At 30.6% G+C, this 72,089-nt stretch overlaps 3 protein-coding genes across 3 annotated transcripts; all 3 read right to left on the bottom strand.

Annotated features, from left to right (window-relative positions):
- Window positions 1-2,739: 2,739 nt before the first annotated feature.
- On the bottom strand, window positions 2,740-8,605 carry LOC114728541 (MADS-box transcription factor ANR1-like). The gene is made up of 4 exons (XM_028915452.1): window positions 8,424-8,605; window positions 5,206-5,284; window positions 3,403-3,464; window positions 2,740-2,845 (listed from the first exon to the last, which is right to left on the bottom strand). The coding sequence occupies exons 1-4, from the start codon at window positions 8,603-8,605 to the stop codon at window positions 2,740-2,742; spliced, it is 429 nt and encodes a 142-aa protein (XP_028771285.1).
- A 2,948-nt stretch (window positions 8,606-11,553) lies between these two features.
- LOC114728538 (MADS-box transcription factor 23-like) lies at window positions 11,554-35,989 on the bottom strand. Its single transcript, XM_028915449.1, has 8 exons — window positions 35,827-35,989; window positions 28,138-28,165; window positions 25,762-25,838; window positions 24,248-24,315; window positions 22,725-22,786; window positions 22,511-22,610; window positions 22,373-22,414; window positions 11,554-11,709 (listed from the first exon to the last, which is right to left on the bottom strand). Exons 1-8 carry the CDS (start codon window positions 35,978-35,980, stop codon window positions 11,554-11,556), a joined length of 687 nt encoding a protein of 228 aa, XP_028771282.1. The 5' UTR covers window positions 35,981-35,989.
- Window positions 35,990-63,707: 27,718 nt separating this feature from the next.
- LOC114728542 (MADS-box transcription factor ANR1-like) lies at window positions 63,708-69,582 on the bottom strand. The gene is made up of 4 exons (XM_028915453.1): window positions 69,401-69,582; window positions 66,156-66,234; window positions 64,358-64,419; window positions 63,708-63,813 (listed from the first exon to the last, which is right to left on the bottom strand). The coding sequence occupies exons 1-4, from the start codon at window positions 69,580-69,582 to the stop codon at window positions 63,708-63,710; spliced, it is 429 nt and encodes a 142-aa protein (XP_028771286.1).
- Between the last annotated feature and the right edge of the window lie 2,507 nt (window positions 69,583-72,089).

Raw genomic sequence — 72,089 nt, 5'->3', positions numbered from 1 at the left:
ACATCTGATACTTAATGTAACAGTTAGATAACTAACTCGTGGATATTAAGAAAATTGGCTAAGTTGATTATTTGCAATAATGTGTTAGTTTTCCTAAACTAATCATATACTTTGGAGGTAAAAATAATAAATTTGGGAGACAAGTAGATTTTGGTCTTATATTTAAGACTAAATAATCGCCAACTAGTACTATTCTTGTATGATCACATTATAAGGCAAGCCAAGGCGAATATGCGCATGTATCTTTGAGAAAGAAACAAGATTAAAGAAACTCAGTGAACTGGTTGGATCTTTAGGGAATCTCAGCTGAAACAACATGGTGCTTCGGGAGATCAGAGAATGAGTGATATATTAGGGCTTCTGATTTCTGCTTTGCAGATTGAGTAATAAATTTGCCTGTCAAGTTTTATGCCTCAAATGAGTGTTATTTTAGAGGAGTTGGAGAATGATGCAAGAGCTCTTCTGAGGGATCCTCTTGACTGTCTTCTTCTCTTTGTAGCATGCATTTTGTTTAGGAGTTTAATTTACAAATTCTCTTATTAAAAAGATTATCACTAATTAATTAGCGATGAAATTCTACCATTAGACTTCGTCATTATTTTACTATTTTTTTGTAGTGATACTTTGAGTACAGAGATTATGATTTTAGGATCTAGGGTGTTAGCTAGTATAATTGCTGCCCCTTAATTTCTGTCATTTCTCAAATGTTTCTTTCTGTTTCTTTTTTATTATTATATTCTACATAAAATGATTAACATTTTGATATTTTATGGGTAGAGATAGCAATACGGGCTCAATGTTTACATGGTGCAGTTTTGATTTTTTTTTTAATGAAGCATCACTTGTTTGTGATGTATGACTCATCATTCTTGTATATGCTATACTTTTCTGCCATCCATGCAAGAGATTTGATTTCTGCATCATTATGCTTGTTTTAATTTTTGAGCATGGGGTGCGTTAGAATATAGTCTATTCATTAAGTCAAGACTTTGGAACTCTAAAAGGTTAAGATGAATATAAAAATATACTGAAGACAATTAGAAATGTGAACTCTTCGGTTTGAACTCTTCATCAAAGATTAAGCAAAGACAGAAACAGATAAGGACCATGCGAGAGCAGTTCCCTTTTGATGGTTGTTTCAGTGAAGGTAAAATTTCTGAGATCAGATTCATGCCCTTGTTTTTTTTGGCCAAACTCCGTCCACTTGATCACCATATGAGACGCGTTTAGTTTGATTAATAAGCAACGTACCTTAGCTTGTTAAAGTTCTTATATTATATATGAATTTACAACAATATCCAATATATATGTCCGATCCTGGCAGAAATTATTAATTAACGACGGAACATGCCGTACTATGTAAGCATTGATATGCTGTTCTGGTTCTAACTTGTTGAAGAGAAATATATACCCCCCTCACATAAAACTTTATCTTTCTACAGGAGAGTTGTTGGCAGCCTGCTGTTTGACAGTTTTAGGTGGTCAGAGTTATTACTAAAGCAGATGGAGCCTGTCACAGAATTTTGGGTCTTTAGTTATAGCTTTTAAGACTAAACAACACAAGTACAGAATATTAATACATATACAAAACACACATTCAAAATATATATACAAGCCACTTTCAATGTGTTTTATTAAAAAATTTAAGTTCATTAAATTTCTCTTAAAATTTAACAATTTTTTTAACCTTGACTTTATTTGATAAATATACTTTTCTCAAGAAAATAACAATTTACACAATAAGTAATACAATAGTAAGTCACATTATGAATTTAACAACGTAACTTATAAAGAGAACAAAAAGACGTTCTATCTCTGTCTTGTGAGCAAAAGGAGCCATATATGTTCAGTTTGAAGTGATATACTCCCTCTAGTCTTGATTATAAGAGACCGTTAACCAATTTACATCTACTGAAAAAAAATCAAATACATTAAATTTGTCATAAAATTCAAATGATTTCTAGTATTATCCTCATTAACTATAATAAATTCTAACATCATATTGGTTTCTACTCTCTTACTATCCTCATTAACTATGGACATGTGTGGGACAAAAAAATCTTTAGTGCTCATTGAAACTATCATATGATCTTACAAAAAGAACAAAAAATTTCTTCTAATATGGGTCTTATAATAAGGACAAGAGGGAGTACCTCAGTTCCATAGCTTTTGCTTGTGGCTGGTTCAGCTGTGGATGATTTGGAGCTTGCAAACCATATTTGTTGATGGTATTGTATGGAGGATCGGAATTCCCATTTTCTTCATTCATATTGATCCTTGCTTCATGAATCTGATTAAGATAAAATCCTCTATTTAGGCTTTTGGTGATAACCTTAAAGTGTTTTGTCATTTAATGATTGCCCTCTCCCCTCTTTTGTGCTTGTTGAGGACAAGATAAGGTATATGAATGGAATGTTTCTTTTTCCAACTTACCTTCTGTAATTCTACATTTTCTTTAGCAATAAGGTGTATCCTTTTATGGAGCTGTACATTTTCTTGTCGGATTTGATTTCCCTGCAATAGTATTTCAATGGTTTGGCTAAGGTTTGTAGGGAAGACCTTTCTAATATGGAAGGAGCAAAAACAAAATTATCTTTATATACCTTTTGTTGCAGCTCTTCAATCTCGTCAGTTAACATTTGATTCTGCAAATTAAATAAATCAGTTATCAATTTATGATAATATATCATTAATCCTGTCATGTAAAATTAACTAATGAAGATGGTCTTAATCAATCCATCATACCTTTTTTATTCGGACACCCTTCAAACTCATCTCCAGTTGATTCTCCAAATTTTGCAGTTCGTTAATGCCCAAACCAGAAAGTTGTGCACCCATGAGTTGCCTACGTGCATGTTTACCAAAAGGAAATCATATATACTTTTGAAACAATATAATTTTTGAGTTAAACCAATAAAGATGGAATTGTTGACCTTTATAATCCTTTTTAATTGATGCTTTGAATTCTTAGTCATCATGATATAATTGATATAATAGTAAACAAATATATATATTGATGTATGAAATTGAACACAAGATTTCTTTTGTTACTTATCCAGTGGCTATGGTGTTTGGTACTACTGTATTTACCGGGAACACATGCAATTTTTCAGTTAAAATAATCATTTATTGATAAGTTGTGGTTTACTAAATATCTGCAGTTTATTATAATCAGAAAAAGTAGAAATAATTGCTTCTTTTTTCTTTTTTGTTTTTTGCTTTGAGAAAGCATACAAATTGGATGAGTTCAAAGGCAGTACTGTGTTGTAGTGCCTTTTCTTTTTCCTCCGCGTCATCATGTGTTTTGCCACCTAAAACTTAACAATGCTTATTATTCCAATGTTTGCGATGCTTTTATTATACAGTTATCTTGCTATTGAGTGGTTAATTAGAAACAGTTACCTGTGGCATTCCTGCAAATGTTGCAGTTGTTGCCTCAATACAATCACTTCTCTCTGCCAAAGCTACGAAGTGCAAACACAGAGATAGATAGATAGATATATATATATATATATATATAAATAAACATAAGATATAAATATTGTATCAAATAAAGAGCAATGCAAATGTAAGAATTCAAAGTATCAAATAACTTTGACTACTCTTGCGTACTGTTCATTTGGTAAAGTTAAGTTGTGGGATTATTTTATGGAAATAATACAAGTATATATATCGTAGGATCATCATTTTGGAAATCAAAGCAACATGAATCTCGAGGCATATATGGCCAGAATGGAGTGTATGGTCAAGAATGTTGATGAACTTGAACAAGTCTCTGGGATAACATGAGATGATCAGTTTTCAAGTATAAAAACCTATCCACAAAGTATTGAAGAGAAGATAGTAAGGATGCATGGACGAAGCCCCATATCAACAAGAATGGAAGTTTAGTGGCAGAAGAGTAAGCAAGAATGATCCCTAGGGATTTCAGGATAGTCGAGGTTGGCATATGCTAGTTGGGTTCAATGATGTGCCTCAGAAGCAGAAATTATAAACAGCCGTGGGTTTGAAAGTTAGTGCCCTTAACTTGTTCTATTGGACTTAAACTAGATCTCTAATCTCTCTTTGGAGTTCTTTCAAGACCAAGGTTTGCTTAACAGATTTCATTTTTATCAGTAAAGTGACAACACTAAGCGATGTGAAACTCATGACAGACCTCTCTCGTGTGTTCATGAGGATCATTTTGAGGAAAATATGAGGATGTGGAATTGTGCCTAAGACCCTAGAAAAGTCAAGGGGTGACTATGATGAGCTAGAAAGCACTGTGGAAGAAAAGATTTTGGCAGTGGAATTTGAGTCTAATCCTTCAATGAAGATTCCAACTCTTATTGATGAGAGTAAAGTTTTTATTGGGCATTCCTATGCCTAGTTGTATAGATTAGAATTTTGAGCTTTCTTTGGGTTTATTGAATGCATGTACGTCAAGAATACTGATGGGCAAAAAGGTGATTATATATGGGTTTTTAGCAACGACCTAGTGTTCTGTTAAGAAGGTAAGCCGCAACTTACTGCACAACGTATAGCACTTTGATCCTATCATTCAGAGACGTAAGTTTACAACTATATATATGTATAGTTTTAGCTAAATTAAATATGTATCCCCAAAGGGCTTAAACTATTGGGAAGACAATTAACCATATATAGTTTAAATTCAACCATAGTTAAGCCCAGAATAATAACATAACCAAATCTCCTGTTCCTTATAGTGTGTTCCTGATGTTTTATAATTCTACTTGGAAAACTAGTGTATGTTAGTTCATCTTTTGGGATAGCATTAGAAAGCCTCATTAGAATCATGAAAAGCTAGTTGGATGACAAATGATGTTTGACATATCTCTGGAGCGCAATTGACTTTTTACACAAAAACTACTTTAAAATTGGAACAAACTTTCTCTGGCTTTTGGCTTTTTTTCAACTTTGAACCTTCTTAAATTGCCTTTCAATATATCCATTCAAACAAATTTCTGCTAAACTAACTTTTTTCCATAAAAATCTATTCGAACACAAATCACGTTGCACTAATTTACTATAACTCAAACTTCAGTTTGCTATAATCATTTTGGAAAAAAGTCACATTTCGCAATGTCAATCCAAACAAGCCCAATATCAGGACCATGCTTTGTTAATGCCTAGTAGCAAGGTATGATTTATATGAAAAAAACATTAATGTAAATTATTTGGAGAATGGCATTTGGTGTGTTGTACCTTGACTTCCGAATCAGGATTCACATGCTGATGTTGTTCAACTTTTACTTGGTTGTAGCGCTCAATAATAGATCTCATGCTGCCATAAACGAAGAGTCAATTAGTAATTAAAATGAAAAAACAGAAGGATCCTTCTTTTTCTTTAATCTAATGTAAACCAAATAACCTTAGTTATCATGCATTCCACCTTTTATTTGGACATGGTAGATTGAATACATAATATAAAATTTATCTTTGTATTGATGAGGATGCAGGCCCCAAAAATATATCCTTTTGACACCAAGCTATGCAAATTTCAAGTATCTGCTAACTGAAAAGAAGCACACACACACACACACACAGAGTAATGATTTGTTCTGATATTATTTAATCATTTTCTGTTACACACATATCTGTAGCATCCAAATTTTAATGTTGAAAATAGTTTTGTAATTGTTTAAATCATAAAACAATGTCATGATTAAAAGAGCAATAAAATATCAGAACCTAATGCGCGATTATGAATCTTTTTTTAAATTTGCAATGAGATTAATGAGTACAGTCATTACAGCACGTACTTATACTTCAATGGTATCCAGTCGTTACTTATGTTTCAGAAAAGCTGATACTCGTCTGATCTTTTGCAGGGGCAGAAAAATGACTTGAACTTAAAATGGTTATACTGTACTAATTGAGAATTTTGAAACCTTACGTTTTGACTATATTTTAACGATGCGATATTTATAAATGTTCATTATGTCATTAAATATTATTTAAAAAATATTTCTATATATTACAATATTATTGACATTTTGGTAACAAAATTAAGCTTTTATTTCTAATCATTTAATTACCAGGAATTTACACAAACACAAATATGTGATGTTGTATTTTAACTTACATGAGTTAACATATAATTATCCTTGTAAAAAATTAAAAAGCACCATAACATGCTAATTAAAATCTTTAAAAAAAAAAATACTTCAGCCTTAATCAATCCCCCCTAACTTGGAAGAACTAGTTACTTATCAACTATATATTTTCAATTCTTGTCCAGCTCTAAAGACGAACAGGTAATTGTCCAAAATAGAGTACTAATCAATTTAGCATCCAAACCATGTATTTTTATTAGAATTGAATGAACTACGACCCATGAAGAATTAAAACATGTTCGAGTACTTGTCTGCGCGTGTTTTATTAAAACTCGTTTTAAATTGGTTAGATTAAAGTAGCATCCAGCAGCTTGATATTATTTTCCATTTGTATTTAGTACACTAATCCTATTTATGGTGTATGCAACACCTTGATGTTATTTTTATGGTGCTTCTAGTACTTTAATATTTATTTCTAGTGCATCTGCCATCCCAAATCATAAATAAGATTGGAGTGTTGGATTACATTAGGGGATGTTGGATGTATCAGGAAAATGACATCTGGGTGCTGAATGCATCATAAATAAAATTAGAATGCTAGATTGGATGTTACTTTACCATTTTAAATTTGCAAAACTTAGTTTTGTTTTCTCAACATTTTATTTAGCATTCGTTAACCCAAAAGATTTGAAAACGACTATATATAATAAATATTAGTTATGCTATGTAAGGGGAAAAACTACTTCTTTAATTCTTAATGTAAGAGTTACTCAATTAATTTAGGTAGATTAAAGAAGCTAAATAAATTATTTAATTCTAACAAATATGACATAATCTCCTTCAAATACTCCTACAGAACATTCGACTGCATATCCTTCTATAGATTAAATAAGTGAGTTTGACAAGAAAAAAGACAAATTTGATAGATAAATAAATTAAGGTTTTATATTTAAGACTACAATCAACTCCTTAACTAACTTCTACGTTTAAGAACAAAAGAATATATAGTTTGAAGATTCAAAATAGACGGTCAAGCCATAGCACAAGTACATACACCTCTCAGTTGTATACCAACCCAGTCCTTACTAATATGCTATAACATAAACATTACAAATTGCCTAGTTCTATTGGATCCCAATATCACCAAATATTTATCACAAGTTAATAAACCAATCAAAATAAGTGAATCATCATAATAGTGTGCAAAATCGCTTATGCACGTATATATAAAATCAATGAATTATTCAGCAGTTCACCAGAAGATATATATTTTTTGAAATCTAAAAGTATCTTATGCATGCCTAACTTTTCAAAGTATCATAGTATCAATGCTTAGAGACTATCTGCTTAGGTACGGAAAAGGCATCTACAGTGTACAATCTAATATTCATCTTATGTAGTTCAATTAGTCTGAATCTCTTAGAATTTTATTTTTCATTGTAATGTTTGAAAGAAGAAGAGAGAAAAAGAGGTGATGATTGGACCTTAAACATGCTTCAATTATTGTGTTAAAATTTCTTCTTTTCGAACTTTAAATATCTTTACAACAGTAACTCTAGATTTTTTTTTTAGCAAACCAGTAACTCTAGATTGAATTCTAAGAGTAGCACAATTTTTTTCATCGATCGCTGTCATAGAAAGATTTAACAGAGCTTTACTTCGAGAGTCTAACATAACCCTTCTCTTTTTCCCAGATTTGGGACGAGCTATAAAACATAGATAGAGTTAGATAGAATTCTTAGAATAACATGACCCTCCTTCTTTTCCCAAGTTTGGAGCCGGCTATAAAACATCGATAGAGTTAGATAATATTCTTAGAATACTTTCAAATATTCCTTTTCATCGAATTCACTGCCTAGCATCTTCTATATCTGAATTTTAGAAAGTGTGTAACTGTCAATCATTGGGTTAATCAGGCAATCTAATCAACATATTATTGGCTCAAATTAAGAATGACCCACAAAAGGGCACAAAAAACAAAGATAAGAGAAAAGTACATGAACAAAAAGAACAAAGATCTCAGCTAGCAGAAGGGCGAAGAGTTTCTTATATATCACATATTCATCAGAGCTTGCATGCATGGAAATTTTGATATCCGTCAGGCATTTAGAAGGAGAAAACTAATAGCCAAACGTACTACTAAACATCAATTACAAGCTCACAGCTTGATACTCTTGGTGAATAATATATGTTCAAGGGGGTGTTTTATACATATATATATTTTTTAATTTCAAGAAAACTTGACACAGTAAAAAGAAAAATGAAGAAGTCAAAGCCAGATCAAAAGATGCGCTAGTTTCTGGTAAAACAAAGAAATGTAAACGAATTGGGAACAAGGAATATATACACACATACACATATGCATACCTGGAGCTGCCATATTCATAGAGCCTGCCAGTGCTGGAGAACACAATCACGCCAACTTGCGCGTCGCAGAGGATCGAAAGCTCTCTTGCTTTCTTGAGCAATCCATTTCTTCTCTTAGAGAAAGTCACTTGCCTGCTTGCTGAATCTTCAATCCTCTTAATCACAATCTTCCCTCTCCCCATTTTAATTTCTCTTTATAAGGCCTTCGCCTTTCAGATCAACCACACAAACAATCAGCAAATATTGTATCTCGTCGAACAAATTCACAATCAAAAACACCATTCCAGAAGCGGAATCAAAATAAATTGTACTGAAACCATATAGATAGAACATGGAGAAATAAAAACAAGGGAGAATCTTAATCAGTAGTGCATATATGCCTCAGAAGCGGAAATTTACAGGCAAAAATGTTAAGAGTTGGCCGAAGAAGTTGAAGAAGAGGATTTTTTTTCTTCTTCTTTTCTTTCCTCTCTCTTTTGGAAGGTCCGAGTGACAGAGGCTTTCTATGAATGATGTTGAAGTTCGAACACTTTATACGGAAAGCCTGAAGTAGCATTATTTTGTTTGTCTCGATTTTCATAATTCTGGGCTTTAAATATTTTTTTTAGTGGGGAAAAAGGGAAAACCGGGTTGGGCAGCAAGAAAACCGGTTTGTGGATAAAAAAAAAAAGACTCCTTTAGTACTTAACGTGGAATTTAACTAAGAAGTTGATATTGGTCATATATATAAGACTTATTTTACATATTTATCAATTTTTTTCAAACTAACTCTATTAATATTCCCTAATAATAATCAAGTAAGAAGGGAAGAAAGGTAATTGAGGAAGTTGCTTAAAGTATTTAAAAAAATCATATTAATTAATTGGTTAAGGTGCATCCAATATCTCAAAATATTTTATCACCTACATTTAACACCCCGAAATATTTTGTAGTGTATCAAGCATCCCAAGGTATTTTTAAGGCGCGTCTAGTATCCTGAAATATTTATTTTTGCCTTGATGCCGGATGCGTCCAAAAAAAAAAACTCTAAAGTGCTGGATGAACCAAAAGATACTTTACGGTGCTGGACAGACCTAAAAATTTTTTTCAAAATGCTGGATGTCTCGAAATATTTTTTCAATTGCATTCAACACCCCGAAATATTTTGTGGTTCATCCAACATCTCGAAATATTTTTAAGATGTGTTTAGCACCTTGAAGTATTTATTTTCGCCTTGGCACTAGATTCATCAAAAAATATTTTTGGTGCTGAATGTATCTAAAAAAATTTTAAAGTGCTGATGCACCGAAAAATATTTTACGGTACTAAATACATCTAAAAAATATTTTAAAATACTAAATACACCCGAAAAAATATTTCATCTTGATGAATGCAGTTTATTATTCAAATTAATTAGGTATGCGGCTTAAACGCTCGAGTGTTGCCGAGGGGAAGCATCGAAGAAGGAACTGAAGCCAACTGAGTGACAGATGTCGAATGGAGAGAGCAAGTATGGGGCGCGTGAAATATGTGAGGGTGGGGAGTTCGTATGTGGGATCCAAGAGTCGATGGGGCTGGGAGAGCGATGAATTTTGGGATTAGTAGACAAGTGGGGAGGTGACACGTGGACTTATGAAAGTAGAGGACAAGCGTTGGTTAAGGATTTGGCTCTAAAGTAACCAGGCTTGTTGGTCTCATTATCTCATAGCATTAGCTCATTTTAAGTTATTTTGTATTATACGAGATGAATATCTTAAATAAATTTTATACCATGAAATGCATAAGGGGTTTTATTCAAGTAATTATGAACTTTGCTAAACAAGCACAAAATAAGAGCTTTGGCAGTGAAAGCCAAAGACTTTATGCTACTTTTATGTTAATATTATTTCTGGTCTTTAATATAAGACCCCGTTTGACTTTTAGTTTAATCCTAATTTTAAGACCCCAATTTATTTTGTCTCTCATATTTATGTATTGTTTTTCAAGATAGTCCTTTTAATAATGATAGTTCTAGTCAATACACTTAATTAGTAAGGATATTTTAGGAATGACAACACTTATTTATTACAAATAATTAACTTAACTTACTTCATTAGTCTCCTCAAATTAGTCAACTAGATTTTATAATTAGGACCAGAGGTAACATAACCCTTCTTCTATATGCCTCTTTTAATCCCCAAGTCTCTTGTTCTCTCTTGTAGCAATATTTTGAACAATTAAAAACCAATTAAGTGTGTGTATAACGTATACGCAAGTGTAAATGTATTCGGAACCGGATGAGGCATAGCCTATCCCTATCATATCAGTTCCATATTAAATTTTGTAAGTTTTGTGTTTTTTTTTTGTTTTTACCTATATCATTCCGTCCTAATAGCCTTGGGCAAAGATAAGGCCATTCAAGATTAAGTCAGCACAAATGAAAATGGCAGAGTATTGATCAAGCGAGTTAATTTGAGAAAGTGACTTTTCGCATACTCCACAGAGTAAATTTGAGAAAGTAACTTTTCGCACGGGTCTACACACTCTACACATAAATCTATGAGCAGAACATGCTCAGTGCAGCATTTAGGGGATGAGGGTGGTACCCTTTTTTTTTTAATTAAATTTTATTTTTTGTTTATTTGTGTTACGTTGTATACAACACTTTGAAAATTTTTTAAGCAGCACTCAATAAATTTATGACAGCGGATGTTATTGGAAAAATACTCTAGAATCTGTAGTACTAGATACTTCCTCCATTCCTATTTATAAGCTTTAAATTTGAAGAGGGGTGTAGTTCATTTTATAAGCTTTAATTTCGGTTTGTCTAAACATTTAATATATTTTTTTCAAATTTATCCTTAATTATTTGTTCTCTCTCATTTGTCATACTTTCTTAATACATTTTTTCATATATTCTCTTTCATTTTTTCGCATTTATCATAAAGACATGTTTGAAAACAAAACTATATTTCTAACCTATTTGTTGCTCTTAATTAATTTTAACAAATTGTTGGTTATCCTAAAATTAGTTATTTGAAGTTGATAATAAAGACAGCGGGGATTATATTTTAACCAAAATAAACAAAAAATAAAATTAATGAAAAAACGGGGGAAAAAATAGGGATCCGGATCCCATCCCCACACACTACCGTTTTGGGGATGAGCACTCCTACCCATCGATTGGACAAGCAGGGAGGATTCCTTTCGCTGGTTGGCCATGAATTGGAAGAGTTTGTGCCATTTGGATAAAATTATAGAGCACTGGTTTTTCGGATTGAATGAGGTTTCCGAAAATGGGAGCTTTTTCCGAGCCAGGGCTAGTGGCCTGTTTATGGAGATTGACATTAAATTACAGAACCCCGTTCCCAATGACGAGCCTGCCATATTATTTTCAAAATCATAAAGCTGGTGTTGGAACTTGTAATCATCGGCCATTCTCTGATACTCCACTGATTCTATTTATAAAGCACTTCTAATATATTTCACACAGATTAAAAAAAAACCTTAAAATGTATTAATTTTTTATTAAAATATAACAATTTTTTTAACTTTATCCTTATTTAATATATATATCTTTCAAAAAAGATAACTATCTATACTATAATAAATGAAGAACGAAAGAGTATGTTTATACTAAAAATTTAATGAAGTGACTTATAAATAGGACAAAAAAACTCTCTCTGCCCTCTAAATAGGACCAAAGGAGTATATAGGTTGAATCTTCTGCAATAAATTTGGCATGCATCTTACTCTGAAAAGTTATTGCACACGATGTGTTTAAAACAGTCATTTTTAGAATATTTTTGGTTTAATATTTAAAGTAGTACTCAAGCAGATAGTACATCTTTAAATTTTTAACATAAACGTGTTATTTTACTATTCATTTGTTATTATGTAAATTGTTACCACCTCCGATCCTTAATATAAGACCTTATGTGACTTCTATTTTAATCCTAAATATAAAACTCCAATCTATTTTGTCTCTTATACTTATTAATAATTTCTTAAGATAGTTCTATTAATAATGAAAATTCTAACTAATAAACTTGATTAACAAAGATATTTCAGAAAAGACAATACCTATTTATAACAAATAACTAACTTAACTCATTTTCTTAATTTAATCAAATTAGTTAACTAGTTCTTATATTGAAGACCGGAGGTAATATTTTCTTTAAAAGTGATATATTAAATAGTGATGACATTGAAAAGTTATTAAATTTTAAGACAAAATTAATGATTTATTTTTTAATTTTGATAAAATATGTATGAAGTGATTTATAAATAGAATCGGAGGAGTATTCCTCAAGTGCTCTAATAGCCAATGGCCACAGTTTGAGTAGGTGTGACTTTGATAATAGATGAACTCCATGTTATAGCTAATCATGTCTATAGTGAGTTAAAGCCTATATATATGCTTTATTATGAATGTGTCTAATAGTTTCAAGCATGTATATTAATTTGACAGAGTTCCTAGTCTAACGTACATGTTTATATGCTTGACTAGGATTTCAATAATATATCATGTGGTTTATATGTACGTAGATTAAGTGAATGTCTCTAGGAAGTCTTATAAATTAATTGGGAGCAAAAAAAATTAGTTGGACAAAATAGTATACTTATTATCACTTTTTTTTGGGGGGGGGGGATTTTTTTTTTTGGGGTATAAGGGCAACTGACTTTTTTCCCAATGCTACTTTAAAATTGAAGCAATTTTCAGATTTGAACCTTCTGAAAGTAACTTTTCAATATAGCAATCAAACAAGTTCCTGTTTAAACTAATATTTTTTTAATAAAAAATTCTGCTCAAATATAAATTACATTATATTAATTGACTTTAATTTTATCCCAACTTCAATAAACAAAAGTCAGCTGGGATAATAAAAGTAACTTTTATCAATGTTAATTCAAATAAGCCCTTGGGATATATGTGTTTAGGATGACGATTATGATATAAATATACTAAAGAAAATAAATGCAAAATGGGAAATTAATTGCCAAATTTTTCTCTTTCAAATTGGAGTCATCGTTTTCAGTTATATTTCAGAATTTCTATTATTTTTTTCACATAATAATAAAATTATAAATATTCCTTATAATTTTTCGATTTTTTCCAACTGAATTGATTGACCTCTTACACGACACACTTGCACACCATTTGGCAGAAGATGCGGATCTATCAGCAGCTCAAAAGAACGGATATAGATTCTCCCAAATTGATTCTTACTTTTGGTGAATAGAATATCCCAAATTAATTTGTTTTCGAGTTTTAACATGAAGTGGTCCGAAAACAATAATATTTCATTTGTTGCGTATTCAATTTTAAATGATGTTTTTTTAAGTCACTCATTATTTTATTTGAGAAATTTTTGCTCACAATTAAAATTTCAATGCCAACATTTTTTTTTATAGATGTTAGATCTAGAAAACTAAAAAAAAAAACACTTTATAAAATTAAGCACCCAAATGAAATATTCTGTAAAGGTAAAACTAAATATGTATTTTTGTCCAAAATCTATGATCCAAAATTTGGAATTCAATTTTGTGAATGGCCATGTTCTTTTTTTTATTTATAAAACAACACTTTTTGCCACACGAGGCTACTTCAAGTGATAAAGGTAGGGTGAGTTGTAGGTCAATAAAAAAGAAGGAAAAAATAAAGTGACATTTTCTTTAAATAATTTTTGTTATTTTTAGTTTATGTTTATTAACTTCAACATTTTTGTAAAATATTATTAAAATACTACTATACATAGTTATTTAAAATTATTCAGATTTGTAGAGTGAAATTAATAATTTTATTTTTATATTATTTAACATGATTTCAATTAATAAATTTAAATATTTCAAAATTATAATAAAATATTATTAATAGTGTTAAAAATTAGATTAACTAAATTGTAGATTCCGAAAATAGAGGGGGTCCTAAAACCATTAAATAATGGTATTTTAGCCTGTTAAAAGGAACAAGCATAATATATTAAGAAAGGATGATTATTATTGGATCACAAACTTCAAATAATAATTAGTGTATAGGTACTTTGTTACACGATATATATATATATATAAATAATATCTTTTTACCATTAAAAGCTTTGAGCTATAATACTAACTGTCGCTAAAAGCTTTTAAGAGCGACTCCAAAAAGTCAAAGTTGTATGCCTAGTCGGCTAGTTTAACTTCGAGTGAGACTTTTAACAGTGACTTGAGTCCATATTTTATCAGACTCTTGGTGACAACTTGCAAAGTCATTGCCAAGAATCTTACTTTTAGTGGTGATTGTCTAGAGTTACTGTTAAAACTCTAATTGAACATTCGAGTTTGTCAAACTTTTACCAATGATATTAAAAGTCACCAACTTTTAGTGGTAACCTTTTATGGTTGTCATCGAAAGTCTTCTTTTATCAACATTTTACGGTTGTCATTAAAAAGTCTCTTTTAGCAATAACTTGATGATGTTGTTGAAATTAAAATCCACTTTTGATAATAACTTTTCAAAATCACCGCTGCTGAAATTAAAGTCATCAATATTGAAACTTCACTAAATGAGAATGCAATTTAATTATCAGCCTACTTTTTTTTATACATACTCCTGTCCCATTATATAAGCAACAACTATCATTTCCCTCTTGTCCCTAAATATAAGCAACATTTACTATTTGTCTTAAATTTTTGCAGAGAATTCCCTATTTTGCTCTCATTAATTACTTATTTTAATACTCAATATATTTATTATCTCATTTCCCAAACCATCATCTCTCCATCACACATATTCTCTCTTCTACAACTCTCTTTATTATAATAATTTTTTTATTCTCTCTCTTATACTCTCCCCCTATAAATAAGGGCATTCTAGTGAAAGAACTTTTAATTTTTATATATTCATTATCTTTAACTAGTTTTAACTAACATTTTGATCTACGTGATGAGCTCTAATGTTGCTTATTATATGGGATGGAGGGATTAATTATCAGCCTACTTTAAATATGTAGGAAATATATTTTTCACCTGATATGCGATTATATAGGATGCCATGCATGCGATCCCATGCTGAGATTTCTTTGTAAATTTCCAGTCATCAATCCAATTTCGTACGACGAGGAAGTTTGAAAACGCATTCTTAGTCTCTAAGACTAACTTCGTACAAGACGAAACAAAAGAACGATATTTTGGGTTTCCATCGATGTTCGACAATACATGTGAGCATATAATTATAGTCTTCTTTTGTTAAATTAAGGTATGTAACATAAGCCTGCCTTTTAATTTCTTGCAGTCACACATGAGTCAAACTTTAGTTAATTCGAAGATACTTAAATAACACACGCACACACAGACATTTATAAACGAAATTCTCAATCACTTTTACATGTAAAAAATGTTTAGATGAAACAAATCTTGGGAGTTGACTATAAAGATTTCATAAGCGTGACGCCAAATTTATGATAGACCTCACACACGTACAAAAATATTTACACAGTTGAAGTATTCGTTTAGTCCTCTAAATTTATAATGCTGGCTAATATTTATTTGAAACTTGTAAATTGAAAAATATTTAAAATAAAAAGAAAAAATCTCTTAAAAAGACACTTAAATACCCCAAATGCTTATTTTGGTTATTGAATTTATTAAAGCCCTAATTAGGTCTTTTGGGTCCTGTGACCTAATTATGAGTTTAATAAATTTAATGACTAAAATAAGAATTTGGGTTATTTAAATATCTTTTTAAATAATTTTCTCAAATAAAAATTAATGAAAATATCGTTTGATCTGGACTTTGAAATATCAACAACTCATCTTTTAAAATATAAAAATATTTTACTTTTCCAGTTTTTAATGTGAGACCTAATTAATTAATTTGAGCAGATTAAAAATGTTAGTTAAATTAGTTAATGCAATATGTTTTTTTTTAAAAAAACATCCTAAGCATTTTTCTTAATTTCTTCCATTCCTCTCCTACTTGATTATTGTTGGGAAAATATCAATATGGTTAATTTAAAAAAAATTGATAAACATGTGAAATAGGTCTTACATATAAGACCAATGTTAACTTTCCAATTAAATCTTATATTAAGGACTATAGGAGTATTAAAGAATTAAATTTTGAGTATTCTTTATTGGCGTTTAATTGGACAATTATCGTTTTTTTTTATTGAGTCAACATTTTCTATTGATGAGATTAATAATATTAGCATTAGAGGCTGGAAGTACACCTCATAGACTCAAGAGATTTTAAATTGAGACTTGTTGAAGTTTTGGAGGATCAAATTCAAACGTAAGCTTTAACCATATATTTACTAATTACCCACTAACAAAACCTTTACAGTAAGAGTGAAATTTTAACCCACGCTTTTATGTAACATGAGCTGCATATTTACCTATTAAACCAATTTTTTCCTCATCACAAATTAGTTTAGTTCTCTTTCCCACATTGCATTGCTTTGAAAGATTTCATGATTGTCATCATCATCATTGTTAAGATTCCGAAATGCATTCTTATTTCTAAGCAATTATATAAAGCCCAGAGACATTCATAATGATTTCACTGTTCTGCTCCCATAAATGAACTAATTTACAAAATAATGCACTGTTTGGCATGGCTCTCGGCTTCGCAATGGAAGTATCAATTTTGAGTATAAGTTTTAAAAATATACCTGATTCAAAAAAAAAAAAAACTAACTTATTAGGTGGATGAAAATACCAATTGAACTTTATGAACGACTTCTCATTTGAGGTTTCTTAACGTGAGACTCATAATGTAAGTAACTTTAACAAAGAAAAACTTATTTGCAGTTGCATGAAGCAAAAGCTAGATTAAATGAGAAGGATGGGAGTAAGGTATGAATATAGTTAAAGGTTCAAGCCCTTCAAATATAATAGATTATGTATCAATAAAAACTGTTGTGATTGCCGTACTTCCTGTCATTAATATAAAATCTAGTTTGTAATTCAATTTGAATTACAAAATATATCTTATATTAAGGATTGGAGCTTGTGATGAATCTTCTCCCTTTTATTCTCCTTCCAAACAAATTAAAGTCATTTTTTTAAAATAATATTTTATGTGACACATAAAACTCGAGATCAAATTTATTAATTAATATTGCTCACCCTTTTCTAAGAAAGTCTTTTGTTTCATTCAACCCTATTTATATTAACTATTGCTTCAATAGGATGCCATTCATGCGATCCCATGGTGAGGTTTCTTTTTAAATTTCTAGTCAGTTCAATTTCGTACGACGAGGAAGTATAAAAACGTGCACATAAGAGTAACTTGTACTAGACAAAAGAACAATATGTGAAACCAAAATAAAAATTTTTCAATAAAATTTCAAAGAAGACAATTTCATTTATTTTATTATTTTATTTTTATAATGAATTTTATTGTTATTTTAACATAATTAATATATATGATCTCGGAAAATCGAGGGAAAATTGTCAATGCTTTAAATTTATACATGCAAAATATCCATGCCCTAATTTAAGCCCATATTACCAAAAAAAAAAAAAATAGCAGACCTCTTTTTTCAATTTTTTTAATATTAAAACATGACTGTGTGTAATTGAAAAATATGACGTAATGGATATAAGAAATTTGATCTAAGTATATTTTTACATTAACAATATTCATTTTCAGTTTACATTTTTGCATATACTCCCTCCAGTTTGGTCCAGCTTCGTGGTTGTAGTCAATGTTTTGAAAGCTAGACTGAACATTGAGTCGGTAGAGACAGTGGGTCATGATTCATACGGTTGACCACAGTCGAACACTAGTTGGGTTGGTTATAATTAAATATATTAATATGTTAATTATATATGGTATAATACTGTTGACAACATAAAAGTTTTAAGGTATTTATCATTAAATTTTATTGTTATATTTTTAGAAAAACTAATTTTTATTCATTTTATTATATTACTTATTTTATCATTGATGAGTTGAAAAATATGGTAATTATATTATTATCAATGAGTCCATGTGAAAAGAAGGAGATTGGTGAAAATATGTGGCAGTGGATAAAGATTTGAGGAATTGAAAAGGTTGAGTTTTCACTAACATAGTGAACAGTAGTATTAAGGATTTCATTCGAGATTAAGGAGTAAGGGAGACTAGGAGAGATGAAGACCACAGGAGGCTGATACATACTTCTCTTCTTATTAGTGATTTTCATCTTTCACTCTCATAGTGGCTTATTTCTGCATTACAAAGAGGCTGAGATTGAAGAGTTGACGGTGAATTGATATTAGATTTTTCCTCTTATTTTTCCTGATTTCATTTTCCATCTCTATTTCCTTTTTTCTTTCTGGCCAGCTGGCTCTCTTCAAACCATCCCGGTTCCCTGTTTTCTACTGGTTTCTGGCCTAAATACAGGCTGGAAGCAGCTTACTCTGGACAAACCTTTGAAGCGGCTCAATAGTGTGAAATGGCCCGCCATTATTGCCGGTTGACAGTCCGACCGTCTAGTCTGGTCCAGTCTAGTCTCAACAACATTGGTTGTAATGATTCTTGTATACTTAAATTGTAAACCAAAAGCCTAAAGTTAATTAAACAAATTATTACTCTTTACAATAAAAAGCCTATAATACCGCACGCATGCTCTTCATTCTTCTTAATGTTCAGCGATAACTTATTATAGTTCAGACATATTTTATTTTCAATTAAGGGTCTAAAAGGAAGGTTACAATTCGTAGACCGTCGGGTTCACTTTCACTTTGTCAAAAAACATTTAATTATAATACTTAACCGTACCATGTTTAATTGTCTAAAGTGCCTCGCCAATTTTTGTATTATGATGAATTGAATTTGACTCTTTTGGAACTACTGTCTATGACTTGGCCGGCCGACGTGATAATGTTATTGTATCCCAACGAAGATTTGTTTCCTTAAACAATAATGCCCTCGAATATTTTAACTAGACCTCTTTTCTTAATCCAAAAAATAAAAATAAAAAAGCATTTGTGTGTAATGTTTCCAACTAAGCATAGCCAAGTGTCAATCATCAACAAATGATCGGATACATTGGCCATAGTGAAAAAGTGTTGCCCAAATTTGTTAACATTATCTTTTATTCCTATGATTCCAACAATGGAAAATGACACCTTTTATATAGTTACTCTTTGTAAATTATTGGTCATTCGTACCCCTTTTCCCTTGTTTAATTAGCATACAAGTAAACTTGGTCTTGAATCTTCCATGCTATTTCCTTTTTTTAATTATTTTTTTCGGCTTTCGGCCTAAGCTTCTTGTAATTTATCGTTCGTTCATACTAGTATTTCGATATATAAATGATCTCCGTTTCTAATACATATATTTTATGTGCTCCCAGTAAAACTATTGAAGTTTAATTCAAACTCTTTTTTTTTTTTATGATAAAAAGTAATTTTCGATGTGTTGGGTCTCATATGCTCATCAAGATTAGAATGTGCCTCCATGCTTAGAGAGCATTTATAGAGGTACCCACAAATTGCCTACCAACAAGATCCTTATATCGGGAGTGGAATTCAAACTCATAATCTTATGAGTTATGAGCCGACTTCTTACTAACTAGACCAATTCTTGTTGGTAGTTTGTTATATTAGTGCTCACGTTATTTGGCATATTTTCCTTTATTTTTGAGCGTGTATATTGAGTTATTCTCTGCCTACAAATAAATGAATTATTATCTAAATAAAAATGATTATTGAAATTGATTAAAAGCACTAAGTGTGTAAAAAAATATATTTTATTTTGAAAAATGCTTTCATTTGCAGAGAGTGTGAGTGAAACAAAGAATATAAGTAGGAAAAAAAGTGAGAGAAAGAGAGTTGATTAGCGGCATACATTGAATTGATATCGGAAAAAAGAGGAGAGACGTGCGATAGATTTGGATAGGAGCAAAATATTTTATTTTATTTTTTCAATTTAAGACAGATTATTGGCCGCTCTTCTTTGGTTCCATTAAAATGATTAAAAATGACTAGATTTGGGGTTTTACAATGATGCCTAGTCAGTTTGTTGTTTGAGGATTATTGTTCTAGGGTTTTTTTTTTCCTTTTTATTAATGGTACATTTGTTTACTTGATTTTGCGCTCTAAGTGGTCACTGATTATAGAATAATTAAGCTGGTTTCCTAATTGCATATCAAATAGGTAATGCAGATGTTCGTGATTTTGTTTTTATCATATTGTTAGGTCTTGTAAGTTATAGCATTTTGGAATTCTTTTTAGACTTCTTTTCACAACTAGGGTTTTCTTTCTTTCTCTGTACTAAAGAAAAAAGAGGTTAACATGAATAATAACTTAATTATGTTATCACTATATTCTTCACTTTACCTTTCTCACGCATACGCGTGCACATGTGTAGGCCTAACAATTTAACAAACCAATCATAACTACTACTCCCTCCGATTCAATTTTACAATTTTTTTAAAATCACCCTTAATCAACTAAAAGCAATTATTTATGCTAAGACTGAGAGAGAGAGTACTAGGGCCATTTTGAAAATAGGTTATAAATACTTAATTAAATTTTGTCAAATGTCTTGTATATATATTCAGGATCAATAATGAGTATGGTTTTATACATAGAACCGGGGGGAATTTTATCTTATACAATATCAAACTAACTATTTCCAAAAATAAAATTTTTTTTATTGAGTCTTATCATAAAAAATAATCTTTACGGTAAACCAAATGGAGCTTGTATTTAAGTTGGGAACCCCAATTCAAAGTTAAACTGTTTAGTCCGCATATATAAAAGGGATGAGTCATGATGTTTTCGAATCATTTATACTTGAATTAAAAGATTTAATAATTTAATTTTTATCTTTTAAAATGAAAAGTCAGAAGAATGTTTCCATGATCTAAATTCTGTCTACTTTTAAACAAAAGTAGTAAAATCCGAAAGACGCAATCCGATATGGATGATCTAGATGGAGAATAAGCAGTATTCATCAAACCTTGGAGAAAGGAGATGTACATACATCAGAAATTCATGTGGTAAAATATTTTTTATAAAAAGGGACGGAAGAAATAGTATTGTGGACAATCTATGTGTCTATATTTCGATTTTTTTAATACTCAACAGCTCATTCAATAAGGGCATATTAGAAAAACCGAAAGAAATTTTAACATATTAATTACATTTCTTAATTAATCCATATGTGAGAACCTTAAAGCAATATATAATTTTTTGTGACAACAAAACATTATGTTAAGCAAAAAAGAATTGGAGAAAGTATATATATCACTTTCATTTGTCATCCTGAAAAATCTAATAAAACCTAAGAAATTTTTGGGTATCATGAAGAATATCAGTTGTGCAAATCAAATTAACTATGGCTAGCTGATGTGGAGTTTAAAATTAAGACCATATATTTAAGACCCACTTGGCCACTTGTAACTTCAACTCGTTATGAACAAAAAAGAGAAAATCTTAGCATATGTAAGTAATCGTTAGCATGGTGCAATCTGAGTTGGACGCAGGTAGACTTAGAATTTCGATGTACTCAGAAATCAATGTGAAAAGATATTGTTGCAGCTGGCGATTAATGAATTAAATAATAATGAGCTTGAATTTTCAATTGCTTTACAGTACGAGGATATCTGATCAATGTGATTTGCTGTTCAGAGGACATTTGCTGCCCTAGCTGGAAAAGATCTTTGGATTTGCTTCCTTTTTTCTGAGATCCTAAGAAAGAGAGGAATAGCCATTACTTGTTCTTCTTGCTTACTTAAACTTTCCTTTACGCTTCAACTGTTCAAAAGCAATTTTATACTTTTATTTTATAGTGCACTCTTAAGCATTATTATTAATAATTTTTTCGGTTGTCCTTTGACACTCGCAGCTTCAACGACGAGGATCTCAACTTTTCATCAGTTGTCCAAAATAAAACGAATATTCTTGTCCTTGCATTTCACTTATAGATGTCTTTGTGTCTGTTTATCATATATCCGATTATTAAGTATTTTTCACATGGTAAGATCAGAAACAGAATTCTTGAATATTTATACCTTGTGTTGTAACTCTTTAATCTCATCTGTCAAAATTTGATCCTGCAGACCAATTAATGATCAAGCTCAGGTTATCGTATTTGCCACATTTATTAAATTATATTGAATGTGGATATAAATTGAAATGATCTATCATACCTTCTTGGTCTGAACGTTTTTCAAACTCATCTCCAGTTGATTTTCCAAACTTTTCAATTCGTCAATTTCCAAACCAGAAAGTTGTTCACCCATGAATTGCCTATACATTTCCCAAAAGAAATAAGTTACTTCTGGTTCACTAAATTGTTCCATATACTCTTGAGGGAAAAAAGGAGAACATAAAATTTTCCATGTTGAGATCAATATCTTGTACCTGTGCAATTCCTGCAAGTGTTGCAGCTGTTGTCTCAAGACCGTTGCTTCTCTCTGCCAAAACTAACAAGTGCAACAACAGATATAACTATTAAATTGAATCAAGAGTGATGCAATTGTAAGAAGGTACGGGTTCCAACTAATGATACAAGTATGAAGGCCCCTTTCGGTCCAAATCTCTTTATAACATTGTACAATTACTTGTCAAAAGCATTACATTCTTTTCCAGTCTAAATTTAGGGAACTTCATTAATGACTCCCTTTAATGACTTCATTACGGGTATTTTTGAAAACAAAAGAACAAATTGTAGAATATTTAAAGCATTGAACCAACAAAAATAAATTTTCTTTTGTACCAGGAAAAGTGGTTATTTATTTCTTATATTTGGCGATGGAGGGAGTAGTTGATAGTGGCATTTAGTGTAACTAATAAGGGTAATATTGAAACAAGTAAAAATATACTTTTAGTTTTTTAACTTCTTACACGATTTTAGTTTGGTCTCATAATTTTGAAAACTATTTTTTCAGTCCTCTAACCCTAAAATCATTAGTGTCAAATGATAATTTTTTCTGTCATATATGTCATTATTTAAACAATTGAAAAATCAAAATGATGTGATTCTAATTTTCACGTGAAGCTTGCTAAGAGTTCTATGGGGAAAAAAAATACTCACTAGGTCCATTTCCACCCAAAATAATTTCAGAAAATTCGTCAAAGTACACTGATCATTTGGTAAATTTTTGAATTTGCAGTATTTTTGCCCAACTTTGGAAGGGCATAAATCTTAGCAAAAAACTCTACTTTTAGTGGTTTACCACTTGTTTTAAAGCTAAAAATGAGATCTATAAGCCTGTAAAATTTCACGTCCAAATTCTAACAATTGCTCATTATTTCATGTGCCACAAGTTTGGCCTCTTTTAGGGAGATTCTATCCTCTAATGCTACTTTCTTTAATTTATCTTCCATTTTTCTTTTTCCTACACTCTTTTGACATTATACCATTCAATATTCCAACATTTAGACATGTCATATAAACATAATTTACATCACATATCATTCATAATCCATTACATTCTCAACATAAAGTTCATTAATACATTACACAACATAACATAATAGCATCAATTCCATAATTGCTTCTCTATCCCAAAATCATTTCCTTGTCCCTGTCATCGGATGAATCATTTCCTATTTGAGACATAATTTAACATAGGAAGAATGAGATTTTCATAAAATCTCAGTAGCATTTGAATTACACTTATCATGCAAATCAAGCAGGTTATCATGTGAGATGTTATGATACCTCAAGGCATAATCAACCCAATAAAATCATGCTTAATGCCATGGTAAAAGAGAAACATCAACACTTCCACAATGACATAACCCAATGCATTTGGCCAAAGCATAAACCAATGTTATTCACCCAATCCATGCCACAACACAAGTTCCTCTATCCAAGCAAACAACAAATCACATTAACCGTAACAAGCAAGATTAACAATCAAATTATAATTCAACGCTACCTTTTTAACACTTGTCCACTGGGTTACTTCAAGGGACAAAGCTTCTCCTTGGTTCCTCCTCACAATGCCTATCAAACCAAGCATAAACAGAGGCTATATTAATCACTAAACAACTTGATTCCAACACTTTAACATTAACTTAACAATCCCCCCCTTTTTTCTTTGATTTTTAACAAAATGATTCCTTCTTTAGAATCAATCATCTCATGGCTCATCCCTACACAATTTTTCATGAGGAATCCAATGGTGCAATCAGATTTTTGAAATATACTCCTTCCCCATGAAGTTCACTTGGCCGAATAGGGGGTTCTTAATTTCTAAAAATTCCATTTTTGATTCCAATTATTTTAAACACTTTTCAACAACATATCCCTACACAAAAACATGTTTTAAATCCATTGGAATCATCAAATCAAGAAAAATCAAATTGCTTTTGCATGAACAGTGCTGACCGAATTGCTTCCCCTTAAACCCTAACTTTGATTTCATCCAAAAATCAATCCATACACCACTTAATCTTCCTTATTCCACTTGGTTAAAGGTTTCTATCCTTTCCTAAATATCACAAGGTCCAGCGAAATTTTGACAGAATTTTTCCTAATTTTCCAAGCTAAAAACTTCAACTAACCAAGCTTGAAACTTAGGAATAGGAAGGCATAAGCATACCTCAATGTTTTCTTGGTGTATGTTGAATAATTCCTTGTACAAAACACTTATAATTTTTGGTTGAACGGTGCTGGAAGCAAAATGGCAGAACCTCCCTTTATTTTTCTATTTTTCCAACTTTTTTTGTATTTTCTAAGGGGGTATTTATAGAAAAATTCCATCTGCCCTCACCCCTCTTCAATTGGACGAAATTGGACACCTAATAAGGTGTATGTGGCAGCCATCAAGTGTCCAAAATATTCAGATCACTCCATGTGGCTTTTCTCTAGATTTTTCCACAAAAATATCTCTTAATTTCACATTTTATTTAATAAAAATGGAGGGACCTGGAAGGTGCACGAAATTGGGCCCTTATTGGGCTCAATGTGGGCCCCACAAAATTTTTGGGCTGGTCCAAAAAGATAACCCACAAACCAAATCATTATCTCAAACCAATTAGAAATTTTATCAGTTACTAAATACTAGTAACATTCCATAATTTTTTCAGACTTTCAAAAATTTATTTCTCTGCATGATAATTCACCTTTTAATATGAGAGTATGATCTGGAAATTTTCAGAATTTTTCACCACCTTTAGATATTTATTTTGAATTTTTTCCGGTTAGGCCTCTATCGGTAGTTCTTTTTGAAAAAATTATTTTTTGAGTAGATAATGTATTCGCTTTTTGCTTCACCAATAATTTCTAAGTCTTATATGTTTTTCTCTATTATTAGAACTGATGTTTCCATTTTATCTAGTTGCTTGGAGTTAAATATAAAGCACACTGACAATTGCAAATACTTGACATGACTTAAAGAAAAGACATGACTTTTATGAAGAAACCTTAAAAATATCATAGTACCTTAGCTCCTGAAAGCTGGATTCATAAGCAGATGGTGTTCCTGATCTTTTTGTTTATTGTAGCGGTCAATAATTGACTTCATGCTGTCATAATTAAGCAGAGAATTCAATTAATAAGATGAAAATTAAGTTTATGTAAATCTATATAATGCAATTTAATTATATAATGGATCATGTTATAGTATTAATACTTTTTTGGTGCGAATGATTGATTTTTCAGAGTGTTTATCATTTTTTCTTCGTACACATTTAGCTCCCTAAGCACATTATGGGGATAAAAGCTTTATCAAATAATGGAAGGGAATATGATTTTATTGCAACGCTTCATATCTATGCCCTTGCTTTAATAAAAGGGAAAAGGAAAGCAAAGGGAGATCACACTTGGCAATGCATGATCTACGATTAATGCTTAAACTAAGCCAATATAATTACACCTAGCCTTATAAGCCTGTAACGTGCTTCCTGGCCCAAAATAACTAACGACAACATGAATTATTCATTCACATATGACCTCCAATTCTTTAATCACACATGGTCATGTGTCATGTTTTTAAAGTATTATCATTAATTAAACTATAAACCTGCATAAAAAAAGAGAACACATGACTATACGTACGTAATTGGAGAACTTCAAATAATGGATATAAGAAATATGATATAAGTATTTTTTTCCTAAAATATCCCCTTTAATTATTGGTATTGGAACTACCTTTTAATGAAAATCACCCTAACATGTACAATTAATATAGTTAGTTTGAAAAAAGTTATAAATTTTGAAACAAAATGGACTGAGGTCTTAATTATATTTAAGAGCAAAAAAAATAAAAAAACCTAACCAGCTCTTTGATTTAAGGTATGAGAACATGAATATGCGCAAATCATACTTCACTCAATAATTGGAATATGATGTAAAATCAAACTAACAAATTAAAGAAGCAAGCATATTGCATAACAACCATAACCATTTTATAGTGGACACAACTCCCTCCGTTCCTATTTATAAGTTGCAAATTTTGAGAAGGGTGTGATCCATTTTATAAGTTTCAATTAAAGTTTGTCTTAACATTTAATATATATTTTCAATTATTTATTCCTTCTTATTTATCAGACTCTTTCTCATCACATTTCCCTATACATTCTCTTTCAACTTTTTTTTTTCTCATTTATTATGAAGGTATATTTGAAAATAAATGTATATTTCTTACTTATTTATTGCTTTTAACTAATCTTAACTGATTGTTAATCATCCACAAATTAGTTATCTAATGCGTATAATAAGAATCAGAGAGTATTTCAACTTCACTTCATAGTCATGATGTGAGAGGATCCTAAATCACCAATCACCAAATAACAGCCTACTTAATATACATGGGAAGGTAGGCTAGCCAGTAGCCACATGCACTCTAGCCAGCTTCAGATTGATCTGAAAAATTATGGAGAGTTGAATGAGTTTATTAGTGAGGGTATAAATAACAAATTGTGTGAAATAGAAATGATTCCCGTACAAGAGTTTCTCCCCAAAAAAAAAAACGTATGGACTGTTTGTTTGAGTCTTAAAAAATAAGTGATTTTCAAATTTTCCAATTAAAAAGTGATATATTATTTTGATATTTTTTGAATATTGATAGTTATTTATGTTTGTTACGAATATAAAAGAACAATTTTTTCTTGAAAGTGGCTTCTCAAAATATAATTAGAAGCTATTTAAAATAGAATTTAAAAATAATACAAAAATGTTTTCTTTTAAATTGTTTAAACATTAAACAAGCATCCTAAAATTTCTCAAAAGTAGCGATTTTTTTAGTAAATAATCTAAAACAAATAGGCCCTTACTGCCCATACATCCACATAATATGTTCTTTGATGCACTAATACGATCTATAGTTGACTAGGATCTAGCTAGTTAGATATATATATATATATATATAAACATATATATATATATATAAACATATATATATGCGTAATATGTATCATATTTTTAACTATTCATGTACATAATACTGCGGGCCAAAAAAAAAAGAGCTAGGTGGAGATTTTATGTATGTTCCCTAATATAAAATGCCAAGATTCCAATCTACTTTGTCTTTAATGTTTATCTATTTTACCCCCAATAAATATAGTAATTATATATGTTAAGGAGTTTCCACCAATAAATAGTTCTAATACACATAAATAATAAGGACATTTTAAAGAAGGCAACATCCATTTATTACAAATAGCTAATGCAATTAATTTTTTTTAATATCCACAAATTAGTTATTTAACTCTTATATCAAGGATAGGAGACTTGAAGTTGAACTTCCCTTAATTGTCGCTTTGGGGTTACTCCAAAAATTAACCGAATTAATGCAATATAGTGCACAATCCGGGTCGTATTCACTTTGAGGAGCCGAAAACGAAATTAAATCCTAGTAAATAAATGCAAGTAACCTAAACTATAAAAAGGATTTTTGATTTGAGTTTGAAAAATTGCTAACTAAATGCCTTGAATTAAATTGAAATTAAAATACTTTTTTTTTGTTTTTATATAAAAGTGATTAAAATGAATGGAGATTAAAGAAATGAAAATGAGACACACAAATAGCACTGATAAAAATCAATCCTCTAATTCAACAACGCAGGCAATCATCACTCTAAAAGATGTGAGAGTTAAAAACAATGAATTAAGAATTATAATTGAGCTTTTGATCCAACAACTGAGCCACCTCGAATTGCCACAAAATATTTTCCTAAAATCCCAACTTACTAACTGCAACCAGAATAGTAAAATGGGATTAAGGATGCTAAAAACCAATGCTTAATTAGAACTCTTAAATCCAAAATAACAGAATTAAAGCTAGCAAGAGACTATATGATCCAAAATTCTAAGCCACCTTAGAAAATCACAATATATTAATTCCAAAATCAATACAAATGTCATAACCACAACATTATAATTGAGATCAAAACTATAAACAGCCCAATGTCAAATACTAAGCAATACTTCAGTCACAATAATCCCCAAATATAATCAGATTAAGCAATACAATTATCCCAACAATCAGAAAAACTATCCTAAGACCTAGGAATTGTTAAACAATTGTTGAGTAAGAAATTAAAGCAACTAGAACTCCCCCTTAAAGATCCAAGCTCCTGCCATTATTGTTGAATTGGAGAATTATGGGATTAGCCCTGGTTTGCCATGATTTCAGAATCTCCTTCGATCAGTTTCCTCCTACACTCGGCCATGGCAGTGAAGAAGACGGTGGTGATGATGATCCTGTTCACGCTTCTGGTCCTGCCGTCAGCTCCTTCCTTTGCTCTGTTTGCTGTTCACGCAGCTGCTCGCCTCTGTTTCGCTGTCACTGAGGAGGAGGAGGAGATGATGAATAGTGCTTCGCTGGTCTGCCCTCTTCGCTGAATCTCTCTTTTTTTTCTCTCCGCCAGCCAGCTCGTTCGCGTATCAGCTCCTCCCCCCGTCAGCTTGCTCGTGCTTTCTTTCTTTTTAATTTCTCTCTGCCGCCGCTCAGCTTTTTCTCCTCCAGCCCGCTTGCGTCTTGCGGAGATGAGGAATTATAGTATATTAGGTTGGAGGAGGGCAAAACGTTGCGTTTTGCTCTCCCCTTTTATTATTGTTATTTTATTTTTTTAATTTCTTTTTTTTTTAAATCTTCCAAAGACCTGAAAACAAAATTTAAAAATAAGGTAGTATTAATTGTCCTAAAAAATCAATTAGTCATAATTAAACCAAAATATGACAATTTTGCCCCTATAAAATAATAATTCAAAATAAAATAAAATAAATCAAAGAACAATCAATTAAGGCAAAAAGGGACCAATTAAGTTGACAAAACCCATATAAAAGATACCAAAATATATAAAAATAAATGAGTTTGTCAACTCCCCCACACTTAGCCTTTTGCACTCCTGGGCAAAACATCATTAAAGAAGAATCCAATAGAGACACTCAATGCAAGCAAACATAAAACTAACTAAGCATGAGTGTGCAATTAACTCAAGCAATCTTCATTCTTAATTAATCAACAATCATAGAATACTTCAGTGCAAAGAATTTAACACCTGAAACATAGCAGGATAAAAGAAGAGAAACATAATAGAGCTCACATAGGGTACAAGTGTTTCACTCATCTCTCAAATGGAAAAAATTTCACTCAATCCACCTAGATTAGCACCTACCATAAGCTTGTAGAAATTCTAATATCTCCACCACTAGCATACCTTAGATTCATGATCAAGGGGACTTGAAGGGTTATAATGTTGGAAAACAAGGTCAAATGAATGAAATGAACTAGCAAGTGAAATGCATGAGTAATAAGTATCAACTCAAAGTGAGCTTAAGTACAATCATAAAAGAACACCAAAGTGCAGATTTTAAACTTTTGAAACAGAAATCATTGCTCTTCAAACCACCATGGAATGCCTTATTTCAAATTTATTCTTTTGTTGCAACTTATTTTCTTTTGTTTTTTTTTTAACTTCCTTTCTTTGGCTTTTTCTAAATATTTTCTTCTCTTTCTTGCCTTTTTCTATTTCTCTTTTTTTTTCTTTTTTGCTTTTCTTTTTCTTTTTCTTTGGCATCCAAACCCAAGAAGGCAAAGATATAGACATTAATGATGTACTTTTCAAAATGAAAAACCAAATATAACTCATGCAAAACACTTGCTAAAAAAATAGTGAATGGAATGAAAGTGAAGGCTCAAAGGGGGTGAACAAAGGTTAAATAAAGTGGTTTGTGTTTGGGTAAAGGTCTAGAAATGAATGCCCCTATCATCTTCACAAATCTAGATATTAATGTAGTTTTGAAAAAGAATTTAGACAAGTTCTAGAGGTTAACCAAAACCAGGTGAAAATCACACAAGATGAGAAAGAATATATGGCTCAACAATCCTTCCATCAAGGCTTTCTCCAAGATGTTTCCTCCTTAAGAATCAAGCTATGAAACAAGGTTAATAACACTGCACCAAGAGTATTCTACTATGCTAATCAACTAAGAACAGAAATCACTCAAATCAAATGCAATCAAACTCAGCAGTGCAACATTCACAAGCATTGTGCAAAAGGATTTTAAAAGAGATACCCAAGGATTACAAAAGTCAAGTCAGCAACAGAGTGAACAGCAACTCGCCCATACAGCAGTGCAGAACACTGAGGCGAATGAAAGCAAGAGGACATAGAAACTAGCAGCAAAATTCCCAAGCAAGAATCACTCTCAAATCATGCGATGCAATTCAAAAATCAACCAATAAGGCAGAGAAGAGAGCAATTATAGCAGCAATACTTAGGAAACAGGAGCAAATCCAAAGGCAAAATTTTTTTTTTGTTTTTTGTTTTAAAACAAAACCTAACAAAACATAACACTTACTCCCCCACACTTAATCCTTGCATTGTCCTCAATGTAAGTTTAGACTAAAGATATGAACAATCGGAAGCTCAAAATGTGCAAGGACAAGGTAGGGAAAGTACTGCATGCAACTAATAACAAACAATAAAACAAAACACAAGCTACTTTTTACTACTGGCTATGCCCCTCCCCCACACTTATCTCACAAAACAAGCAAGTAATTCAAAAGATAAGAGTTAAGGAAGGAAAGGGACAACCTTTAGAACGAAATCTCTTCAAGCACTTGTAAGAGAAGTTCTCATCCCGGATGAGAAACATATATCTCTTTAGTGTAGTCACTTCTCCATTGACATTTCTTGGTGGTGAGGGTTCTTGCAAGGGAAACATTGAACAAGCAGCAGTATCTAGTCCAAAAAGAAAAACTTGGAAAGATCTAGAGTAGCATAGGTATATCTGAGTGGCAAAATCTTCCAAGTAAATATCACACCCAAGAAAGTCAATAGGATTCCTTTCTATAGGAATCAAATAATCAGAAATATTTTCAAAAATGTCTTGTGTATGCAAAGCGGAAGATGAAGAATCCAATTGACAGTGGTTGGAGTACATCACATCACTTTTACTAACACAAGAAGTGGGTGAAAAAAGAGTGGAAGAAGAAGAAGATTCATGCACAATATGATTATGCAATGCAATATTATTATTTTCATAGCTACTTAAATCAGGAGGCAAGTCACAAGAAAGAATTAGACGAAAAGATTCATTCTTATTTACAATTTTGTCTTTTAAAATTTTTGAATCTTTTCCTACTAACTCATTAGAAGCATGCAACGCAATGAGATTTTCAGAAAGATAATTTCCAAGGCTATGTTCAAATTCGCATTTCTCCACAGGATTAACATCTAAGCAACTCACATCAATATCATGTTTTATATTGTCAGCACTTTTAGTACTAGAAGGCGATGCACACAGTTTACTAAAGTTCTGCTTTTGCAACCCAACAAGTATATCATACTTGTTATCAATGCAATCCATGCATATAGTGTGGGCATTACAAGAACAAGATAGAGGTTCGTTCAAATCAGAATCAACTGCACCATCTAATCTAGCACTAGAAAGAGAAGCATGTTCTTCACACAAAGAAGCAGTGACAGTGTAAGCAATATCATCAACTAAACAACTACTATTAGAAGTGTTCAAGTGAGAATTTTTATTGTTAAGCATTTGAGGGGATTCAACTATGATTTCCTCATCCACCTCATCATCACTCACATTATCAATAACTTCAACAAGAATAGTAGTTCTAGCACAAGGGTCAATCTCCTCAAGAAGAGGAGCAATATTACCTGATGTAGGGCACGAGTCCTTGTGAGTTTGTAGATATTCTTGCTTCATCTCAGCCTCTTGCATGAGTGAACCTAGACACTTTGATTCATCTTTCCCAATCTCAGACTCAATTCGCGCTATATCACTCAAGAACTTTCCCAATGCACTTTGACATTCCTCTAATTCCTTAGAGATCCAGATATCTCTTCCGCTATATCTCTGCCGCCGCTCAGCTTTTTCTCCTCCAGCCCGCTTGCGTCTTGCGGAGATGAGGAATTATAGTATATTAGGTTGGAGGAGGGCAAAACGTTGCGTTTTGCTCTCCCCTTTTATTATTGTTATTTTATTTTTTTAATTTCTTTTTTTTTTTTAAATCTTCCAAAGACCTGAAAACAAAATTTAAAAATAAGGTAGTATTAATTGTCCTAAAAAATCAATTAGTCATAATTAAACCAAAATATGACAATTTTGCCCCTATAAAATAATAATTCAAAATAAAATAAAATAAATCAAAGAACAATCAATTAAGGCAAAAAGGGACCAATTAAGTTGACAAAACCCATATAAAAGATACCAAAATATATAAAAATAAATGAGTTTGTCAGAGGTAGTATCAATATGGCTTACGCTTTTACAATATAAATAATAGGGAAAATCCCAAAAAAGTGACCATTGAATTTCAAAATGACAAATCAGTATTGGTTACTACACTTATAAAGAAAATGGCTACACTTACAAAACAAATAACAACATATTTTTGTAGTAATTCCTCATTTGTCATTTTGAAATTCAACAGTCACTTTTTTGGGATTTTTCCTAAATAATACTAACTGTAGATATTTAATTTCAGTTAAAAAAACAATGTTGATATTTAATGTCTTATAAAAAAATATAAAATATATATCAGATGTTTTAATAAAATTATAAAGATGTGAACTATTTAGCTCAAAATTTAATAATTTAAAATTATTTATATAATTTTTGGTTATTTGATATCAAAATAATAGTTTTATATATAATTAAATATCAACCGTCCAGAGTTGATCTAATAATGAGAATGGGAAAAAAAAACGAGTGGAAAATAAGAGAGTAAGGAGGTTTCCTTTCCAATATAAGTCACATTGCAAAATGCCTAGATCATTACTTTTATTGGCCCCATAAACACCCGTCCTTGGGAAATTGTTTTTCCCTCTGGAAAAAAAAAAGATATTAGAATTAAATAGATATGGTTTTGGAAAAAAAGATCTCCCAGCATTTTGTCTTTAAGACTATATCAATCATTATTAGTTGAATAAAAAAAACAAAAAGAAAAGTCCATGTTCAAGTACATATTCCACTAAGTAAATCATCATTTAAAAAAAAAAATTGTGCCTAATGTAATATGCAGTTCAGGGATGGTTTAGATTTCATTACAAAATATGATATGAATGATTTAGATTTAAAATTTGTAATCTACAGTTTTTTAATAATAGATTTATTTTTTAAAAAAAAAGATTATTTATTATAAAATTATCTTTATTTTTTAAAAATCTAAAACTCGAAAAGAAATTAAATTGAATCTGGATCATTTAAAATTAACCTAAGTTATCCAAATCAACTTGAGCATTCCGTTCTCAAAAAAGAAAAGAAAAAAGAGCACGGAATGTGCTACAATATGTGCATGCACAGTTTTTTTAGTTTATAAGGGGAAAGGGTATCTATAATCTTCTAATTACATATTACCATGAGAGAATAGAGAAAATAAAAATGACAAGGGGAAAACTATAGACAGATAGATAAAGGGCAAATTTCAAGCCTACTCCATTTCTATTTATAAACACCCTACTAAATTCCTTTTTCTTTATTTTTTGAATCACAGTCAAACATAAACTTACGATCCTCTTACTTACAGAAGAGTATTCATGCTATTTGGTTATACGGTCACTGATGCTCTCTAGATACAATGACATTTGTTTACGCAGCAACTTCAACTTTTCAGATTCCTTCTCAGAAGATGCTACTGCCAATGGTTAACGTCTTCTGTATATCTTTGAACTTTAGAAAGAGCAATTGTAAATGAGTTTGCCAGTCTGGCGAGGTATGTGGTAGTGTACACTTTACAGGATAGGTCTTACTAATAAGAATATATATATATATTATAAAGAGGGAGGATTTTCTGATATTCTATCTAGCCTTGCTATATACTGATAACATTACGATTCCCACACTTACGCATGCATGTGGATAATATTCCAAACACACACACACACAAATCCTCTGATCTTTTCATATTTTTTTCTGTGTCATTTCTTTTGGTTTCTTAAGCTAACCTAGTAGCAAATTTATATTGCATTGAACAGAACAAGAAGACTACTAGGAAACAATAGCATTTAACATAAGCATAGATGGTGACCTGTGTGGCATCCAATAATGATATTCAAGTTGGTAGCCAAGTCCTACATGGCAGCCATGCCATATGTGGCATTCACAGTCATCAGAGTGGTGTCCATGTCATCCAAAAGCGGTTGCTTCAATCCCAAGATCTTCTACATGGCATTGAAAGCCCAACCACTAGAAGTCCGGTAAAGAGTAAAAGTATCAAGAGGCTGGAAAGATCATTTGAGTACAAAGCAAAGCATGAAGTTCCATGAAGTATCAAGAAGAAGTTGAATAAAGATTGCTATCCAGTTTCTTTTATGACGAGCATTGCTTTTCCTTTTTTTTTGGTTTCATCTTTTTTGGATTGAATACCTCGTAATAATTCGGGTTATTTTTGTAGCTTTAGACCTAAGACTTTGTTGGGTGTCCAAATATGACTCTAATCTCGCAGTAAAACTTTCTTATGCAGCAAGCGTGCCGTACTTTTTAATGAATGATTCAACCCAAAATTCTAACACATGTTACTTGTTCACCTAAGCAAGCATGTAAGAGGCGAAAAGGAAAAAAAAATGGCTCAACATCCAAAGCTAATTAAGGCATCAAAAAACATATGTTAATGGAAAGTGATTAATACAAAACCACAAGAGAAAGAAAAAAACAGAGATGATGATATACAGCAATCTTTAATGCATCAATGTCAGGCTCGCAGATGCTCTCCAATATATGCAAGTGGGATTATATTTCCAAAAAAAAAAACTGTTAATTTTCTGCTACCATTCAGATCAATCTGACAGAATATCATCATATCCAAGATGGTTTTTTCATCTTCTTTTTTTTTTTTTTTGCCTTTTTTTGGGGGGGGGGGGAAGAAATGAGTCTAGACTAGAGGCATATTATCTGGATCAAAAGAGAGGAGCACCCAGAAAAATGCGGTGGTAGCTTTTGAAAAAAAGAAAGAAAGAAAGAAACAACAGCAACAACAATAATAAATAAAATAAATAATGAAGGTGGGAAGAAGAGGAACCTGGAGCTTCCATATTAGCTTGCCGGTGCTAGAGAAGACGGTGACCCCAACTTGAGCGTCACAGAGGATGGCAAGCTCCTTGGCTTTCTTGAGCAAACCACTTCTTCTCTTCGAGAAAGTGACTTGCCTGTTTGTTGAATTGTCAATCCTCTTAATCGCAATCTTCCCTCTCCCCATTCTTCTAGGGCTTCTTCACACCTTCACCTTCCAGATCAACCAAACTACAACCACCCTCAAATGAATCAGAATAATGTCCCAAAATCACAGATAAAATAAAACTCAAAAATAATAATAGTAGTAGTAGTAAAAATAAGATCGTGATAATTAATAGTGTGTATAAAATTAGAGAAAGAATTAAAAAATTAAAACATATCATATTATATAGAAATTTCTCTTTTTGGTGATTTTCTTCAACTGTGCATCCAGTCACATCTTGTGGATAAAATCATAAATATAAATATCAATATTGATTGAAACATATATAAAAAAACATAGAGTAAGTCATTTTCTAACTTCATAGGAGAGTTGGAAGAAATATTATTTTTCATTCATTTTTGTTGTCATGGAAGGTTGTCAAGAAATTATTATAGGTAAATTATTTTAATTTCATGTAAGAAATTTTCATTGAGTAACTTAATATATTTTGGCCAAAGAAACTTAAGAAATTTTCATTGTGTAACTTAATATATTTTTGGCCAAAGAAACTTAATATACTTCCAATGTTAAGAAAATAAAAATAACTTTATAAATTTAAAGGGCCAAATTAACATTTATTCTAACATCAAAAAACTGAAAGCATGGTTCTTCCATGAGCATATTCCTATTCCCATTTGGTATAAAGTATTAAGAATATATAAGATTGACAAGATCTATTAAAAAAGTATTTAATATGAGGAATTGCTTATTATTTAAAATTGGACTAAGCCATGTAGGTGGGATTAGGTTGACCAATCCTAAGTAACAAGCAATCTCACGTACAATTGACCTTTTTCAATTCCAATTCCATTCTTGTCTTTCATTCTTAATACTTCATATCAGACAGGATCATAAGTTTCGAAAGCTTAAATTCTGAAACCTCAATTATGTAAATTTATAAAAGTTATTATTTCTTAAATGTATTATTTTCACTCGAAGCTGAAAACATAAAAACTATATCAAACGTCAATGTAGCATAACATAGGCAAGTTGCATTTGACAAATTCGCCTGAAAAGATGTAACATTGACTTTGATATAATTTTAATGTTTTCCATTTTTAATTAAAATATAAAGAAATATATGATAGCTTAGCATTACATAAATTAAACATTTTGAGAAATCTTACTAGTACTAAGAGCTAGAAAACTAATTTGAAGAGGTAAAAGAAATTAGTTAAATTAATTAATTATAACAAATATATTTTGACTTTTCTAAACTACCTTTTTTAATCATATATTACCTCCGGTCCTTAATATAAGATTTCATTTGACTTTTATTTTAGTTCTAAATATAAAACTCCTATCTACTTTGTCTCTCATATTTATTCATTTTTTTTAAGATAGTCCTTCTAATAACGATAGTTCTAGCCAATAAACTTTATTAACAAGGATATTTTAGGAACAACAATATCTATTTATTACAAATAACTAACTTAACTTATTTTCTTAATCTCCTCAAATTAATCATCTAGCTCTTATATTTAGGACCGGAGGTAGTATGTTGAAACTATTTCTTAGTTAGAACACTTTACAATTAATAGGAGTATTTTAGATAAAACATTATAGATTTGAAGACAAAGTTGATTGAGGTGTTATATTTAATACCAAATTTAATCTCTCAACTAGCTCTTATAGTAACACCTGGAGACAATATAATTTACCCCCAAAAAAATTATCAAATTGCAAGAGTACTATTTTGTGCCATTTGGGTCAACCCTAGTGTTTTTGGGTCCTTCCGCGATTGAACTAATTATTTTTGAAAAATTGAAGTTTTACTTCCAAGAATAAGTAATGGCCCTCACGTTTAGCATACAGGTCATTACCCACCACTCTTTCATAGAATTTTCTCCAACCTAAAAGAATTGTCCAAATTTATAATACACTGCCTCCTTTCTAAAAAAACTACATAATTAATTTAAAAATATTAAAAAAAATTAGTTGAGTTGGTCATTTATAATAAAAGTATGTTGACTTCTTTTTTTCTATCCATATGTACCTTTCTATTGAGAAAGTCCTATTCGAGGCACTATTAGACATTAAATGTATGGACTTTTTTAAACTATCATCTTTAATCATATCTCTCTCTAATCATATTTGATGGTGGTTTTTTTATAATTGTCAAGTATCAAATGTCAAATATTAACAAATTTATAGTAGTGAAGATTATTTAATTATCTAACGTGACTGGTTTCAACTTTTAAGTACATACAAGACTTTGCATGCCACAAAAAAAAAATCACATATATACACGAATTTTTTGAAAGTCTATCCTTGCTTCACTGTTAATTAATTCGGCCCAAATTAATGGCCACTAAATAGAAATCATTAGGACTCACAAGGAAATAAAAACATCGGTGTACAATGCATATTTAAAGGGCTATAATTATTACATGGAAGAAAACAAACACAAATATGTGAATAAAACTACAATAATACGAAAACAAGGATTCAAAAAATGCAAATGGAGAAGAAATGGCAAAATACACTAAACTAACATGAACTCCAAAATGTTCAAAAATGAAGTGAGGAGGCATAAAAACTGACAAAGAAATCTACTATATTTTTGGATGCCTTCAGGTGCTTTCTTTTTTTGCTCTCAACTTTTAATTTAGTTGAAGCTAAATTATATATCTCTCATGAGCTTTATGCCATATACAAATAACCGCCTTAATATTTGATGAAACTTTACAACAAACTCCCCTATATAAACTCTTATATTTATACAGATAACTTCCCTGCGATTAGTTTTGTTGATTGTTTATCCGCACATAACTTCAAATTTAAGAGGATTATCTGCATGTAACTCAAAGTTTTAAGGACTATATGCACACGCAAAAAAGTGAAGGAGTATATAATTAATAATTAGGGCTATCCGCACAAATTTAAAAGCTTAGAAAAGTTCATTATCAAGTTATAAAAATTTAAAACCTAAATCGACTATAGAATTATTAATTAAAGTGCTTAGGAAGTTGAGTACTACGGCTCTTTTTTACAATTTGTTTATTCTGAAGTTGCATATATGACAAGTTTCTTGAGCTCCGATCAAAACACAGAGGTCATTCCTGATTGATATCAGTGATAAGTGACAAAAGAAACGGCATTCAGAAGAAATTAATATTCATTAAATATTGTCAACTCTTCTGGAAAATTCCTTTTTTTAATATTTCATTTATATATATACATATATATAGACACACACACAAACAGCCTCGATGAATCAGTACGGCGGTATTTCATATTAACAAAATAGCAGGCCGTGCATGTGAATTCATGTTGTGCTTTCTTTTCTTAATTCTTAGTCAATGTGCAATTTGGTAAGATGGTGAAGTTCAAAAATAATAATAATACTTTTTTCTATTTTAAAATAAAAAATGAAAAGCGTACTTATTGGCTAAGAATGAGAACGATTTCGTACGAAAACAAAGTACGTCATATAATAAAAATAAAAAGACAAGCTCTATGGTTTTCCCGCAACCTATGTCATCCCATTTTCTGTTCCATTTTTTTTTTTTTTTTAACCAGCTTCTGTTCCAACATTAAACATGCACATGTGACCCCAAAAATGGCTGTCTTCTGCATGTAACGAGGTATAATTAGCAAAAGCCTGCCTTCCTCGAATATACAAGAGCAGTCAATGTTTGGCACGAAGATACTTACAATAACTATACGGAATTTCATCATATTTTGTTGGGAAAAAAAAAGGAAAAAAGAATCCTATTTTGAAATATTTTAAGTATAAGATTATAATTGATTTTGTCAATAGCTAGCCTTCTAGCTAACTTAGTGGTATAAAAGCTCTTCAATAAGTTGAAGCTTACTAGTTTAATCTGGCTTATAACCTCAAACTGTTAAACACTTTGTTTTGATTATAAAGATAACATCACAATTTCAATAACCTCTTCTAGCCTAATAGCGATAAGTGGAAGATGTGACAACTGTTATTCTAAAAACATATTTAAATTAAATCAAATAATTTATTCAAAAGATTACCTATGATAGAAAAGAAGAAACCTTAAAATTATAAAATTACTATCATAGTTAAAAGGAATAAATTTATGTCACAAGTAATATCAATCATTAACCTAGGCCTTGGACTTCCAAAATGCAGAAATACTATTTAACTATTAGCCCAAACAAAACTCATACCTTCAACCATATGAGCTGATAAATCATTTTAAAATAAGCTATGGAGTCTATTAATCAAAAGTCAACACTTTCAAAAGAGTGTCACATGCAAAGTCTTAGAGGCTTCTAGCCTTCTAACGGTCCTCCCATCAAATAGCAGCAATCAAAAGTTTTAGTTTACACATCAAAATAGATGAGCCCTATATGGCAATATCTAATAAATCAGCCCATAAAACAAGAAAAAAAGGAGGCTATACAAACGATAACAGCACACTAAGCCTTCGGGGCCTTCCCTGATAGACCACTACCTGAACATAGTAGAGACCATGAGGTGAGACAAAAGCCTTAGTAACTAGCTTTCCAACTCATTATATATACTAACATGTGCTCATAGGATGTCAAGTGGGACAGTTATTAATTCTCAAGAAATATAGATATATCAATAGAAATATAAAACACATATACTAAAATAATCTAAATCATCCAAACCCTAACTATGGGAACTAAAACACAAGCCATATAAATTTATCTCTCACTATGAGAGATTAATCAGACATATAGGCCTATCCCTCACTTTGGGGGACGAATAAAAAGCCACAAGAGAATATCCCTCACTTTGGGGGATGAATGAAGCCATCAACTAATATGCACCAATGGCAACCTTACCACGTGACAAAACAGAAATCAACTTAAAATCCAAAAAACAACCAATTATTCACATAATATAATGAGAAATATCTCAATCTTTTCTCAATATAATCCATAAGATATAAATTATATAGTTTTCCAAACATCTCAGTCACAATTCCAAAAGTCCCACAAGACAATTTTCATAGCTCATGAGGTATAACATATCTACTCGGGTTCCAAATAGCACATCATTATTCCAAAATAACAAAATACTCACAAACAACATATTAGCACATATAACAAGTGGAAAGTAGTTACCTCGCTACAAAAAAAACATCAAACTAGCGATGGAATTTAGTGATGGAATTTCCGTCACCAATCAAAATTAGCGATGGATTAGTGACGGAATTCAGTTAGTGACGGAATTAGCAATGGAATTTTTTCCATCACTAATTCCACCGTCACTAAATAATTAGTAACGGAATTCAAAATTCCGTCGCTAATTAGGGATGGATTACTGATGGATTAGTGACGCAAATTAGTGACAGAAACTTTTCGTCACTAATCCGCTGCTAATTAGTGACGGATATCCCACAAAAATTCTGTCACAAAATAATGATGGATTTATGATAGAAAATTTCGTCAGAAATTGGTGACAGAAATTTTCGTCACTAATCCGTCTCTAAATTGTTTTATTTTGTAAATTTAAAATACCAAATCATTGCCACATGTCCATCACTATGAGCCGCCATGTCATCAATGAATGTTACCTCACCAACTCCTCTCTCTCCCCTATGTTGCCCCGTCGTCTCTTCATCCACGTCATTGCCATGTGTCCATCACTGGATGCCACCTCAACTCCTCCTCTCTCCCATATAGCCACGTCATCATAGCATCTATGTCATCACCACGTGTCCATCATTATGAATAGCCACGTCATCGCCTTGTCCATGTCATTGCCATGTTACAAATTGAGCCAATTTGTGAAGAAGTGCTGGTTCAAACCTGCAACTTCCTGCGCTCGTGCTGAAGCCTTTACTTGTTGAGCTGAGAAGCACCTATGAAATTATTTTACAAAAATATATATATAATATTTCTAATAACAAATACAAATATATAAAATAAATATTATATACATAATTTAATATATTATTATTTATTTGAATTTAACTTTTATATTTTAGTAAAAAATTTCTAATAATTTATATTTTTATTCAAATATTTATCAAAATAATAAGTATATTATATTTTTTATTTTTATTTTCTTTTATAATATTTGTATTTTTTAATTTTTATATAATATATATTTAAAAATTATGATATATTATATTTTTATTTTAATAATAAGTTTACAAAATAATTATTATATATTTATATTATTTTTTCTGACGGATTAGTGATGAAATTGTGATGGAAATTAGTGACAGAAAAATTCTGTCACTAATTTCTATCACAAAATGAGAGTTAGTGATGGACTGGTGACGAAAAATAATGACGGAATTTTTTGGTTACTAATTTTCGTTACTAATCATTCAAAACAAAAATTTTGTCACTAATCCTTCACTAATTTAGCAACAAAAATTTTCCTTTGCTAATTTTAGTGACGGAATTTGTGAGAGATTTTCGATGGATTAGCGATGAAATTTAAATTCCGTCACTAATACCCTGTTTTTTTGTAGTGCGTCTCATCAAAGCAATGAAAAGGATTACCACAAGGTCAATCCCTTGCTCAACCAATAATTAATTTACATAATTAATATAACTACATATTAATATAAGCTAATTAATTAATTAAGCTTATATATATTCATTAAATTTCTAATTTAATTTTTATTCTAAATTTTTGGAACTCTCATAACCCAAAATTAAGTATTTTAGAACTAATTTATAATTTTCTAACAAGCCAAATTATTCACTTACATCCTCTAAATTATTTACTTTAATAAAAATAATTTTTCAAAATTTCTAAATATGAAATTATTATATTTTAAATTCTAAAAATCCTATTTGAAGTTTAAACCTCAAAACCAACCATAAAAAATTCAATAGTACCTCAAATATTTATAAATAAATAATTTAATCAAAATTTTAATGGTATAACTATCAGATTTTTTTTCCACAAATAATGAACTTTTTAGCTAAAATAATTATTTTAAAACTTCCACTCACCCAATAAATAAAACTAAACTGATTAAAATCTTAATAATATATCAAACAATCCAAATAAATTATTTGACTTAATTTTGATCAATATAAATATGATACATCTCATAAATAACAGATTTCTCAACTAAAAATTAATTTTTTAAACACTAAAACCAATAAATAGACAAATCTAAACTAATAGGAATTAACTACTCATTTATCTCTCAATTCCTATGGTCATCTATTATCAAAACTCCATACTTACCCTATATCTAAGTCTCAAAATTTTCTCCAATCACTATAATAATACTATCATTAAAAGCTGAAAATATATAGAAAATATTTACGAAAATATTTTGATGAAAAGAAGTAATTTTATGTACCTAAGTTATCGCTAAAGCTTGTCATCTCCTTCACAATAACCGTCAATTTGCTCCTTGCTCTCTCTCTCTCTTTCTCTCTTTCACTACCAAAAAAAAAAAAAAGTAAATTACCAGCGGTTAACTTCTAGAGGTTAAAAAAACTGCTACAAAAGTAAACATTTATAGCGGTTATAATACAAACCACAAGAAATTTAAGCATTTTGACCAGGAAGGGTGTGAACCCTAGACATTTCTAACAATTTTAACCCAATCGCTAGAAAGTGACTACCACAATTGTTGCCGTCATTTGGCGCAAAGTTGGCACCATATTTCCAGCATTTAATTTCTAGCGGTTTTGTTACCGGAACCGCTAGAGAATACAAATTGTCGTTGTATTTTCTAGCGGTTCCCTAACCACTAGAAATGTTAATGAATTTTCTAGCAGTTTTTCTTGAAACGGCTAGAAATTTTTTATTTTTCCCAAGAAGTCCTGACACGTGACTGCATGCAGGTGGTGACGGAGGGGCAGCGCTACAAATTTCTAGTGGTTTTCAAAGAATCACTAGAAAATTGCAGTCTATATATACCCCCCTTCACTTCATTTGCACACTTTTGGTGAATTGTGAAGCGAAGCTCTGCTAAATTCTCCCCACAAAACATATCTAGATCCAAATCGAGATAGTATTCCACATTTTCAGGTAAAAATAGAAATTTATTTATAAATTATTTTCTTTTTCATTTTTTATTTTATTTATTTAGTGTATGTCTTAGATAGTTCTCCACAGTTTGAATTATGTGATATATTTTTTATATTGAGTTTAATAGACTGGTTTAGTTAAAATTAATAGAAGTAATTTTTTATAATAGACTGGTTTATTTAGAGTTCATTGAAATAATTGTTTATTTTTAATGAGTTGATATGAGATTTAAATATACAAATATTTGTTATTCAATTATTATTATTTGATTATATTTATTTGAAGTATTTATTTAGAGTTATATTTTTTATATTGAGTTTAATAGACTAGTTTAGTTAGAGTTAATAGAAATATTTTTTTTTATAATAGACTAGTTTATTTAGAGTTAATAGAAATAATTTTTTTTTAATGAGTTGATGGCAAATTTAAATGTACAATATTTGTTTTTCAATTATTATTATTTGATATTATCTATTTGAATTATTTATTTAGAGTTGATAGATATAATTGTTTATTTTTAATAATTGTTAGTTGTAAAATATATTTTTCATTACAATTGCTATTTGCTATTATTAGGATGACTCATCGAATAGGGAAAGAGCTGGTCAATCTTGATAAAGAAGGACCCAGTGAGGATCATGGTGCTAGGGATGATGATGCTGGTGAGCCATTCCCAAGTATTTATGACTATGATCTAAACGAGGAGGACATCTTGAGCTTCATGGCAAATGATGATGTCCAACCTATTGAGGAGGCTAAGTTTTCGGGGGATGAACAACCCCATTGAAGGAGGAGGAGGAGGAGGTTAAGGGGAATGAGAATCCCCATAATGAGCAGCGTCTTGCTCCAAGACGCTAAACCGGTTTTGAAGTGGAGTTTGTAGGTAAGTATATATTTAATCTTTTTAATTTGACAACTATTTGATACATATAAAAAGTGTTTTAATTTAATTAATATATAATTAATTTCCTAATTAAATTTTGTAGACTCTGAGGGGAATAGGCCCTATAGGACGTTGACAGCCAGAGAGATGTCCATGATGACGAGCGGATGGGTGGTTATGCCGCTAAATGAATTGGGCCAACCAACTAAGAAAGGTGACCAACTATATAATAAGTATGTGCGTCTTCTTGGTCAGTAGTAGACTTTGTTCCCTATTTATGTAAAGGATTGAAAGAAAATCACTGTAGAGAAGAAGCAGCAAAGTTGGGAAGTGATGAAGGTAATATATATTTTTTATTTAAATAACTTAATTATTTGATTATAATTTGCTATTTATGTAATTAATTTGTTGTTTATAATTTTTTTAAATTAGTTAAATGAATATATATTTTTTATTTAAATAACTTACTTGTTTAATTATAATTTGTTATTTATGTAATTAATTTTTTATTTATAATTTTTAAAATTAGTTAAATGATATATTTTTTATTTAAATTACTTATTGTTTGATGATTTTTTATTTATTTAATTTATTTTTTATTTATAATTTTTTTAAATTAGTAAAAGGAATATATATATTTTTTATTCAAATTACTTAATTGTTTGATTATTTGTTATTTATTTTTTAGTTATAAGTTTTTTAAAATAGTAAAATGAATATTTTTTTTTAAATTACTTAATTGTTTGATTATAATTTGTTATTGATTTAATTTATTATTTATTTATTTTTATTTAAAAAAGATTTATGGACTTGAAGAATTTGTGAAGAGGTTTGGCCTGATGAAAGTGACAAGTTTCAACTAGCTAAATTTACCTTGATGAAGCAGAACAAAGATATCTTCCTTTTGACACTGAAAAACATAAAAGTACCTGATGGATATTCTAGTAACATCTCAAGGTGTACTGATCTGCAGGCTCGAAATGTTACTGGGCTAAAAAGTCATGACTCCTATGTTCTTATGCAACAGTTACTTCCATTGGTTTTGAGAAACACACCTCCTTCTGATGTATCAGTGGTTTTGGCAGAATTGTGTTTATTTTTCAAGAAGTTGTGTGCGACGGTCTTGATACCAGAAGAGCTCGATCAGCTGCAAAATAAAATAATTCTTACACTTTGTCACTTGGAAATGATATTTCCTCCATCATTCTTCACTTTCATGATTCACTTGATTGTCTACCTTGTTCGAGAAGCAACGATTGCTAGCCCAGTTCAATATCAATAGATATACCTATAGAGAGGTACTAGATTATCTTTTATCCCTACCTACTAGATTATCTTTTATCCCTACTTCTTTAAATTTGACATTTTTATTTCAATTGCTTACAATTATTAATGGAATATTAACCTGTAGGTATTTGAAAAAAACTAAAATCATATGTTAGGAATAAGATGTGGCCTGAGGGGTCAATAGTAGAAGGTTATTCTGGAGATAAGGTCCCAACTTTTTGTTCAAGGTACTTTGATGACATGGAGGCATCTTTTAACCGCCTGCGTCACGTAGATGATTCTCCTCCTGGTCCTTCCATGTCAACTTTATTTCCTCCTATCAAGAAACTAATTGGAGGATATGAATTCTTCATACTCACTACCACAGAGAAATTCCAGGCACACAGACATGTTTTGATACATTTGCAGTCAAGTTAAACCTTTTATGCAGTAAGTATTATATAAGCTCACTAACTTTTACACTTTGTATTTGTTTCTCACTGACTCTTTTAACAAATTACACTTCATTGTAGTGAGTTTAGAAATTACCTCAGGTGGCAGCTACGAGGGGGTGCATGTTCCATTGACATTGATAAAAAGAGTCCACAGAGAGTGTCTCGATTGGTTTACACGTTGAATACGTAATGACAACAGCCTGTACATAGATGAATTCAAAACTCTTTTCCTCAGTCTGTTAGACCATGCATGAAGGTTTACCGCATATAATGTCAACAAGTTCAAGTTCTGTACGGTTAGACGTGATCAGGGATTGCTCACACAAAACTCTAGAGTTTGCGGGACATTCGAGACGAGATGTTTTGCTAGTAGTAGTGACGGCGATATGCGTTTTGGAGGCGTCACTTACTATGGGAAGCTAATTGACATCGTTGAGTTAAGTTACCAGCTTTTCACCGTAACTCTATTCAAATGCTCCAGAGCAAATACGAAAACTTCACGGGGACTTACTACTGACCACTTAGGTATCACCTCTGTTAATTTCTCTAGACTCATTCATACGGGGGAATCTAAAAATGATGAGCCATATATTCTTGCCTCCTAAGCACACCAGGTTTACTATGTCGAGGATGAGAAACATAAAGACTGGAATATGGTCGTTCACCTCAAACCACGAGATCTTTAGGATATGGGCGATGGTGACATTACTTACGACAGCAAATCCTTCCAACCCATGAATTTTGAAAACTTCTTTCCTCAAGGAGATAATAATTTGGCCATTATCATGTATATGTCTTTTCTTAAATTATTTAAATAATTAACTACTAATTACTAATTTTTTCTAAATATATTATAATTCTAACAATAATTTTTTTAATATCTCCTTTCAGGTAGGATGATGATCAAGAATAGCAGTTTCAAAAATTTTTATCATTCAAATAATTTTTTTTCATAAATAAATATGTACAAATTAAAATTGGTTCAGTTTTTTAAAAATAAAAAAATTGCAATTTGTAGCGGTTACAGAACCGCTAGAAACTGCAATTTGTTTTTCATAAATAAATATGTACAAATTAAAATTGGTTCAGTTTTTAAAAAATAAAAAATTGTAATTTGTAGCGGTTACGGAACCACTAGAACCTGCACAACCACTACAACATTAATAAAACCACTGCAAATAGTAAACAACCGCTAGAAAAGTCTCGCTGATCTCCATAAATACCATATCACCTCATCATTCATTTACCCCATCTCTTTTCCTTTCTCTCCTCTTTTTCTTTATAATCCTCTCTTTTTCTTCTTAGTCTCTCATATGATGGTTTTTTTCCTTTTCTTTATATGGTAAGATGATATTCATTTTATAGATCTTAATTTCTTTTATTTATCTTTATTTATAATTTACTAGCATGTTTATTTATCTTTTTTTTCATATTTTTCTTTTTCACATTTGTCATGCCCTCCTCAACTAATTCAACCTAAGAGTTAAGGTTCAACATTATAAACTATCCCATCTTCAATTGAACTATCTTATTAAATTAAATTAAATTAAATTCATTTGACACAATCATAATTTAATTACTTATTATTTATAACAAAATTCAAATATATAACATGTAATACATTGATAAATATGCATATTAACATAAATTCTCTAATATAATCGATTTAATGGTTTTTTAATTTATAATATTATATTTTATAATAATGAAACATTTGAATTTTATTTTTTTTGCCTCGAATGAATTTTGTAGTGATTCATAAACCGCTAGAAAAATAAAAATTAGCGGGAAAACTTTCACAAAATTTAAATTTGGTTCCACCTGATACTAAATTTCTAGCAGTTAAAAACCTCTAGAAAGTTTTTGCGCCAATTTGAAAATTTCATTTCTCGGCAAAATATACTTTTGTCCAAAACTTTCTAGCGGTTAACAACCGCTAGAAAGTTTTGGCGCCAATATGAAAATTTTGTTTCCTAGCAAAATGTAATTTCGTCCAAAATTTCTAGCGGTTCAAAATATTTTGACAAATTTTCTAGCGGTTCAAACCACTACAAATGTCGTCTCATTCTCCTGTGCCTGCTTGTTTTTCTAGCGGTTAGCATAACCGTTAGAAATTTTTTGACATTTTGACCATACTATGTAGCGGTCCCCTTAATCGTTAGAAAATTATTTCTTACATTTAATTTTTTAGCGGTTTTTCTAACCGCTACAAATGTTGTTTGTTATGATTAAAATCCCTAGAAACATCATAATTTAACCGCTAGAAAATACATATCTTTTTGCAGTGTTTCTCTCTTACACCCAACGAAGGGAAAATGAAGTGTGGGGTAATCTTTAATACCCTTCACACATTTTTTAGGGGGAGCTCCCCTAATAAATTCCTTCCTCACTTTCCCTCGAACTTTGGGCAGAAAGGTTTTTTTTTTTTTTGCAAATAAAATATTATTATTTTATAATAATATAATATTATTTATTTTATTTATTATTTATTATTTATTATTATTTTAACATGAATTTTAAAATAAAATTTAGGTTATTATAGAAGATCATAAGTTTAATTCTGTTTATAACATGAAGTTGTTAGTACCTACTTGTCCTCTTTAATTTAATAAAAAATTTAAATTTTTTTTATATTTATAGTTTTTTTCTTCAAAATATTCTTCTTAATTTTGTACGTTAAAGGAGGATTTTCATAAATGAAGTAATTTTTAATACAAATAATTAAAAAATGATTATTTTAGAAAAATTAGCACAAGTTTTTTTTTTAATAACTAATTCAACTATTTTTTTAAATATATATAAATTAATTATCCAGCTCCTATATTTTAAAGTTGGGAGTATGTAATAAATGAACACGATGTATTTGTTGCGTTGACGTAATCTAGCACTTTAATGCTTGTATGACTTTAACGTCTTAACGATGTTTGTAAAAGTCTTAAGATAAATTATAGTTATACTATGAATTATGAATAATCAAACATGGGTCATTTGCTGCTATGTTTTCATAGACGCGGATGATTCAGATTTTTTCAATCCATTTTATTTTATTATAATTATCATAAAATACGGACAGTCCAGATTTACAGTCAAAACAGCAGCAACGCAAAAGCAGATGACCTGGTCTTAAATAATCATCTCTAGTTAGTATGGCTTCTAATGAGATACTACCTCTGATCCGTAATATAATAGCTCATTTTACTTTTATTTTAATCACAAATATAAGACTCTAATCCACTTTGTTTCTCATATTTATTCATTTTTTTCAAGTCAGTCCTTATAATAATGGTTGTTTTAACCAATACATTTGATTAATAAAGATATTTTAGGAAAGAAAATACCTATTTATTACAAATAACTAACTTAACTAGTTTTCTCAATCTGTTCAAATTAGTCAATTAGCTCTTATGCTAAGAATCGGAAGTAGTAATTAATATGTATTCAACAAGTAGCTCTGGCCCTAAAAAAAATCAACGAATTGAAAACACCAATTTTCAAGCATTAATTATTGGCTTAGCCTTGAGGAGAGAAAAACTTGAAAAATTCCTAACAATTAAACAATCCAAGTGATAAACTACAAATTAGAAACATAAATAAAAAGGAGAATTATAGCAGATCCTAAGAAAGAAAAATAATTAATAAAAAATTCTAGTAACAACCTAAACAACCTGTAATGATAAGTTCCAGAGAGTAGGAAATAACAACTTTTAAAACTTGCTTGGTAATTTTTCTTGGAATTTTATTGTAATTCTCCTTAAATAAAAAGATATGATCTTCCATGAAAATGTAGTAGAAAGACTACCTCAACGAAAGTGTGGTGATCAATACGAAAACTAATCAAATATATAGATGAAAAAATTAAATATAATATTCATAGTATGGCGATGGATCCAAGAACCTAGTTTATTCATCTACGAAATACCAAAATACTCATAACCCTCCTTAACTTTAGTTCTGGTGCATGTAATTCCCCACCTTTAATTTAAAAGTTTAAAAAGAAAATCCTCAATTTTTATATTTTGACCCCACCTTTAAATATTTAAAAAGTAAACCCTCAATTTTTATATTTTGACATTTAATATCCTACCGTTAAAATCATTGTTAAGTATGGACAGAATGGATGCCACATCATGTTATCAAAAATTATGTGGCAGGATGACATATAATTTAATTTATTATTAAAAATTATGTGCCCCCCGTTCTGTTAGGTTTAATGGTATTTTAACGATAGGATGTTAAATGTTAAAATATGAAATTTAACGGTTTACTTTTTAAACTTTTAAAGATGAGAGGGATTATATGCATCAAAGCTAAAATTAATGGAAGTTATAAGTATTTTGAACTATAAGAAAATAAATGAGAGAGAAGATAAGGCAAGAAATGTTGTTGCGTTTGTAAATGATTCTTTAAATTAGGAAAAATTAATTTCCAAGCCCAAATAGTTTCACTTAATTTCTTAGTTAGATGCCTGTGTGTATTTGTCATGTCTTTATAGGCCGTTTACATGAATTTTAATTATATTTCTGTAATTTTCTTATCAGGTCCTTATAATTTCACATAATTTTTAAACAAATTTTTATAATTTCAGGTGACTGATAAAATGAAAAAAAAAATACAAGGATATAATTATAAATCATGTGAAGTTCTAAGAATTTGATGAAAAATATATAGAGAATTGATTAAAAATTTCATAAATTATAAGAATCGACAGAAAAAAACTATAAAAGTTCATCTATGTATATTTTGAAGGCTCAAAAAATGGAGGCTGCAACTTTCAGACAATATATGGTTCACTTTTTTTCTCCTTTGGTTTTTTGGGGCCATGATAATGAGGTTCACTTTCACTTTAAGTCGTAAAAAGGAAGCAAACAAAAATAATAATTCCGATAACTGACCGTACCGTTTCGTTGTTGATAAGTGCTTAGCCAAGTAACGTTCAATTTATATATTTGAATTTAATATATCAGTCTTTTTGGGATTTTATTGGCTGCAATTGGTCCACTCCACGTGACCTTGTTCTTGTACATATCTTGACGAAGATTTATTTCCTTAAATAATCAAAACCCTAAATTATTTTAATCAAAATAACAGAGAAAACAGATATTTAACATTTTATTTTGAATGCTACGAACTAAGTTTAGCCAAGTGTCAATCATCGAGCAAATATATAGAGATGGGATGCATCGATCATGGGGATCAAAGTGTAGCCCTATTTATCTTAACATTATCTTATCATTCCAACAATGGAAAACGACACTTTCTTTATAATTACTCTTTTGTAGGTTCTTGGCCAACTTGCCTATTTTAAATTACTTAACTGAACTAATTTAATTGGAAAAATGTAGACTATCTTAACTGCTACATATAATTTCTTATTCCTTTCACGTGCACTAGCGTTCCCGTTGAGATAGGGTTGTAGGTGATCCGAAAAACGTTTAATTTATTACTACTAATTAGACTCTAAATTAACCATGCCAAAGACTAATGAGTATATATATCCCATCTGATTCTATTTATAAGCTTTAAATTTGAAAAGGGGCATGATCTATTTTATAAGACTCAATTCACATTTATCTCAACATAATGCATTTTTTTTTGTTGCACCCTTAATTATTATTCTTTCGCTTTTGTCACACTTTTTCTCATTACATTCTTCCACACATTTATCTTTTTTCTTATTTATTATAAGAAAGTATTTGAAAATAAAAGTGTATTTCTTATTTATTTATTACTTTTAACTAATTTATCATTATACACAAATCCGTTATTTAAAGCATATAGTATTTCTGATTCTTAATATAAGACCCAGTTGACTGATTTGGGGAGATCAAAAAAATTACTAAATTACTTTAAAATATTTATATTTATTGTTTTTATCCAAACTAATGGCCTCACATATAAATTGCTATATAATTGAATGATTCATGTAAGTATTTTGAGAGAAATCATGTAACTTATGTTATAATTAAGTATTACCTCTTGGTCCTTAATATAAGAGCTAGTTGACTAATTTGAGTATATTAAGAAAATTTGTTAAGTTAGTTATTTGTAATAAATAGGTGCTATATTGCTTAAAATATTTTTGTTAATTATGTGTATTAGCTAGAAATATCATTTGATGGACCCTTTAACATGAGCAATTACTATAAGGACTATTTGAGAAAAAAATAGATAAATATGAGAGAAAAAGTATATTGGAGTCTTATATTTAAAACCAAATTGAAAATCAAACTAGCTCTTATATTAAAGATTGAAGGTAGTCATTTAGTAACTTTTTTAATCTTCTTAAATTAGTTAACTGATTCTTATATTAAGTAGCAAAGGTGATAATAAGGATCGTACGGATCATTAGCTAATTCGAATGTAGGTAACCACCCATTTGACATAAGTGTAAAACAGCTAGGCAAGCATCCTTTCTAAACCAAGTGCGGAAGATACATTTTAAAAGGTGTGATCAGTGACATTTTTATACATATTGGTAGATCTGTTGTGGCAAGAATTACACCAGTTGCTAATGACAACAGGTTTAGAAACTCAATTTTTTATTTTTCTCCTTTTCTTCCAGATGATTTCTACCTGTCTATAAGAACAGGTCTGAAAAATAATTTTTTTCAAACATTGATTGTACAATCAGTTTAAAAAGTGATGAGTTTTCTAAACGGCTTTTAAGTTCTTAATCTAGTTTAAAAGGTTATTTTTATTTTAAAATAAAATTTTCAATACTAGGGTCTCTCTTTAAATGCTGTGTTTGCTTAACTTGGAAATCAACTATGATACCTCATTACACACATTGAAGTGATTTTCTGTAAAAGGGCACTTGACACAGGACTTTAATTTGTTACACAAATGGCCTGTACAATAGGCGCAATCCCTTAAATTTATATTAACAAAACAATTCATATATTATACTGATTTATGGAAACAAATTAACAATTAAATGATGAGCTTGAATTTTTAATGGATTTAACAGTACGAGGATGTCAGATTGATGTGATTTGTTTTTCAGGGTACATTTGGCGCGTAGGCTGTAAAGATGTCTTTGGATTTGTTCTTCACATTTCCAGTGTTCTTTTTTTTTTTTTGTCATCACATTTCAACTGTTCAAAAGCACATGACACACTTTTTTTTTTGGCCATTAGCAAAATATCATCCTAGGTCAACCGAAACAACTGCAAAGTCTTTCATCAGCAACTCAATCGCTTACTAAATTTGCTTTAGTCATGTTAGATTAGGGGTGTTTTAGAATGAAATTATGGTTCTTAAAATGATTCATCTTTTTCCTTTTTTCTTTTTGGTGTAACTAGAATTTTCCCCCCTATGCGATGCATAAGATGATTCATATTAAAATAGTTAACACTGTTAAAAAAATATTTTATTATATTCTTTCTCTTTTAATCTATTGTAAAGAAAATTTATCTTTTGTTATTTACTCCCTCCAATTCAAAATATAATATAAACTTTATCTCCTTATTTACTAAGAAATGAGTTAAAATCGATTTAAAATAATAAATATGTAAGACATGTTTTTTTCCCCAAAATATACCCTTGCTAATAAAGAGAATAAATAAAAGACGCAATAAATGAATCAAAAAGGAAAGAGAATGTGTGGGAGCGTATTAGATACTTAGACAAAAGTAAATATTATCTTATAAAAAAATCAAATCCCTCTAATAAAGTTTAGGTTATATTTTGAACTGGATGGAGTATTTTTAAAAATATTATTTTTCTTACATATGAATTAGACAAGGAAATATAAGATTCAAGTATTTAATGTTGACAATTTTACGACAATACTAATTGCACATAAAAATTTTCAGTAAAACTACCTATAATATTATTCTCCTTGATGAAACATCAATGTTTAGTTTCAAAGAAATCTAAAAAATGCAGCCACAATTATTGTGTCATTAAAATAATTAAATTCATAAAGGTAGAGAACAAATAAGTTGAATGTCAGTTTGAAGATAACGTACACTGCATAAATCAGATGTTAATTAATCCTGTAAATAATTTGTTTGTGAAACTCTATTTCCCTTTTTTCTAATAGTGTTTATAGTGCCCCTCTTCTATCAATGTCATAATATTCACTGTCAATTAAGTGGTCATTCAACTGCTTAACCCAACCCGTTTTGACGTCACCGGGTATTACAAGATTTTATATATAAAGTAGATTCAAGATATATCCAAGTTACTTTAGATTTGAGACTAATCTCTGTCTGGACAAAAGTGTCAAAGGTTAAAGCCCTTCCAAGAAATATGTTTTTTGATATTTGAATTTGTGTTCTTCTCCTTACTCACAGCTTATTGGTTGAAAATAAGTCATTTTTCATTGTTTAGTGTAGTATTTAATGAGTTTGTACCTCCTATGCATTAAGAGTTACTTAGACATTATATTTGGTCCTAAATATAATTTGGTCCTAAATATATAAGCTCTCAATCTATTTTGTCTTTGATTTTATAATTTTTTCCCAAATAAATTATGAACATATTAAATTGCTCCTACTAAAAAGTAATTCCAAATCACATAATTAAAAATGGTAGTAGTACAAGGAAGTCAATACACATTAATATTTGTCATCATAAATAATCGACTTAACTAATTTCTTAATAATTCCAAATTAATTATACAATTCTTATATTTAGTAGCACAACTAATATTTTGAAAATGGCTTTGGAGTGTATTTCATTGCAATATGAAAGTATTTAATAACATTTTTTAAGGGAAGTAGTTAACGATAGTGTTACTATCTATAAGGGACTAGAAACAAAAAGTAATGCAAGTACTGTGATTTTTGGAGAGGCTGACTTGATTACTGATTACTGATTGGTTTAACAAAGCTACCCTTAAAGCGTGCCCTTCGTTGTTCACCACCTTTTTATTAAATTTGCGGAATAGTGATGTTGATAATAGTGTTTTGGGTGAAGAAGAACATGCGGAAGCTAGCTGAGTTTTTGTCTTTGTGGTGCTTTTCCTTTGTTTTTTTTTTTTTCCTTTTGTTGTTCATCTTTGATTTTTTAGACTTCGTTAGGTTGTGCTTCCTTCAATTTTTATTATAAGTTTCAAATAACTAATTTGCTGGTAACGAATAATTAGTTAAAAGCAATAAATAAGCTAGAAATATATTTTTATTCTCAAATATACCCTTATAATAAGTAAAAAAAATATGAAAGAAAATGTGCAGAAAAATATGATAAGAAGAGATATAGCAAATAAGAGAGAATAAATAATTAAAAAATTGAGATAAAAGATATTGAATGTCAAAACAAACATAAATTGAAGCTTATACTGCACCTGTCTCTAACTTAAAAGCTTATAAATATGACTGGATGGAAGGAGTATTTTATTTCAATGATAGACGGCTTTTAATTAACTGGATTTGAGTTGGTTAGTTAAAAGCCATTTTACAATAAGACCGGAAATAGTATGCTGTTGATTTTAGTTATAACTAAGACTTTGGTAGCATCAAAATTAGCGAAGAACTCAACTCACTCTACCTTGGATAGGTAGATAGAAGTTGGCACAAAAAAAAAAACAAAAGAAAAAGAAAGAAAGAAAACTAGATAGAAATCGTTGCTGTTTTGGAATATTTTGTGGGAATATACTTATTCGTCGTGTCCCAGTTCGACACAAATATGGCCCAAATTTCCTTGTTATTTTGAGTGATTCCTCATAATTTGAAGGTTTAGCAAATGACTAGTGATTTGAACTACAAATTCTTCTACTCATATCCATAAGGTAGCGAGATTGTTTTCATTCCTACCCTTCTACATATAAATCACGTTATTAAATTTTTCATATAGATGTATAATTGTATCCTTCATTTAGTATTTATGTGAACAAGCTATTAAAGTATAGACAATATATATATATGAAATAGAAATAAAGTTAAAAAGTTATTAATTTTAAAATATTAATAAATTTTAATTTAAAAGTTTTCTTGATTCTAATACAATATGTTTGAAAGCTGATTATAAATAGAATTGGAGGAATATAAAATGGAGTTATGTAAATATAAGCAAATTTTAACTGCTACACATTGTCTAAGAAAGAAAGTTTATCTTAAGCTACTTGAGTCATAATGTGTTTGTCTTCTTATTTGCATTAAATTTCATTTATTTCAAATTCTTCTTCAACTATATTTTTATGCTTGCATCTAGGAAATTGTAATAAAGGACCTAGAACTCAGTCACTTGATAATGACTCCTTTGATCCTATTTATAGGGTAAAAAAGAGAATTTTTTTTAATCCTACTTATAAGTCACTTCATTAAATTTTAACATGCATATACTATTTTATCCTTTATTTATAAGAGTATAGATAATTATCTTTTTTGAATAATGTATTTATTACATAAGAGTAAGATTGGAAAGTTGTTATACTCCTCTGGTCTTGAATATAAGACCCTTATACTAGTATATATAAGGGTCTTATATTTAGGATCAGAGGAGTATTTTAGCATAGAGTTAATACAATTTAAAATCTTTCTTAATCTGCATGAAATATACTGAAAGTGTTTTATAAATAAGATTAAATGAGTAAATGTTTATTTTAGACGATGAATATGACATGTGAGTACTATTAAGCTTAGGGGTAGGCAATGGGCGGGGTGGGCTAGCCCGAAAGTTAGCCCATAACCCACCTATTTATAAATAAATGGGCATGGGTTAGCTCATAACCCGATAGCAACCCATTTAAACCCGTATTAAATGGGCTATGAGGCAGCCCGCTTGGAGTGACCGGGTTACGGGGTAACCCATATAGTTTATATATATATTTTTGCAGTTTTTTTAGCATAGCTATCTTGTATGCAACCTTGGAAAGCTATCAATAAATTTTACGTACCAAATGGCATATCAAATATGAAATAATGTCACATAATGTCAATCACATAATCCTACATAGAGTCACAAACAATCAAAGTCTTGTCACCAATCATAAAAAGTCTCATAAACTTTAAACTTTAAAGTTACAACTTCCACCTAAAGGACAAAATAAAAGTTCAGACAAGCATGATGCTTGTGATTAAAGATGAATGAGAAATAATATCATCAATTAATTATCCAGCCAGATTTTGAGTATCATCATGTTTTGCTTCAGAATCACTTGAAATAGTTGAATTTTTGACTGCTGACTCTTGCTCTACAAGAACAAAACAAACAAAAATAAGTTAATGTCATTAATATTAATATAAAAAACATAATGCAATGCTGTAAACTCAAAATGATACAGAAATTAGTCAATTACCAACAACAATACTTGTACTCTCATCAAAATTATTAATATCCAAATCATTTGGCAGAGTGACCCAATGAGAGTCGTTCAGTCAAAAGAGTTGAAAGAAATAGATAATGAAACTATGAAAGGCAGAAACTAGGTCTAGAAAAAATTAAAAATCATTTAATTAACTACTGAGGAATAAAAATATTAACAAAAATAAAACTTAAATGGGCGGGTATGGACAACCCGATGCCTTGCCCATAGCCCATCTCGTTTAATGGGCTGCCTTGCCCATTTAACCCAACCTGTTTAATGTCTTCTATTTGGGCTAATTTGGCGGGTTTAAACGGGCAAAAATTTATTGGGCTATGGGCAGGCTAGCTGGTTATGGGCTTTTTGCTCACCCCTAATTGAGCTAGCAGCTTCCACACCGTGATTTTTTTTAATTTTTTATTGGTCCCAATAATAAGGTCCAGGCTTGACAATATGCATCCTCTTAGGAAATTGGACATCTTGTATGGGGCCCATTAAGGGTTAGCCCATTAGAGTTGGACAAAATTGTTTCCCTGCTATAATTACTATTAATCCCTAATTAAGGACCACCCCATTTCTAATATAAGAGTTAGATGGGAGTTGAATTTGATTCTAAATATAATATATTAATCCATTTTTCCTTCATAATTATCATTTTTTTTCCAAATCATTCCTACTAATTGTATATGTTAAAACTGTTTGCATTAAATGTAATTTTGACGCAAATGATTTAAGAGGTTATTTTTAAAAAGTTAGCACATATTTTTTTGAATAAAAACTAATTTAAATGAATCTATATTAAGGACTAGAGGCAGTAAGTTTTTCTTTTTTTAAAAAAAAATGATCTGATGTGTGTAGAGCTCAATGTTATAGCTTGAAAGAGCTAAAAATAATCTCTTTTGTTGGGTGAGCCCAATACGGCCTAGTATCTTTTGGGCCATGACAGGGCAGAACCCATCACAAATTGGGTTCAGTTCATAGAATCTATTGGGCCATTATTGGGCCAGTTCATTCGGTCTAAGCTTCTCACCTCGTCACCTATGGGATGGATGTGAAACAGCTTCCAGGGACAATAATAGGTCTTGTAGGCCTAGAATGCATCAAAATGGCCCACATAAGTCCTGTGAAGCCACAAAACTTCATATTATATCATTAATTTCACGCTAATGAAGTCCAATTTTACCATATTTTAATACTTATATAAATTAGACATGATACCTAAATCTTCCTGCAGTAAAGTGGTTGCTTATCCTTATGCACCAACACACATGGTTTTGGGGTTGAACGATGTTTTAAGCCACTTTAAAATTGAAGTAATTTTTTTTGTTTTGACTTTTGACTTTTCTTTATATGTGTACATTTTGAAACTAACTTGTCAATTGACACATCATCCAAATAAATTTCTATCAAACTAACTTTTTTACATATAAAAATCTATCCAAATGATAATGACATTATAATAATTGACTTTTACCTCAACATCAATTTACAAAAATTAGTTGAGATATACCAACAAAGTTCGGTTTAACAGAAGGAGTTAGTTCTCCATAATATTATGAACTAAGGTTCAAATTTTTATTAAGAGAGATGTCCACATTTAATACCCGACTGCACTTCAAACAGGATTGTCTCCTTACAAAAAGTATCTATTGAAGAATCATTGCTATTCTCTGAACCATTTGTCATTTACTTTCCCCACGTGATAGAACTGAAGCAAATAGTTAACTAAGCAACATGGTAGAAATTATATAACATATTTATATTTTCTTAGTATTAAAAACATGTTGGATGTGCCTTAAAAATAAGAAAGAAAAGTAATGAGAAGCTTTAGGCCTCATTTGGATTGCCGTTGGAGACGGTAAAAACGCATAGGAAAGTGTGAAATTAAGGTTTGTAGCTTATTTGGGGTTAATTGATTGTTTGGATGGCCTTCTTCACCAACCGACTTATGGGGGGGAAAATGACTTCTACATTAACGCTGGGCAAAGCAGCTTCTCACCATTTGAAAATGCAATCTACCGTTAAATGAGCATTAAATGAGTATTGAAATTTTCACCTGTCAAATTTACCCCTCACATTTTCCCCTTTTTGACCGAGCTCTTCTCCTCTGTAAGGTGTGCTTCTGTTGCTCTCTCTCAGAATAGAAAGATTCGACTGTGGTTCTCCCTCCCTCACTCGCGGCAGGTATTCTCCTCCCGTCGCTCTTGCCAGTGCTTGTTCGTCCGTCGCTCTTGCCGGCTGTTCTTCCTCCGTCACTGTGGCCACAGCAAAACATATCTCTCTTTCTCTACTGCAGCGACTGGGTTTGGCTGAGCGGGGCTAATCTTGTGAGTGACAAGGGTGGGGATGACTCCGTGTTAGGAAGAAAAGTGAAATTTTAAAATAATAAAATTATTGTTTTGTTTTAAAACGAACGGCTAAGACGGTAATCTCTCTCTTTGGTTGGCTATATATCAATGGCTTGGTTTTGTTTTATGAATTTTGTATAATATCATAATTAAATAAAGAGAGCACCAGTGTAAGTATAATATTTTTTCCAAATTTTTTTGGGTAACAAAAATTTTTATTTTATAATTTCCTAAATAAACTATTTTTATTTTATCATAATAATTTTATGTATTTTTTTAAACTATTATCATATTAAAAACATAAAATTTCAAACACTACTATTCAATAAAGTTTATGCCCTTTTCAGTCATTTTACAACTAAACTAACTTTTCTATTAATCATCCAAACAACTTTTAACTTTTTCAACTCACTTTTTAAAGCACCTATCCAAACATACCTTAACTGACTTTTACTCTAACTTAAGTTATAAAAGTCAGTTGAGCTAGAAGTCAGTTTTGCCCAACGCCAATCCAAATATACCCTTAATATTTGACCTTATAAATTTAGAAACAATCTTCTATTTTTAATTTTTTTAAAACTAATTGAAAATTTTCATTTTATATTAATTTTAATATGGCTTTCAATTTTCATTCTCTCTATTTTTGCTTTATTTTAAACATACCCCTATCCTTGGCCATAGCCTTTTAGCGAAGATTAACAATGAAATCATGTTCTTTTTAGTGCTTGTTGATTATTTAAAATCCCTTAACAACCTGTTTTCATAATGGACTATGAATACAGCCTTTCAAATTCGTATTTACAAAGAACAAAAAAGTCAAAATATGGTGTTAATTCTTGTATTTTATCAGAGAGAGAATTCATCATTAATTTGAGCCGCATCTAATAAAGTCTCTAATTCTCTATGATTTTTTGGGTTAGTTTCATCTAATAATTACGTAGTTAAGTTTCATTGAGATATATTGCCTCTGATACTTAATATAAAAATTAAATAATTAATCTGCAGATATTAAGAAAATTAGTTAAGTTGATTATTTGCAATAATATGTTAGGTTTTTTTAAATTACTCTCTTTAATCATATACTTAGAGGTAAAAATAATAAATTTAGGGAGTCTTATTAGCTGAAACAACATGCTGCTTCGGGAGACCAGAGAATGAGTAATATATTAGGGCTTCTGATTTCTGCTTCGCAAATTGAGTAATAAATTTGCCTATCAAGTTTTACATCTCAAATGAGCGTTATTTTAGAGGGGTTGGAGAATGATGCAAGAGCTCTTCCGAGGGATCCTCTTGACTGTCTTCTTCTCTTTGTAGCATGCATTTGGTTTAGTAGTTTAATTTACAAATTTTGTTATGAAAAAGATTATCACTAATTAATTAGCGACAAAATTCTATCACTAAACTTTGTCGTTATTTTACTATTTTTTTTTGTAGTGATATTTTGAGTACAGAGGTTATGTTTTTAGGATCTAAGGTGTTAGCCAGCACAATTGCTGCCCCTTAATTTCTGTCATTTCTCAAATGTTTTTTTTTTCTTATTTCTTTTTATCATTAGATTCTACATAAAATGATTAACATTTTGATATCTTACGGGTAGAGAGAGCGATATGGGCCCAATGTGTACATGGTGCAGTTTTGAATTTTGTTTTTTCTCTTAATGAAGCATAACTTGTTTGTGATATATGACTCATCATTCTTGCATATGCTATACTTTTCTGCCATCCATGCAAGAGATTTGATTTCTGTTTCATTAATGCTTGTTTTAATTTTTAAGCATGAGGTGCGTTGAAATATAGTCTATTCATTATGTCAAGACTTTGGAACTTTAAAAGGTTAAGATGAATATAAAAATATATTGAAGACAATTAGAAATATGAACTCTTCGGTTTGAACTCCTCATCAAAGATTAAGCAAAGACATAAATAGATAAGAACCATGCGAGATCAGTTCCCTTTTGATGGTTGTTTCAATGAGGGTAAGATTTCTGAGATCAGATTCATGCCCTTGTTTTTTTGGCCAAACTCCCTCCATTTGGTCGCCATATGAGACACGTTTAGTTTGATAAATGAGCAATGTACCTTAGCTTGTTAAAGTTCTTATATATATGAATTTACAACAATATCCAGTACATACGTCTGATCCTCACATAAATTAATTAACGATGGAACATGTCATAGCATGTAAGCATTGATATGCTGCTCTGGACTTCTGGTTCTAACCTGTTGGAGAGAAATATATCCCCCTCACATGAAACTTTATCTTTCTACAGAAAGTTGTTGGCAGCCTGCTGTTTGACAGTTTTAGGTTGTCAGAGTTACTGCCAGAGCAGATGGAGCCTGTCATAGAATTTTGGGTCTTTAGTTATAGCTTTTGAGACTAAACAGCACGAGTACAGAATGCACATACAAAACACATTCAAACTATTTATATTTATATGTACATAAGTAATTTTCAATATGTTTTATTAAAAATATTTAAGATTATTAAATTTGTCTTAAAATTTAATAATTTTTTTAACTTTGACTTTATTTGATATATATACTTTTCTCGAGAAAATGACAATTTACACAATAAATGAGTGATAAAATAATATATTCACATTAAGAATTTAATAATGTAACTTATAAAGAGAACACAAAGATGTTTTATCTCTGCCTTGTGAACCAAAGGGGCTATATATGATCAGTTTGAAGCGATATACTCCCTCTAATCCTCATTATAAGGGACTGATAACCAATTTACATGTACTAAAAAAACAATCAAATGCATTAAATTTGTCATAAAATTCAAGTGCTTACCAATATTATCCTCATTAACTATAATAAATTTCAACATCATATTGATTTCTAATCTCTTACTATCCTTATTAAATATGGGCCTGTATTGGGAAAAAATGTTTAATGCTTATTAAAAGTATCATATGATCTTATAAAAAGAACAAATTTTCTTTTCTAATACGGATCCTATAATAAGGATCAGAGGGAGTACCTCAGTTCCATAGCTTTTGCTTGTGGCTGGTTCAGCTGTGGATGGTCTGGGGCTTGCAAACCATATTTGTTGATGGTATTGTATGGAGGATCGGAAATCCCATTTTCTTCATTCATATTGATCCTTGCTTCATGAATCTGATTAAGATGATAACCTTAGAGTGTTTTGTCATTTAATGATTACCCTCTCCCCTCTTTTGTGGTTGTTGAGGACAAGATAAGGCATATGAATGGAATGTTTCTTTTTCCAACTTACCTTCTGTAATTCTACATTTTCTTTAGTAATAAGGTGTATCCTTTTATGGAGCTGTACATTTTCTTGTCGGATTTGATTTCCCTGCAATAGTATTTCAATGGTTTGGCTACAGTTTGTAGGGAAGACCTTTCTAATATGGAAGGAGCAAAAACAAAATTATCTTTATATACCTTTTGTTGCAGCTCTTCAATCTCATCAGTTAACATTTGATTCTGCAAATTAAATAAATCAGTTATCAATTTATGATAATACATCATTAATCCTGTCATGTAAAATTAACTAATGAAGATGGTCTTAATCTATCCATCATACCTTTTTTATTCGGACACCCTTTAAACTCATCTCCAGTTGATTTTCCAAATTTTGCAGTTCTTTAATGCCCAAACCAGAAAGTTGTGCACCCATGCATTGCCTACGTACATGTTTACCAAAAGGAAGTCATATATACTTTCGAAACAATATAATTTTTTAGATAAACCAATAAAGATGAAATTGTTGACCTTCATAATCCTTTTTAATTGATGCTTTGAATTCTTAGTCATCATGATATAATTGATATAATAGTAAACACACACACACACATATGTAATTGAGCACAAGATTTCTTTTGTTACTTATCCAGTGGCTATGGTGTTTAGTACTACAGTATTTACCGGGAACACATGCAATTTTTCAGTTAAAATAATCATTCATTGGTAAGTTGTGGTTTAATAAATATCTGCAGTTTATTATAATCAGAAAAAGTAGAAATAATTGCTTCTTCTTCTTCTTTTTTTTGAGAGAACATACACGTTGGATGAGTTCAAAGGCAGTACTGTGTTGTAGTGCCCTTTTTTCTTCTCCCTGCCATCATGTGTTTTGCTACCTAAAACTTAACAATGCTTATTATTCCAATGTTTGCGATGCTTTTATTATACAGTTATGTTACTATTGAGTGGTTAATTAGAAACCGTTACCTGTGGCATTCCAGCAAATGTTGCAGTTGTTGCCTCAATACAATCACTTCTCTCTGCCAAAGCTAGGAAATGCAAACACAGAGATAGATATATATATATATATATATATCAAATAAACGTAAGATATAAATATTGTATCAAATAAAGAGCAAGCAAATGTAAGAATTCAAAGTATCAAATAACTTTGACTACTCTGGCATACTGTTCATTTGGTAAAGTTAAGTTGTGGGATTATTTTATGGAAATAATACAAGTATATGTATCGTGGGATTATCATTTTGGAAATCAAAGCAACATGAATCTCGAGGCATATACGGCCAGAATGGGGTGTATGGTCAAGAATGTTGATGAACATGAACAAGTCTCTGGGATAACATGAGAAGATCAGTTTTCAAGTATACAAACCTATCCACAAAGTATTGAAGAGAGGATAGTAAGGATGCATGGACGAAGCCCTATATCAACGAGAATGGAAGTTTAGTGGCAGAAGGAGTAAGCAAGAATGACCCCTAGAGATTTCAGAATAGTCGAGGTGGGCATATGCTAGTTGGGTTCAATGATGTGCCTCAGAATCAGAAATTATAAACAGCCGTGGGTTTGAAAGTTAGTGCCCTTAACTTGTTCTATTGGACTTAAACTAGGTCTCTAATATCTATTTGGAGTTCTTTCAAGACCAAGGTTTACTTAACAGATTTCATTTTTATCAGTAAAGTGACAGCACTAAGCGAATGGATGATTTAAAACGAGATGGATCAGTTACAAAGAAAATTCCTCTAACTAAGTGGCATACTTGATGACGTCTTAAAGGTCATGTTTAAGAATAGGTTGTCTAAAGAGGTAAAGGAAGGTGTGCACTTAATTAAGCCATGAAGTGTATTTGAAAGAAAGCACCCATGAAGCGTATGACTAAGGAATTAATTCATTTCTAGGCAAGAGTCAAATCTTCAATTAAGATTCCAACTCTTATTGAGAGTAAAGTTGATTTTATTGGCCATTCCTATGCCTAGTTGTATAGATTTGAATTTTGAGCTTTCTTTGGGTTTATTGAATGCATGTACCTCAAGAATACTGATGGACTAAAAGGTTAATATATATGGGTTTTTAGCAACGACCGAGTGTTCTGTTTAATAAGGTAAGCCCCAACTTACCGCACAACGTATAGCACTTTGACCCTATCATTCAGAGACGTAAGTTTACAATTATATTATGTATAGTTTTAGCTAAATTAAATATGTATCCCCAAAGGGCTTAAACTATTGGGAAGACAATTAACCATATATAGTTTTAATTCAACCATAGTTAAGCCCAGAATAATAACATAACCGAATCTCCTTTTCCTTATAGTGTGTTTCTGATGTTTTATAATTCTAATTGGAAAACTAGTGCATGTTAGTTCATCTTTTGGGATAGCATTAGAAAGCCTCATTAGAATCATAGAAAGCTAGTCGGATGACAAATGATGTTTGACATGTCTCTGGAGCGCAATTGACTTTTTACCCAAAAATACTTTAAAATTGAAACAAACTTTCTCTGGCTTTTGGCTTTTTTTCAACTTTGAACCTTCTTAAATTGCCTTTCAATATATCATTCAAACAAATTTCTGCGTTGCACTAATTTACTATAACTCAAACTTCAGTTTGCTATAATCATTTTGGAAAAAAGTCACATTTGGCGATGTCAATCCAAACAAGCCCAATATCAGGACCATGCCTTGCTAATGCCTAGTAGCTAGGTATGATTATATGGAAAAAAAACATTAATGTAAATTATTTGGAGAATGGTATTTTGTGTGTTGTACCTTGACTTCCGAATCAGGATTCATATGCTGATGTTGTTCCACTTTTACTTGGTTGTAGCGCTCAATAATAGATCTTATGCTGCCATAAACGAAGAGTCAATTAGTAATTAAAATGAAAAAACAGAAGGATCCTTCTTTTCTTTAATCTAATGCAAACCAAATAACCTTAGTTATCATGCATTCCACCTTTTATTTTATAAAATTTATCTTTATATTGATGAGGATGCAAGCCCCAAAAATATATCCTTTTGACACCAAGCTAAGCAAACTTCAAGGAGCTGCTAACTGAAAAGAAAACACACACACACACACACAGAGTAGTGATTTGTTCTGATATTGTTTAATCATTTTCTGTTACACACATATCTGTAGCATCCAAATTTTAATGTTGAAAACAATTTTGTAATTGTTTAAATCATAAAACAATGTCATGATTAAAAGAACAATCAAATGTCAGAACCTAATGCGTGATTATGAAGCTTTTTTTTTTTTTTAATTTGCATTGAGATTAATATAAGCATAATCATTACAGCGCGTACTCATACTTCAATGGTATCCAGTGGTTACTTATGTTTCAGAAAAGCTGATACTCGTATGATCTTTTGTGGGGGCAGAAAAATGACTTGAACTTAAAATGGTTATACTATACTAATTGAGAATTTTGAAACATTACGTTTTGACTATTTTTTAACGATGCGATATTTATAAATGTTCATCATGTCATTAAATATTTTTTTAAAAAATATTTCTATATATTACAATATTATTGACAATTTGGTAACAAAATTAAGCTTTTATTTCTAATCATTTAATTACCCGGAGTTTACTCAAACACAAATATATGATGTTGTATTTTAACTTACATGAGTTAACATATAATTATCCTTGTAAAAATTAAAAAGCACCATAACATGCTAATTAAAATATAAAAAAAAAAAAACTTCAGCCTTAATCAACCCCCCCAACTTGGAACAACCTGTTACATATCAACTATATATTTTCAATTCTTGTCCAGCTCTAAAGACGAACGGGTAATTGTCCAAAATAGAGTACTAATCAATTTAGCATCCAAACCATGTATTTTTTATTAGAATTGAATGGACTACGACTGATGAGGAATTAAAACATGTTCGAGTACTTGTCTGTGCGTGTTTTATTAAAACTCGTTTTAAATTGGTTAGATTAAAGTAGCATCCAGCAGCTTGATATTATTTTCCAATTGTATTTAGTACACTAATCCTATTTATGGTGTATGCAACACCTTGATGTTTTTTTATGGTGCTTCTAGTACTTTATATTTATTTGTAGTGCATCTGCCATCCCAAATCATAAATAAGATTGGAGTGTTGGATTACATTAGGGGATGTTGGATGTATCAGGAAAATGACATCTGGGTGCTGAATGCATCATAAATAAAATTAGAATGCTAGATTGGATGTTACTTTACCATTTTAAATTTGCAAAACTTAGTTTTGTTTTCTCAACATTTTATTTAGCATTCGTTAACCCAAAAGATTTGAAAACGACTATATATAATAAATATTAGTTATGCTATGTAAGGGGGAAAAACTACTTCTTTAATTCTTAATGTAAGAGTTACTCAATTAATTTAGGTAGATTAAAGAAGCTAAATAAATTATTTAATTCTAACAAAGATGACATAATCTCCTTCAAATACTCCTACAGATCATTCGACTACATATCCTTCTATAGATTAAATAAGTGAGTTTGACAAGAAAAAAGACAAATTTGATAGATAAATAAATTAAGGTTTTATATTTAAGACTAAAATCAACTCCTTAACTAACTTCTACATTTAAGAACAAAAGAATATAGAGTTTGAAGATTCAAAATAGACGGTCAAGCCATAGCACAAGTACATACACCTCTCAGTTGTATACCAACCCAGTCCTTACTAATATGCTATAACATAAACATTACAAATTGCCTAGTTCTATTGGATCCCAATATCACCAAATATTTATCACAAGTTAATAAACCAATCAAAATAAGTGAATCATCATAATAGTGTGCAAAATCGCTTATGCACGTATATATATAATCAATGAATTATTCAGCAGTTCAACAGAAGATATGTATTTTTTGAAATCTAAAAGTATCTTATGCATGCATAACTTTTCAAAGTAGCATAGTATCAATGCTTAGAGACTATCTGCTTAGGTACGGGAAAGGCATCTACAGTGTACAATCTAATATTCATCATATGTAGTTCAATTAGTCTGAATCTCTTAGAATTTATTTTTCATTGTAATGTTTGAAAGAAGAAGAGAGAAAAAGAGGTGATGACTGGACCTTAAACATGCTTCAATTATTGTGTTAAAATTTCTTCTTTTCGAACTTTAAATATCTTTACAACAGTAACTCTAGATTTTTTTTTTGAGCAAAACAGTAACTCTAGATTGAATTCTAAGAGTAGCACAATTTCTTTCATTGATCGCTGTCATAGAAAGATTCGACAGAGCTTTACTTCGAGAGTCTAACATAACCCTTGTCCTTTTCCCAGATCTGGGACTGGCTATAAAACATAGATAGAGTTAGATAGAATTCTTAGGATAACATGACCCTCCTTCTTTTCCCAAGTTTGGAGCCGGCTATAAAACATCGATAGAGTTAGATAATATTCTTAGAATACTTTCAAATATTCCTTTTCATCGAATTCACTGCCTAGCATCTTCTATATCTGAATTTTAGAAAGTGTGTAACTGTCAATCATTGGGTTAATCAGGCAATCTAATCAACATATTATTGGCTCAAATTAAGAATGACCCACAAAAGGGCACAAAAAAAACAAAGATAAGAGAAAAGAACATGAACAAAAAGAACAAAGATCTCAGCTAGCAGAAGGACGAAGAGTTTCTTATATATCACATATTCATCAGAGCTTGCATGCATGGAAATTTTGATATCCGTCACGCATTTAGAAGGAGAAAACTAATAGCCAAACGTAGTACTAAACATCAATTACAAGCTCACAGCTCGATACTCTTGTTGAATAATATATGTTCAAGTGGGTGTTTTATACATATATATATTTTAATTTCTTGTAGCTTGCACCAACAATAACCAGTGTCTGACAGAATATCAGATTCAAGAAAACTTGACACAGTAAAAAGAAAAATGAAGAAGTCGAAGCCAGATCAAAAGATGCGCTAGTTTCTGGTAAAACAAAGAAATGTAAACGAATTGGGAAAAAGGAATATATACACACATACACATATGCATACCTGGAGCTTCCATATTCATAGAGCCTGCCAGTGCTGGAGAACACAATCACGCCAACTTGCGCGTCGCAGAGGATCGAAAGCTCTCTTGCTTTCTTGAGCAATCCATTTCTTCTCTTAGAGAAAGTCACCTGCCTGCTTGCTGAATCTTCAATCCTCTTAATCACAATCTTCCCTCTCCCCATTTTAATTTCTCTTTATAAGGCCTTCGCCTTTCAGATCAACCCACAAACAATCAGCAAATATTGTATCTCGTCGAACAAATTCACAATCAAAAACACCATTCCAGAAGCGGAATCAAAATAAATTGTACTGAAACCATATAGATAGAACATGGAGAAATAAAAACAAGGGAGAATCTTAATCAGTAGTGCATATATGCCTCAGAAGCGGAAATTTACAGCAAAAATGTTAAGAGTTGGCCGAAGAAGAAGCTGAAGAAGAGGATTTTTTTTCTTCTTCTGTTCTTTCCTCTCTCTTTGGAAGGTCCGAGTGACAGAGGCTTTCTATGAATGATGTTGAAGTTCGAACACTCTATACGGAAAGCCTGAAGTAGCATTATTTTGTTTGTCTCGATTTTCATAATTCTGGGCTTTAAATATTTTTTTTAGTGGGGAAAAAGGGAAAACCGGGTTGGGCAGTAAGAAAACGGTTTGTGGATAAAAAAAAAAAGTCCTTTAGTACTTAACGTGGAATTTAATTGAGAAGTTGATATTGCTCATATATGTAAGACTTATTTTACATATTTATCAATTTTTTTTCAAACTAACTCTATTAATATTCCTAATAATAATCAAGTAAGAAGGGAAGAAAGGTAATTAAGGAAGTTGCTTAAAGTATTTAAAAAAATCATATTAATTAATTGGTAAGGTGCATCCAATATCTCAAAATATTTTTCACCTACATTTAACACCCTGAAATATTTTGTAGTGTATCAAGCATCCCAAGGTATTTTAAGGTACGTCTAGTATCCTGAAATATTTATTTTTGCCTTGATGCCGGATGCGTCCAAAAAAAAAACTTAAAGTGCTGGATGAACTGAAAGATACTTTACGGTGCTAGATGGACCTAAAAAAAATTTCAAAATGCTGAATGTCTCAAAATATTTTTTCAGTTGCATTCAACACCCCAAAATATTTGTGGTTCATCCAACATCTCGAAGTATTTTTAAGATGTGTTTAGCACCTTGAAGCATTTATTTTCGCCTTGGCACTGGATTCATCAAAAAATATTTTTGTTGCTGAATGTATCTAAAAGAATTTTAAAGTGCTGATGCACCAAAAAATATTTTACGGTACTAAATACATCTAAAATATATTTCAAAATACTAAATACACCCGAAAAAATATTTCACCACGTGTGAATGCAGTTTATTATTCAAATTAATTAGGTATGCGGCTCAAACGCTCGAGTGTTGCTGAGGGGAAGCATCGAAGAAGGAACTGAAGCCAACTGAGTGACAGATGTCGAATGGAGAGCAAGTATGGGGCGCGTGAAATATGTGAGGGTGGGGAGTTCGTATGTGGGATCCAGGAGTCGAGGGAACTTGGAGAGCGATGAATTTTGGGATTAGTAGACAAGTGGGGAGGTGACACGTGGACTTTGAAAGTAGAGGACAAGCGTTGGTTAGGATTTGGCTCTGAAAATAACCACGCTTGTTAGTCTCATTGTCTCATAGCATTAGCTCATTTTAAGTTATTTTGTATTATACGAGATAAATATCTTAAATAAATTTTATACCATGAAATGTATAAGGGGTTTTATTCAAGTAATTATGAACTTTGCTAAATAAGCACAAAATAAGAGCTTTGGCAGTGAAAGCCAAAGACTTTATGCTACTTTTATGTTAATACTACCTCCGGTCCTTAATATAAGACTCCGTTTGACTTTTAATTTGGTCCTAATTATAAGATCCTAATCTATTTTGTTTCTCATATTTATGCATTGTTTTCCAAGATAGTCCTTCTAATAATGATAGTTCTAGCAATACACTTAATTAGTAAGGATATTTTAGGAATGACAACACTTATTTATTAAAAATAACTAACCTAACTTACTTCATTAATCTCCTCAAATTAGTCAACTAGGTCATATAATTAGGACCAGAGGTAGTATATCCTTTCTTCTATATGCTTCTTTTAATCCCCAAGGCTCTTGTTCTCTCTTGTAGCAATATTTTGAACAATTAAAAACCAATAAGTGTGTGTGTAACGTATACGCAAGTGTAAATGTATTCGGAACTGGATGAGATGGGCATAGCCTATCCCTATCATATCAGTTCCATATTAAATTTTGTAAATTTTGTTTTTTTTTTTACCTGTATCATTCCGTCCTAATAGCCTTGGGCAAGAGAAGGCCATTCAAGATTAAGTCAGCACAAAGAAAACGGCAAAATATTGATCAAGCGAGTTAATTTGAGAAAGTGACTTTTCGCATACTCCGCAGAGTTAATTTGAGAAAGTAACTTTTCGCACGGGTCTATACTCTACACATAAATCTATGAGCAGAACATGCTCATCCCCTAAACTGCAGCATTTAGGGGATGAGGGTGGTACCCATATTTTTTTTAATTAAATTTTATTTTTTGTTTATTTGTGTTACGTTGTATACAACACTTAGAAATTTTTTTTAGCAGCACTCAATAAATTATGACAGTGGATGTTATTGGAAAAATACTCTAGAATCTGTAGTA

Source organism: Neltuma alba, unplaced genomic scaffold (assembly GCF_004799145.2).
Source record: "Neltuma alba isolate B1F8T4 unplaced genomic scaffold, ASM479914v2 tig00012546_pilon, whole genome shotgun sequence".
Lineage (NCBI taxonomy): Eukaryota > Viridiplantae > Streptophyta > Magnoliopsida > Fabales > Fabaceae > Neltuma > Neltuma alba.
Note: the sequence above shows the minus strand (reverse complement) of the source record. Positions and strands in the feature narration are given on the sequence as shown.

Excerpts from the sequence above, each read along its gene's own strand:
- LOC114728541 (XM_028915452.1), bottom strand. The coding sequence starts at position 8,605 with ATGGGGAGAGGGAAGATTGTGATTAAGAGGATTGAAGATTCAGCAAGC. Across the intron at positions 3,465-5,205 it reads ATCCTGATTCGGAAGTCAAG|CTTTGGCAGAGAGAAGTGAT; the intron begins GTACAACACACC and ends TGCACTTCGTAG. Across the intron at positions 2,846-3,402 it reads CATTTGCAGGAATGCCACAG|GCAACTCATGGGTGCACAAC; the intron begins GTAACTGTTTCT and ends ACATGCACGTAG.
- LOC114728538 (XM_028915449.1), bottom strand. The coding sequence starts at position 35,980 with ATGGGGAGAGGGAAGATTGCGATTAAGAGGATTGACAATTCAACAAAC. Across the intron at positions 24,316-25,761 it reads TATGAATCCAGCTTTCAGGA|GCATTGTGAGGAGGAACCAA; the intron begins GCTAAGGTACTA and ends TTGGTTTGATAG. Across the intron at positions 22,611-22,724 it reads CACTTGCAGGAATTGCACAG|GCAATTCATGGGTGAACAAC; the intron begins GTACAAGATATT and ends GGAAATGTATAG.
- LOC114728542 (XM_028915453.1), bottom strand. The coding sequence starts at position 69,582 with ATGGGGAGAGGGAAGATTGTGATTAAGAGGATTGAAGATTCAGCAAGC. Across the intron at positions 66,235-69,400 it reads TATGAATATGGAAGCTCCAG|CATAAGATCTATTATTGAGC; the intron begins GTATGCATATGT and ends CGTTTATGGCAG. Across the intron at positions 64,420-66,155 it reads ATCCTGATTCGGAAGTCAAG|CTTTGGCAGAGAGAAGTGAT; the intron begins GTACAACACACA and ends TGCATTTCCTAG.